General features: G+C 42.3%; 4 protein-coding genes and 2 long non-coding RNA genes across 9 annotated transcripts; all 6 read right to left on the bottom strand.

Moving 5' to 3' along the window:
- Window positions 1-3,075: 3,075 nt before the first annotated feature.
- acp5a (acid phosphatase 5a, tartrate resistant) lies at window positions 3,076-6,740 on the bottom strand. Its single transcript, XM_079498869.1, has 6 exons — window positions 6,675-6,740; window positions 6,474-6,564; window positions 5,503-5,702; window positions 5,208-5,332; window positions 4,221-4,566; window positions 3,076-3,704 (listed from the first exon to the last, which is right to left on the bottom strand). Exons 1-6 carry the CDS (start codon window positions 6,675-6,677, stop codon window positions 3,450-3,452), a joined length of 1,020 nt encoding a protein of 339 aa, XP_079354995.1. The 5' UTR covers window positions 6,678-6,740; the 3' UTR covers window positions 3,076-3,449.
- Window positions 6,741-10,611: 3,871 nt separating this feature from the next.
- LOC306922583 (interleukin enhancer-binding factor 3-like) lies at window positions 10,612-33,978 on the bottom strand. Of its 4 annotated transcripts, XR_013789945.1 has the most exons (22): window positions 33,840-33,978; window positions 29,827-29,981; window positions 28,793-28,889; window positions 27,628-27,815; window positions 26,623-26,797; window positions 26,282-26,429; window positions 24,899-24,990; window positions 21,725-21,820; window positions 20,595-20,706; window positions 20,392-20,489; window positions 20,202-20,301; window positions 19,577-19,723; window positions 19,247-19,437; window positions 18,479-18,592; window positions 17,713-17,844; window positions 16,923-17,087; window positions 15,167-15,326; window positions 14,887-14,928; window positions 13,827-14,017; window positions 13,049-13,376; window positions 11,552-12,251; window positions 10,612-11,482 (listed from the first exon to the last, which is right to left on the bottom strand). XR_013789945.1 is itself a non-coding variant. In XM_079500286.1 (21 exons), the coding sequence occupies exons 2-21, from the start codon at window positions 29,946-29,948 to the stop codon at window positions 12,055-12,057; spliced, it is 2,895 nt and encodes a 964-aa protein (XP_079356412.1). In that variant the 5' UTR covers window positions 29,949-29,981; window positions 33,840-33,978; the 3' UTR covers window positions 10,612-12,054. The 4 variants fall into 4 exon arrangements, 3 of the variants coding, with proteins under 3 accessions (XP_079356412.1, XP_079356413.1, XP_079356414.1); XM_079500286.1 differs by having other exon boundaries at window positions 10,612-12,251; XM_079500287.1 differs by having other exon boundaries at window positions 10,612-12,251; window positions 13,049-13,373.
- Window positions 33,979-35,633: 1,655 nt separating this feature from the next.
- On the bottom strand, window positions 35,634-43,296 carry best2 (bestrophin 2). Its single transcript, XM_079500292.1, has 9 exons — window positions 43,111-43,296; window positions 42,584-42,678; window positions 41,418-41,651; window positions 39,824-39,978; window positions 38,297-38,374; window positions 37,474-37,626; window positions 37,298-37,378; window positions 36,917-37,071; window positions 35,634-36,603 (listed from the first exon to the last, which is right to left on the bottom strand). Exons 1-9 carry the CDS (start codon window positions 43,260-43,262, stop codon window positions 35,829-35,831), a joined length of 1,878 nt encoding a protein of 625 aa, XP_079356418.1. The 5' UTR covers window positions 43,263-43,296; the 3' UTR covers window positions 35,634-35,828.
- A 3,865-nt stretch (window positions 43,297-47,161) lies between these two features.
- On the bottom strand, window positions 47,162-49,106 carry LOC306922590. Its single transcript, XR_013789947.1, has 3 exons — window positions 48,635-49,106; window positions 47,907-48,183; window positions 47,162-47,394 (listed from the first exon to the last, which is right to left on the bottom strand). It is a non-coding gene; the product is annotated as an uncharacterized lncRNA (long non-coding RNA).
- Window positions 49,107-49,116: 10 nt separating this feature from the next.
- On the bottom strand, window positions 49,117-51,770 carry LOC306922589. The gene is made up of 4 exons (XR_013789946.1): window positions 51,692-51,770; window positions 50,934-51,091; window positions 49,871-50,513; window positions 49,117-49,409 (listed from the first exon to the last, which is right to left on the bottom strand). It is a non-coding gene; the product is annotated as an uncharacterized lncRNA (long non-coding RNA).
- A 1,323-nt stretch (window positions 51,771-53,093) lies between these two features.
- On the bottom strand, window positions 53,094-64,136 carry cenpu (centromere protein U). The gene is made up of 14 exons (XM_079499115.1): window positions 64,080-64,136; window positions 63,742-63,793; window positions 63,381-63,435; window positions 62,498-62,576; window positions 61,288-61,507; window positions 60,151-60,211; window positions 58,501-58,611; window positions 57,918-58,023; window positions 57,246-57,372; window positions 57,047-57,125; window positions 56,540-56,587; window positions 56,053-56,114; window positions 55,341-55,497; window positions 53,094-53,443 (listed from the first exon to the last, which is right to left on the bottom strand). Exons 2-14 carry the CDS (start codon window positions 63,747-63,749, stop codon window positions 53,324-53,326), a joined length of 1,233 nt encoding a protein of 410 aa, XP_079355241.1. The 5' UTR covers window positions 63,750-63,793; window positions 64,080-64,136; the 3' UTR covers window positions 53,094-53,323.
- Window positions 64,137-71,087: the final 6,951 nt, after the last annotated feature.

The raw sequence follows: 71,087 nt of genomic DNA, 5'->3' as shown, positions 1-71,087 counted from the left end.
TGGCTTATTCTCATCTATTAAAGTTACTTCCAGGCCTTAAGTAGGATTGAGTCAGCTAATTAACTGCTGATAGGGTGGTGTTAATTAAATTAGTGGAGATGACTCGAGGACAGGTAAGGCTGACTTGAGCAAAAGTAATAGCCGTTGTTTTAAGGTCAGGAAGAAAGGAAGGGCTCAGTTTGAAGGTGCTCCAAATCTTATTAGACCGGAAGTAAACAGACACGGTCTTCTTCGGGTTAACATGTTCACCTGTTGACACGAAGAAGACCGCAAGGGCAAAGCGTATGGTTTTGTGCCGTTTTGAATAAAGTTCGGACTGGAGCATCTTTAATCTTTAATTCTTTCCTCCATGACCGTGCTGCCCTTGCAGAAATAGAGGCTATATGCACGTGGCGTCATCGTACCCTGAAGTTGTACAGGAACGCCATACTGAGTGGCAAAGTTTTTGTTTCATACAAAATCCACCATAGACTTGTTGAGGTACTTTCTGTCAAGAAATTCTGTGCAGGTGATTAATTTTTCCAAGTGTCAGAGTTTGGAAGCGCTTGTTTTCAATAATGCAACGTCCTGCATTATGTGACATTTAGAAACAGGTGGCACGCAGGACCGTTGAGTGATTTCTAACGAGCGCTTCCAAACGCCAACGCTCCATTCTTGAAGTTTTGCCACTCAGTCTCGATGAGGGAGGGGCGTGTCCAGGTGGAAAAGTGCATACTCTGGAGGATATCATGGTGTGTTATTTTTCGTCTATGAATACCTGTTTATGGTGACATGAGCTTTTACATATACCGTACAATAAACACATATTTTACACTAAGGGTGAAATTAAAGGGTTCAAACACCTTGAACCTTGCTGATCCTCCAACTCTGTTTACACAAAAAAAGTAACACATGCTAAATAAAACATTTGACCTTTGGCTGATGTGTTCTTTGGACAGCAACATTGTAATGTGAAAACATGCATTTTGGATGTACTATAAATGGCATAATACAGTTTCCAATTCCCAAACGGCAATGTTTCTAGTTAGTAATTATTAGCTCAAAATCACAGATTCCACGTTTCTTGTTTAAGCTAGATATTAGTTGATATGCAGAACTGGGATCTAAAAAGAACATGGAGGCATTTCCAAATGTGTATAAAATACTTTTGTACATTTGTACAGTACCGGTATATACATTTGTACTCACTTTGTTCTCATTTATTGCTCTCCAGCTTTGTCTTTCTCTATGGATACCTCTCTCGTGCTTCCATCTCTTACTCTGCCCCTCAAACCAAAATGTATGGTTAAGTGTTTCTTTTTAACTTTTGTTTTAAAATTTGGGGGACTTTTCTTTCAGCCAAGTTCTTAACCTTGTCGATTACCACCACTGCGTTGCAACAACTTTATTGTGTGAGGGATTGGTGGAGGGATTAGGGAGAGAAGATTAAGCATGCAGCTTAACGTCTTATACAGCGAGCATCCTTTTATTACAAGGGAATCAGATGATCACACAGCAGGACAGTCAGAGTGGAGGAATGAAAGCCAGAGCAACCGGAAATTACCATCTATGTGCAGATGAGATATTCCGCCATTGATGTAGTGTAGAGTAAAGTTACCCGCCCAGACTCATGTGAAGAGAAAAACCAGGCCTATAATAATCATCTCATGACCAAGTCTGAAGACAAGAACACTCAAATCTGCTCCGTCTGGAAATATGTCTCAAGTTCACTGATCACTCGACAGCAACCCATTGGCTGGCTAGACCGCACTCCCATTGCATACCTCAAAACGTGCGTGTGATTGGATGAGAGACTCAGAGTTCATCTTGGACCATGTGCTTACGTCAGCCAGGTTAGGAGGTCGTACCCGACCTTGACCATGGCCAATGATTAGTGAGTCTCACCACCTGACCTGTTCCTGAACTTCCTGGTCTGTTAAGCTTAGAGCCCACACACACACACACACACACACGGTGCTGCCACACTATCGAAAGAGCTGCGCACGTTCTCGGCTGCGCGCAGCTTAAATTCTGAGTTTTTAGACAGCTGGTGGATGGAAAAGAAGCTCCACCTCCGCTGACTTTTTGCGCGACGGCCAGATTCAGGAAACGCTCTCCTCCGCGCAAAAAGTCTGCGGAGGTGGAGCTTCTTTTCCATCCACCAGCTGTCTAAGAACTCGGAATTTAAGCTGCGCAGAGCTTAAGAAGTGCGCAGCTTAAGACCGTTTTGCGCTAAGGTGTGGAGACAGTGACACACACACGATGCTCAGACAGTAACCCATCCCAATTGGCTGAGTTAAAGACGAGTAGATGACACAGTAGCAGAGACAACAGCACATGGAAAAGCAGTTCAATTGATACAGCAATAAACATGCTTCACTAGTGTTGTCACTTATGCAACACTGTTGCGGCCATCTGCCGCCAAAGTCAAATTTCAATGGCTGGCTAAATTTAACATTACATGCCAATCTGCAGTCAGCCAGTTTAATCCTTTTACGACAAGCCAGGCGGTGAGAAAACAATATTTGGAACACTTGACCCCATAGTGGATGTGAGCAGTGTTGTTTTCTTCGACTAAAACTAAGACGAAAAATGTTCATCGACTACCTTTTTCCACTGAAGAAAACTAAATGGAAACTAGATGAAAACTGTGCTATGATGACTAAAACTAAATACACTGACAATTTCGTCAACAAATAAACACTAGAATAAAATGTTAAAAGGACTAGTGGACAAGAGATCCAGTATAAGTCATTTTACACTTGGTTGCATGCTGAAAATAGCTGATCTACAAGCTCACAACGCGTCGCTATTTTGTAACAGTGTAAAAACAGTCCTTACGACGGAATCAATGCCCACCAAAATACATTTTAGTCGACTAAATCAACTGTAGATTTAGTAGACTAAAATCTCATGACATTTAGTCGACTAAAACGAGACTAACACCAACACTAAAATGTGACTAAAACTAAATGAAAACTATTCAAAAACTGACTAAAACTAAAATCCAAATTTGCTGCCAAAAACACTGGATGTGAGGCATTTATCAGGCCAACTGATGTTGGGCAAAAATAGTAAAAACACATACAGGATATATAAAGTATACATACCAATTTATTGAAGACATTCTTAACAATAAATAAACAAGTCATAAGTCAATTTTTTTTTCAGTGCCAATTTTTCAGTGTCATTTTTTTTTTTCAGTGTCAATTTTTTTCAGTGTCAATTTTATGTTTTCAAGTGCCAATGCCGGTTCTTCAATACACTAGAGCCCTTTTTGAAACTAGCTCCTCGCCACTCGCCCTACACACTTCCACTTGGTTTGAGCATAGATATATAAATAATAGAGATGGCCCTGGGATTCCCAACACATCCAGTGCCGTCTCTATGATTTATATATCTATGCTCAAACCAAGTGGAAGTGTGTAGGGCAAGTGGCAAGGAGCTAGTTTCAAAAAGGGGGTAGAGTTCTAATACTGGCCAATCTCTTCCATCTTGCGACGTGGCAGCACAGTGCGGTACAGAGAGGTACCCCTGGACTGGACGAAGGTCAGTACCATCTCCTTTTTGGTGACCTCCGCATGGACAAAGCCACCGAGTGTGGAGGCCTGGCCGGTGAAGAACTTCACAGAATCTTTGGGAACGTGGTGCCAGTGACGGACATCGGTATCCAAGAAGTTTCCAGCACCGCTCACTACGTATCCCACACCAGCGTCTTTGATGTACTAAAACACAAACACAACTGGAGTCAGCTATGCAGCGCATACAAGTTACATCATCAAGAGTTACATTATTGTTAAACATCTGCATTACTTAATTTACAAGAAGTCTACACAATTAGAGAATTTAGAATTGTTATTTTGAGCAATGTTTGCCAACAGCATTGAATTGTGGACAAAAGTTAAGCCAAACGATAACAAAGTATTCTTCAGTTTTGGGTCTGCCAGGCTAAATCTCATCAAATGGTCTGTGGATCAAATGCCAAATAAAATAATGGGCCTCGATTTGAAAAATCAGACCCGTCTGAAGTGAGCGGTGCTGTACTCCCTGGCCTGTGTGTTAGGCTGTGCAACAGTGACACTTGGTGAACAAACGCTATAACAGGGACAGACCCAGGGCACAGACCCAGGGGGCACAGACCCAGGGGGCGGGGGCACACACACACACACACACGTCTATAGGAGTGGTTGCACCACTCAAAAAAAAAAGGTTGAAAACCACCGATTTAGACAATCCCCCACCTGCAGATTGTGGTCGTGACCACAGAAGTAGGCGGTAGCCTTGTACTTGACCAGCAGGGGCCGTAGCTTCTGCAGCAGGCAGTCCGTGGGGCCGTGCTTCGACACGGACCACACCGGGTAGTGGCCCGCCAACAGCAGGAAGTCGGCTTTGTTCTGGGCCATCCTCTCCTGCAGCCAGATGAGCTGGCGGTTGGCGTCCACAGAGACCAGTGGACCCCTGGGCTTCTCGTCCTCGTAGTCATCAGAGTTGCCGCAGAGCATGATCGTGTCCAGCATGATTATGCTCAGGGTCTTGTTCACGTTTGGGATGCGGAAGTTCAGCTCGTAATAGTAATAAGGGAAGCGCCTGTGAGAAGGTATTTAAGTGCAGGCCAATGTCAAAATCAACGCAGTCAATAAACACTAGACTAAAATGTTAGGAAGGGACTAGATCCAGTATAAGTCATTTTACACTTGGTTGCATGCTGAAAATAGCAGATCTACAAGCTCACAACACTGCAACGCGTTGTGAGCTTGTAGATCGGCTATTTTCAGCAAATGTAAAAACAGCCATTACGACACCATCAAGGCACACCAAAATACATTTTAGTCGACTAAATCACCTGTAGATTTAGTCGACTAAAACTACCTATTCAAGAGACAGACTAAAACTAAAATCTAAATTTGCTGCCAAAAACACTGCTGCAGTCAGACAAAACCTGAGATTTCTAATCACAATTATCCATCCCGTAGCACTGGCCGAGCTCAAGTCTTTGCTTTTGGGAGGTCCCTGGAAAAACACATTTTCAGATGGGGGGGGGGGGGGGGGGGGGGGGGGGTCCACAGCCAAATACAGACAATTCTGGGGGTCCTTGACATGAAAAAGGTTGAGCACCACTGACAGAAGTATAGGTTTCAATTTAGAAGCCATTTTTTAGAATCAGCCTCAGGTCTAAATGGTTTAAGATACAGAAAGCTGATCAAATAAATAGGGTAAATGTTACTCACCATCTGTCAGACCTGCGGCTGTACTCCATCTGCGCTCGGACATTTCCTGCATGGTCATGATTCCCAGCAAGCACGTACCAGGGGATCTGAAGAGACTTGGCTGTGTATACAGACTCAAAAGTGTCCTATGTTGAAAGATGGAGAAAAAAATAATTATTATTGAGACTATCACAATTAACACCTGCCTTTTGTCTTGGAAGATAATTTATTTTTCGGGGGGGGGGGGGGGGGGAACCCAGTGTACTCTCTGCTGCCACATCTGGCGGAGTCAGGTTAGAGTTGGGGTGATTCTAACCTTGAACCTAGGAGAATCTACGCTGTCCACGCCTGTGTAGTAGAAGTTGTCACCAAGGGCAAGAACAAAATCTGCACCCATCTGCTCGGCAACTCTACCCATTTCCAGGGCCGTGGTCTTCTCCACGGGGGTGATGTAAGGGGGATGGGGCACTCCACCCCAGTCTCCCACCGCCAGGAACTTGATAGAACTTCTGTTTCCTGTAGGCAGGGAGAACAAAGACCAAAACATTTGGCACTTTAAAACATAAAAATCAATGTTAGAAATTGACACTGAAAAATTGGCACTTGAAAAAATTGGCACTTGAAAACATAAAATGTGATTTTTATTAAGAAATTGTTTTAGATTAGGAATAATGAGAAAATATTTATTGTTAAGAATTTTGTCTTCAATAAATTGGTATGTATACTTTATATATCCTGTATGTGTTTTTACTATTTTTTGCCCAACATCAGTTGGCCTGATAAATGCCTCACATCCAGTGTTGTTTTTGGCAGCAAATTTGGATTTTAGTTTTAGTCATAGTCTTTTGAATAGTTTTAGTCACATTTTAGTCACCTGGAATGTGTTAGTCTCGTTTTAGTCGACTAAATGTCATGAGATTTTAGTCGACTAAATCTGCAGTCGATTTAGTCGACTAAAATGTATTTTGGTGGGCATTGATGCCGTCGTAAGGACTGTTTTTACACTTGCTGAAAATAGCCAATCTACAAGCTCACAACGCGTCGCAGCACGACGCGTTGTGGGCTTGTAGATCAGCTATTTTCAGCATGCAACCAAGTGTAAAATGACTTATACTGGATCTCTTGTCCACTAGTCCCTTCCTAACATTTTAGTCTAGTTTTTAATTTGTTGACGAAATTGTCAGTGTATTTAGTTTTAGTCATCATAGCACAGTTTATCTAGTTTCCATTTCAGTGCAACCGTCATGTCCACATTCTAGTTCAGTTTGCGGGGAAAGCGTTACTTACTAGAACTTTCCATCAGGTCCTGAAAGGCAGTTGGATAGCAGTAAACCACAGACAGGATGGTACATAGTGTGGTCAACAGGGTGAGTGCCATCTGTAACAAAACACACAAGCTGTAATAGAAGGCATTTTAAGGTGTGTATACACATTAATTCAGTCAAAGGAATACACTCTAATGCAGTGCTGCTCAAAATCTTAACACACCATACTGGCCTGTAGGTATTTCCCCTTCTACCTGGCAGAAGCACAAGCCCTGGCTTTAAATGCCTGGCTGCAGGAAATTGACAGATCCCAGATGGAGCTAATCAAGCCTAATCAAAGCAATTGTAAACACATGGGCACAGACATCAGTCCCTGCCTACACCTCACCTCTCAATCAGTTACATTTGAAGATAAGAGGGCAGCTAGGGTCTACAAATCAGACATGCATTCAGTGAACAACTATACAGTACAGCTTGTGAAAGCCAAAAGTAGAACCAGCATTAAACAACAGCTGAACATTGAGAGTTTAGAGTTAAGTGAGACACCGGACAACTAAATCAGAAGCATGAATAGTTTGAGAGATAATATCGTCTTTGTTTGAGGTAACATAACACTCACTGTGTAGACAATGCTGAGTGTCCTCGGGATGGCTGCAGGGGCCCTCGGTCTGCACCGCCTCTCCAACTTGTCTTGCTTTTATCGGCTGTCCCAGGAGACGAAAGCAGCCCCATGGCGGGCCAGTCCCAGGCCACACACACACACACACACACACACCACGCCACGCCAGTGGTGCATGAGCATTGCTCACACCCTGATTCACTCTAAGCACAATAGGGTCATCTACATGTGACCTACAGTGGTTATAATAGTTAGTGTCCACACTCAACTTTTTCCACCTTAGTGTTGATCATTGTGCTTATTTTCCTTCATTTCCATGGCTGGGTATGTATGCATGCATGCACGTGTGCTAATTCTATTTTATTTCAATGAGTCAGTATTTGTGATATAAAAGGTCAAGACATGGCCAACTTCATACTTTAGTAGTCCTGGTTGTACTTGGTTGTTATTGAAATGACCACTTTGCAGTTCAGTCAGTTCCTTTTAGTGTCAAAGATGGACATCGATGCAGCCTCAGCTATATGTTAAGTGTAAGTTCAAGGTGTTTTATATACAATAGGCCTATGTTTTGCTGCTCAAATGTTATTAAATTGAGAACATGAGGGCATTACCACAGTATTAATTAACACAATATACTAATATATATAGTAAATCCATTGTTAATTTCAAGTTAAATTAAAAAATAATTGGCCGAAACCCTCATCAAAACATGATTCCATGTCATGTTTTCTACTGAGTGTTAATTTAGATTTGTTTTCCCCCAAAATCTAAATTACGTTGACATTCCAACCATTTGTAAAAATGTGAAAGCTCAATCAACCATTAGTTTGGCCAGTTAATTTGCTAACGTAGTTTAATAGCATTGTATAAAACCATAGCACATTCTTTGTGAACATTCAGGATACAAACTAATATTCTCAACATAGTGATTGCCGAAATCTGCAAATGGCACCGTTCCATTCCCATTGAAAAGCATTGGCAGAATCTGCCAGCAGGCAGATATCCCACACACACACACAGGTGCAGTGAACCACACTTTTGTGCTTAGCACTTTGTAAACAAATCCCTTTTATTGTACGACAGAGTAGACTATTTCTGTCCTGTCCACGTGCAGGACATTTCCATTAAAGGACCACTTCACCACTTTTGAACTTCTCTTCCTATAATTGGTCCTAACTAATGTTCATGATAAAATACCACCATTTTTTCCTACTCAGTCTGTGTCTCATAAGAAGGCTGTGGGCAGTTCAGAAACCCGTCCACCAGTGACATCATCGATGGTGAATCCAAGCTAATAGAAACGGCAGGCTTTCTTTTCCTGAAAAGTTGCAATGCAAAAGTTGAAGCCATCGTTCTCACGATAATAAAAATCTAAATATATTTTAAAACAAATGTTTAAAAAAGCCTAATGTCACTGGTGGACGGGTGTCCGAACAGTCCAAAGCCCTCCTATGAGACACAGACTGAGTAGGAAAAAATTGTGTTTTATCATGATCATTAGTGAGGACCAATTATATGAAGAGATGTTGAAAAGTGGTGAAGTGGTCCTTTAATCTATCATTTGCCCTGCGCACCCAAACTACATTTTGCTTAGCCTTTTTGCCAAGAGTGCCATCACTTCCACCACCACGCCTTGCTTTGCTGTAGGACTACAAAGCTGTCCAGGAATTACAGTAGTGTGTTGACTGACCAATCCATCATACTGCATGCATTCTAGGAAATGTCCGAGCCATGTGACCCACAAATGGAAGGGGCAGCGAGTGCAAATGGGTACATGTCTAACTATGCGTGTGCTCCCGTAACATTGATGTGAGGAATCTGCATGGTATTTTTAAGGCAACCTCAAGGTAACACAGTAATTAAGAGACATATCTTTTGCCACCATTTCATTAATTCATTTGTCCTCAGTGTTTTCTCCTCGCTCACATAAAGCTTCTTTAGTAAAGAGATGTCGTTTTGATGCATTATTAAATGCAACCGACCACTTACTCACCAATAAGTTAACCCATAACTCAGGCCTAAATCCTAAAAGTTTTCTGAAAATCCTGTTTCTATGTCAGTGGTGCTCAACCTTTTTCATGTCAAGGACCCCCAGAATTATCTGTATTCGGCTGCGGACCTCCGGAACCCCATCTGAAAATATGTTCCAGAGACTCCCCCCAGAAGCAAATATTTTAGTTAAAAACCATTAGCTCAGAAAGAATATATATTCAAAGATTTGCACCACATTGACGATTTTTCAAAAATAGCAGATCTACAAGCTCATAGCGCGGCACTCGGTGCCGCGCTACAAGCTCATAGCGCGGCACTCGGTGCCGTGCCGCGCTATGAGCTTGTAGATCTATTTTTCAACAGCTAGTTTAAAATAATGGTTAAAGGACCACTTCACCACTTTTCAACTTCTTTTCCTATAATTGGTCCTAACTAATGTTCATGATAAAATACCAACATTTTTTCCTACTCAGTCTGTGTCTCATAAGAAGGCTGTTAGTACAGGAAATCTATGGAAAATACAGGATCAACCTCTAACTAATTGCAAAAAAAACGAACTCAGCTGATTTTGCATCTTCAATATATCCTGAATAACAGAAACAAAGTTGCCTGGAATTGTCTGAGGGGAAAGTGTTGAAAATGGCCTGTACAGTGTGGCCACCATAGACATCCAATATAAGGCAAATATTTTCTAGATTTCCTTTTGCTTTAAGTAGCATGTGACATGTCAAACTAGGGGGTTTTCATGATGCTGAATCCATTCCAAGCATTAGTTTTGCATAAAAACACTCATTGGGCTAAATTTGGCCATAGCAACTTGCCCAAATGTGCTGACCTCATTACATTTTGGCAAGTTGCTATGGCCAAATTTAGCCCAATGAGTGTTTTTATGCAAAACTAATGCTTGGAATGGCTTCAGCATCATGACAACAACCTAGTTTGATATGTCACATGCTACTTAAAGCATAAGGAAATTTAGAAAATATTGCCTTATAATAGGATGTCAATGGTGGCCATACTGTACAGGCCATTTTCAACACTTTCCCCTCAGACAATTCCAGGCAACTTTCTTTCTGTTATTCAGGATATATTGAAGATGCAAAATCAGTTGAGTTTGGTTTTTTTGCAATTAGTTAGAGGTCAAATTACATTATTACTGGACTATGTGGGTAGTTCAGAAACCCGTCCACCAGTGACATCATCGATGGTGAATCCAAGCTAATAGAAACGGCAGGCTTTCTTTTCCTGAAAAGTTGCAATGCAAAAGTTGAAGCCATCGTTTTCACGATAATAAAAATCTAAATATATTTTATAACAAATCTTGTTTTAAAAAAAATCTGCCTAATGATGATGTCACTGGTGGACGGGTGTCCGAACTGCCCAAAGCCCTCCTGAGACACAGACTGAGTAGGAAAAAATGATGGTGTTTTATCATGAACATTAGTGAGGACCAATTATATGAAGAGATGTTGAAAAGTGGTGAAGTGGTCCTTTAAAACACAAAGGGGTTTTGTACAACTAAATATTGTGTCACAAATAGACAAGGAAACAAAATTAAAGTATTTTTATTACTATAAAGACCAGATTAGAGCATTTTAGAACTACAGCAAAGGGAACTCATAACCGCAACATAAAAATGTTCACCACATATATACGATACTTGAGGACTAGTACAGTCGATTAGAAAACAAGAAAAATATATCATAAAGTACAACGATCATGACCAGAGAGGTTTAGAGAACACAACAACACACCACCAGATAGATATGATCCTTACGTTCACATCCAGCTGGAAAAGGGATGGAGATAAATAGGGGCCAGTTAAGAAAAGAGATGAGCCCAATAGGAACCAAAGCCTGGTTCCCACTGGCATGCAAAAGCCAGTCTTCAACTGGACATTTTACATTTTGGGGCGTCCTTCGAGAACAGCCACTGGTCAGGTCGTGATGTGCACATTTGGACTGGAGATAGCATGGGAGACACAGCCAGTGTGTGTGTGTGTGTGTTTGACTGGAGCAAAACTGCAAATAGTCGTAATTAAGATATATTTGACTACAATGAGAGTTGGTATTTCCTGCATCTTTGAGGAACACCTCAATGTGTCGTGTTCATCGTGGAGAGCAGAGGGCATGCAAGAGATAGAGGCTGGAGCATACGAGTTAAATCGGCTGGTGTGCAAACCTGCGGATGAATACTATTATTGTGTTCCTTCATATTTCGTCATCCCCAAAACGCCTTAAGTCTCACATGCTTCAGACACCTCTGACACAAGCATTATGTACTGTAGCTGTTACATTCATCTGACGTGGGAACAGTCGCCATACCGTACCGCACGTCTCCATGAAGGAGGGCATGGTGGGAAAGACTCTCCACCGCACGTCTCCATGAAGGAGGGCATGGTGGGAATGACTCTCCACTGTCTTGGGAACAGTCGCCATACCGTACTGCACGTCTCCATGAAGGAGGGCATGGTGGGAAAGACTCTCCACTGCACGTCTCCATGAAGGAGGGCATGGTGGGAATGACTCTCCACTGCACGTCTCCATGAAGGAGGGCATGGTGGGAATGACTCTCCACTGCCTTTGGAACAGTCGCCATACCGTACCGCACGTCTCCATGAAGGAGGGCATGGTGGGAATGACTCTCCACTGCCTTTGCCAGCTATTGTTTGCGTCCAGCAATGTTACGGCAATCCCAGTGGGAAAGAGGACCGATATCACAGCTTCTGTAACATTCACTATTTGTTTTTTGTTTTATTTATTTTTACTTAAAAAAAAAATAAAGAAATAAAAAGCTTAACTGGCAAGTTTAACATAAAAACTAAAATAACCAGTGTCATGGTGATGTGAGAGTGGCAAACAAAAAAAGGGGAACACAATTCCTCTAAGCGAATTGAAAATATAAAATTTCTTAGCGTTTGGAACACTGCAAGCCCAAGGCATCCTCATCAAGGATAGACCTAGCCTTCCTTCCAGAGTGCTGTTGATGTTGCCTAGTAACCGTGGTAGGTGGTCTGACTCTGAGTGTGATCCTGTCCAACATAGCCCTGGTTCCAGCTGCCATACGCCTGCTGCTGCTGCTGCTGTTGTTGTTGCTGCTGCTGCTGTTGCTGCTGAGGCTGCTGTTGTTGCTGTGGCTGCTGCTGCTGCTGTTGATTCCCCCACCCTGTCTGGTTATCCCAACCTGAACCTGTAGAAAGATGAATTACATTAGGTTAAGAAGGGAAGGATGGGTAGTTTATGTTGTACTATTACTACAAAACAATCTAAAATAAAGGGATCATTAAAGTAGGGCATTCACTTCTAGTCATTTGTACTAGTTGACTAGTTGCCTAGTTTACTAGTTGTTTAACTACCTATTGTGTAAAAAAATTAATTAAAAAAATATATATATATTTTTTTGGGAAATAAATATTTGTACATTGAAAAACTGTGTACATGGTGTACATCGTGAGGCCTACAAAACCGGGGAAAAATTAAAAATTATTATTATTTTTTAAATTTTTTCTTATCAACTAGTCGACTAGTAAACTAGTCGACTAGTTGCTTAATGCCCTACATTAAAGCTGGGCTGTTGCCTGAGTCCAATGCATTTCTGCCTACTTCCGGTCCAGGACTTGTCCCAGTTGGTTATCCCCATGCTCAATAGAAGTCTATGTAGGAGAGCCTCCATTGGACTGGCCCTATGAAGTGAAGGCAGTTTGCGTAACTGTCTATATCTAAGGCTCTGGTCTTTACTATAATAGCTGTGCAGGGAATCTACGTATATGTCATCTACCGCTATGAATTGCTCGCATGGCATCCGTTCTCACAGGTCCTTGTAGTTTTACTGATATAGGTTTAGGTTGTTGTTTAGGCTGTCAATCACAGCGACTGACCAATCACAGCGCAATCATCCGCTCAAACACGCTGAAGATCCCACGCTCAGCCTATGAATAGGTTAAAGAAGAAGAATTCCATGGGTTTAAGGATTCCTTATTCACTCACCATAATTGTACATCTGGCTCCCGGTCACTGAGCTGGGGTAGGCCGTGCTCGCCGGGGGGGGCACTGGGCTGGGGTATGCCGTGCTCGCCGCCGTCACCGAGCTGGGGTACGCCGTGCTGGCCCCGGTCACGGAGCTGGGGTACGCCGTGCTGTACATGGAGTAGTCTTGGTTTTGGGTATGGGTATGGGTCGCAGCCTGAGCCGCAGCCTGCTGGCTCGCCTGGTTCTGCTGGGTCAGAAGCTTCTTCTTCTCCTCGCCGTAGCCATAGCTGTATGGGCTTTGCTGGTCCATCGGTGGCGGCATCGCCTGGTAGTTAGTGGGCACCTGCTGATGGTGGGGTTTTTATTTATTTAGTCTTTAGACAAATTTAATTTAGTTTTGTCTAAATGTGGACCACAATGGAAACAAGCGAAGGCGTTTTTTAAAATGTAATTTTCTGTAATTTTCTTAACCCATTTAGACCTGACCTGGAAATTTAAAAAAAATCTTCTAAATCCTCCAGTTTTCTGAAATAAATATTTTCACGATTTTTCCAAAATAGCAGACCTACAAGCTGTAGCATGTAGATCTGCTATTTTTCAATAGCTAAATTATAACAATGTTTAAAACACCAAAAGGGGTTCCCGCCCAAAATGGGTTAAACTGCCAATAAAGTATTCTATCTATCTATATATTATATAGATATATATAATATATTTAGTCTTAGTAAAATTTAGTCATCATAGCTTCGTTTTTACTTAGTTTTCGTCAGTTTTAGTGGACGATGTCAACACTAACCTGCTGATAGCTAGTGGGCACTGGGGCGGTGGAGGTGTCCGTGGGTGGGGGGGCTGGAGCAGAGTAACTGGATTCAGGGTAGAAGGTGCCATAGCCAGAGGTGCCAGACTCGTCTGTGAAGCTTTCTGCCTGGGTTGGTGTGGAGGCGGCGGCGGCCACAGCTGAATTATTATTATTACCGTAAGGTTTATCTGAAAGTTGTTGGGGAGAAGAAAAAAAAAGGTTTTGTCACTGGTGTGTGTGGGGGATCCATTTAATTGTTTTGTTGAATTTTCTCAAAAGTCGTCTTCTTCTAAATTCTTGCGGTCCTGTGGTTCTATGGAATATTCTGTCAAAACAATCTAAAATTGATTTTTTTTTATATATAAGTCTTAAATGTTTCAATCGAAGTGCATTCTGCTCTCTTCTTATTAACCAAAAAGGTCAGACCAAGTGTTTAACTGAAATTATTTTACTTTGCGAGTAATAAAAGTGTATGAATCCTGGAATGCATGACGGTTGGAGTAAATCATTGAAGATACATAATACATAATAGTGTCCATCTCTGTTCTCTGGAGTCCTTATGGAAGGTGTTTTACAATATATAAGCCTGCTGCCTAGACTTGCGCCTCCTTTTCTTGGATGTGCCTGGAGTACTCTTTTGTTCTATAAATATACATATATTTATAAATTCTCCTCAGCCTTGAACTGTGTTGGACAATGCAATGTATAATGTACAACATATTTGCTGTTCCGTCTGTCAGTTATACAGCACTCTACCCAACGTTGGTTGTTTTTAACACTGTAACCTTACACTTAGTTGAGCTAGTATACTAAACATCGTTATAATAGGTGAGCAGTAGATGTGCTATTTTCTCAGAATGTTAGAATAGGGAAAGGTGTTCCCAAGCAAAGATCATTCCCGAGTGGAAATGGCATGGTTTAGAAAGGTTAATAATAATAATTATTATTATAATGATACCCATAGATTCAAATACATGGAAGAATTAAATGCCCACTATCTGAGAGAGTTAACACTCTGTTACATACGTAGTAATACGTATGGGGGAAGGACACTTACGATATGATCCAGTGCCAGCCATGCTCCCATAATTGTAGTCGGCTGTTTAAAACAAAGCATAACAAAAATCCAATTATAAATCTCATGTGCATCAAGCTGTCACTGAAGTTTCATTTGTACATCAAAACTCTGCCCAGAACCAGTGAGAGTTAAATTACAAAATGTGTTAAAAAAATTAACTGGGTAGATCTTTTCATTAAAAAAAAGAAAGAAAATCCACTTATAATCGTGCCGAAATAGGAACGCCAGGGTGAAATAAGTTCCAAGTCAAGTTTCTTACTCTTGTTATAATTACTTGATCCGACAAATGGCTTGCCTCGCCCTCGACCACTGCCCCGACCCCGGCCCCGACCGGGAGTCCAAGTGTTGGACCCGCCGGACCCAGTCCCAGTCCCAGGGTCTGAAGGAATGCCCCGGATGGTACCGAATCCTGGGATGTGCTGTTGAGCAGAAGAGGTTTACAGTAGACCAGGTTTACAGTAGACCAGGGGTGGGCAACTTTGACGATGGAGAGGGCCACTATATTTCCACACTCACTCCAGAGGGGCCACGTTGCATATTACTGTCATGGCAATTTTTGCTATATTTGATTGGAATCCTGAAAAATAACCTTTTTTATTTAATTTCAAATGAATTTAGTTAATAAACTAATTAACTAAATCCAAACACATTGGACATACAAAAGCATGTCCATGTTTGCATGTTTGTAACAGCTGAACGTTTCCAGTACTGTCTACAGGCAGCAGACGTGTGTGTGTGCCGTGATATAAATAGGTTTTCGATGTAATGAGTCCCTGGATGCAGGGATGGTCTTTTAGATGAGTCCCAAGGGCATTTTCAACCACTTCAACAACGTTAGGAGTCATGTTTTGCCATTTTTTACAAATTGAAGCATTTAACTCCCATTTCATTTTATATGGTTATAATGTGGTTATATTCATGTAGAAAACAGAAGAAGAAATGATTATTATAACTAAAGCTAGCAAAATAAACTAGAATAAAAAAACAGTACAGTAGTACAGTAGTGCATCTCGTGGATGCAGAGGTCGTTGTTTTATTGCGTCCCTTAAGTATAAACTACTACTAGCCTATTTAAATCTGTGTGTGTGTGTGTGTGTGTGTGTGTGTGTGTGTGTGTGTGTGTGAGCGTGCGTGCGTGCAGTACATGGAAAAACATATGTTGGGAAATATCTGCAGCAGCTTGCATTACTTAGTCCCCCCAGGATTCACAGAGAACAAGTCTCACTTCCGTGGAGAACAATCCTGATTCTGCAGAGAACAATCCTTGATTCCGCGGCTTGATTAACAAGTTATTATTCCACGGACATTAACACTTTGACTGCCTCCCGCGATTCAGTCTAATGTCCCTCACCGCTAGCCGTAGAAAAGGGGTCTTTTACTTTGAAGACCACCAAAATTCACTTCCCAGAAAACAGGAATCGCCTATAGCTAATGAGCATCATAACTTTAAAAGTCATCGGAAACGTTAATATTGTCACCGAAATCGAATATTAAAAAATATTAGAAAATAATTGTTTCTGTTGCAAAGGTTATATTGTCATTCAAACCATGCCCACAGTAACTGCATTTTAGATCATACCTAATATGGGTGTAATATTTATTCTAAGATTCATTTGAAATGAGGGACCGGTCCGTCAGTCAACTAGTGAAGAAAATGTCCTACGAGGTGTCCTCAGACTCCTCACCATGTACACATTCTTATTAGGTAGTAATAACTATGATTTGTCAGGTTTTGCTGCCATTCCGCACCCGCCGTCGCGCCGCTGGCAGATCCGCGAAAATGCCCTCGTCGCAACTGTATCCCGCCGACATCCGAGAATTTTATTACTACGAAAATTACAGCTGATTTCAAAGCAAGTCCGCTGATTTCTCAGCCGACTTGCTTTGAAATCAGCTGTAATTTCCGCGATCGCGGAATCGCGGATTCCTGGGAGGACTAAATGGATACTAGACTGAATGGATGTGGGTCCATCTTTGCTTGTGCGTGGATGACAGGTAAAAGCTGGGTCAATTACCATGTCCGTGTAGGTGGTGACCTTCTTCCTAAATGGGTCTCTGAAGCTGGAAGGTCCACTCTGGCTGTGTGGAAAAAGCTTCTCCAGAGCGGCTAACGCAGCAAATGCCTTTGCCTCTTTCTTATTAGAGCCTCTGCCTTTGAACTTGACGCCATCTACCTCAACCTGAGAAATTGAGGGGGAAAAGAATATATCTATCTATATGGCTGGCAACATTCCACGCCCACCCAAAATGGGGGAAGGTGTCGCGAATTTGTCTCATGTTGACTGGGTAGGACCGCTCACGTTGCGGATACGTTACGCACAGTCGCACGCGTCACGCATAGCCACACGTCGGCCCCGGGAAGAGAAATTAGCCAAAATAGCTAATAAGCGAATCATTTTTGCACTTATCTGTTTGCAGTCAATCGCGTTAATGTCCGTACTCCGTTGCTTTGCGCGCCGAGCCAGAACACAGCCTGTTAACATTGCCCAGGTCTAAAGACTTGGGCCTTTTATTTTTGTTCATATCAGATAAGACAAATTTCAACTTCACAAATGTTAATTTACTTTTATTAAATTAAATTTGATTGTAAAAAAAATAAAAATGTATGTGGAGAAAGAAAAAAAAAGAGTCCTTGAAGTTCAATCTACACTGTATGACAGTGTACCTGTTAACATGAATTAATAAAGAGAAGGAAAAAAGTATACGGTATGCGCCTGCAGAAAATGACATAGGGGGTTTTGCAACAAAGTGTGGTATAGCCTTAAGTTAAACTAAAGTCAAGCGTCGTGCCAGACAGTGACCCACCTCCATGATGAAGCACTTTTCGTGGGAGCCACCCGTCTCTGCAGAAAGCTCATACTTAAGGCTGCGGCGTTTCTCATTGAGTTCCATCACAGGGTTCTTCCCGTGCTTAGTCAAGATAGGACCTTGTGTACTCTGTAGGAAGCAGACAGAAGGTTTCACACTGCTGGGTTTTTCTAGTCTCTGAGTAAAACACAAAACTAAAAAAAAAGGCAGGAGGAAAATTATTTGTATGGGGAACAAATGTGGATTAACCAAATGAACGGATGTAGCTGATCTACAAGCTCACCACGCCATTGTGGTGCGCCATCAGCTTGCAGATCAAGATATGTTCCGCAAAGACATTGGTGTTGTTGAGGGTAAAAAGAGGGGCCTAGCAAAGCATAGACCCCTGGAAGAGTCAGGAAGACTGTAGTTAACAAAGGGTTGAAGTGGTTAAAGGTATATTCAGTGATTTCACTTAATTAAAATATCCCTTCTGTGTGTGCTGATCATATAAGGAGTTCCTCCCTGTCCCCAGTTAACCCCTGGGGGTCAAGAAACCTTAGGTTTCGTTTTTGGCCAGGCCTTCATCCAATCAGGATAGAGGGGGGACTTCGGGCCAATCATGATCGAGCGGGGGCGGGCCTTGGTGTGTGTGCTGTTGGTCTGTCGCGTGTCCCCCCCCCCCACTGTAGTGCGTGCATGTGCACATCTTATCGTCGCGGACCTGGGTTTCTTCAAATCACTGAATGCTCCTAGAAAAACAAATCGTGATGCGGGTAATTACATCGTCTGATGTAGTAGAGCCTGCCCCAGCTGCGTCTGCCTGGCCCTCCTCTGTCGCGTCACCGGACTCCGATTTGGAATCTGACCCAGTCGGTAAGCCTAGTTCCTGCAAGACCTGTCAAAGACGGGAAGAGAAACTCATTAAAGGAAGGTTGAAACATCAGCTAGAGTGGACAGTTACCAACAAGAGTCTGTATGGTGAAAATAGCAGCCAGGAGAAGGAGACTAGCAGGACACTGCCCAAAGACAATTAGGTGCTGTGGGAACCAACCCACACGAGGACGTGTGGGTTGGTTCACGTCCGGTCACGAGGACGTCCCACATTAACATACGTGGGATGTACTCAAGAAAGACGCAGGAGCGCAAACAAGCACCAACGAGCTGGCCAGATGTATAGAGAACCTGGATGACTGGTTAGAGGTTACCACCCATGTTCAACCTGGAGCCTCCATTTTGGGCATGTCATTTTTTTTCTTTCAAGTTCATGGGGTATCACATCACCAAGTGTTGTGAACTTGTGAGCGGATATCGTGGCACAATGTGCAGGAGTGGTAACACAACTCCATTGGAGTACAGTTTTAACCTGTAAAAAAAAAACCCAACAACAATGTAACACGAGGGGCTGTTCTTGCCGTTTCAGCAAATTTCTGCTGCACTGGCTGGCACTACATCCCAGAGGTAAACAAAATGACATGATGTACATACAATGTAGGCAATTTGGAACAGTCTCACAGTCAACTCTGCAGAATACCGCGTGAAATAAACTTGCCTTGGTGGCTACATTAAGTTTGGCAGCTCTCTTAGAAGGCCCTGTAGACTCATAGGTCTTCCCATTCAAATCCACAGCCATAGTGAAGACTGGTTCGTGGACAGGTCCCGCCTGAGACAACAGTCTGTACTCCAGACCGGGTTTGTACTGGTTCAGACGCATCACAGCATTCATACCCAAGTCGTCTGACACTAAAGGAAAGACAAGAGACACACTAACATTAATTTGAGAAAACGAGTGAGGGGAGCGTAGTAAAAAACTAGTGTGAGACAGGTCAACTGGGAACATGAAATTGATGATTTGACAAGGGGTTTGATAGCTACTACAAACCTGATTTCCTTTGAAAGCGGTGATGTTTCTGGAACTTGAGAAACTTTCTCTGCTTGCTGTTGAGTCGGCTGTCGTCTCCTCCCTCATCCACCTCAGTGTAGGTTCTCTTAGATGGCTGACTAAATGGCACGGAGGGTGCGATCTGGGCTGCATAAAAAAAGACAAGCTGTGAGAACAGATCCTATTACAACTATAAAAGTGCTTCAAGATCCTTAACATTGAAAGCAAAGCAAGCTTCTTTTTAAATCAAATGCTCAAATGGGTTTGGATTATTATTATTATAGCATTGTATCGGGCTATGCAGCCAGCCACCAACCTTCAGTATACAGAGATTAAAATAGGGTGCATTTTGCATCCCAAAACGCAGTTTATAGTTAAGGGACGCAATAAAACAACGACCTCGGCATCCACGGAATGCACTACTGTACTGTTTTTTATTCTAGTTTATTTTACTTTAGTTATAATGGTTATTCTTCTTCTGTTTTACCATAGAAAATGAAATGGGAGAAAAATATGACTCCTAACGTTGTTGAAGTGGGACTCATAAAATGTCCCTGGGACTCATCTAAAAGAACATCCCTGCATCCCGGGACTCATTACATTGAACTGCGTATATTATAATTACCTGTGCCAGCTTTGGCATTGGGCCCTCGAAACTTAGGAGGAACAAATTCCATTCCCAGCACTTTATACATCTGTCCAAATGCAGATAGCCTCAAGGCATGCTGAAATGAAACGCATTAAAGTTAGGCACAATTCTTAGGCTCCCAACGTGGTGACCTTGAGTTAGCCTCTCTTAGCAAGCCTCCCCTTACCTGAGCGCTCGCTGTGATGTCTTCACGTTGCTGCGGAGTGAGATGGCCAATGGCGTCAGTCTTTTCTCTCTCACATGGATCTTTAAATCCAGCAGCGTCTATATGCACACAGGGGGACGATGAATTATTAGACCAATGCTGCTGATGTCAGTATATCTTATGATTGACAACAGACGATTGAAAACCGAGCTACTAACGCTTACCTTCCATGAGCATTCCGGAAGCGACGCATTCTAAAACCCTGCGGAAGGTTTCGCCCGCTTCCATTGGTCGTTCGGATGTCACAACGGCCTTCTCAACCAGTAGATCGAGGGGCTACTCACAGGGAACCAGAGCAAAGAACACAGTTGACAACACATCCCAGGTCTCAGCACGGGAAAATAGTACCCTCTCACTGTCTGACAAAAGACTCAAAAAAGGCAACTAATGTTGCATACTTCGTGTCATAAATAAAAAGGACCTATAACTATCCATTCACTACAAAAATAAGTTCCTGTTTTGTGTCTGCATAGGCATGGAACTAAATAAATCTGCTGAACCCATTTTGGGCGGGAACCCCTTTTGGTGTTTTAAGCATCGTTATACTTTAGCTATTGAAAAATAGCAGATCTACAAGCTCATAGCGCAAGCTTGTAGGTCTGATTTTCTTTCTTTTTTAATCGTGAAAATGTGCCTCAAATCTTTGAATATATATTCTTTCAGAGCGAACATTTGTAACTCAAATCTTTGCTTCTGGGGGGGTTCGCGGATTAACATATTTTCAGATGGGGGGTCTGCGGCCAAATACAGGTAATTCTGGGGGTCACTGACATAGAAACATAGGTTTTTCAGAAAACTTTTAGGATTTAGAAGACATTTTTTAAAGAATCGTCCACAGGTCTAAATGGGTTAACACAGGGGTTCTCAACCCGTGGGTCGCGACCCCTCGGGGGGTCGCCAAATTATTTTGGGGGGGGGTCCCCAAATTATTTTCAAAAATCTTTTTTTCCCTTTTTTTTGCAACTGAATGGCTGGAAAATGGAAATGAAGAGTTTACATATAGTACACATAGTACATGCATACACCTTCCCTAATGATTATATCTGGTTTCAGTATTTATTTATGGTGTATTGTCTCTATTATTAAGGTTATTGTAGCAGTCAATTTATATTGGGGGTCGGGAGGGGGGCGGGGCGGGGGTCCCGAGACATTGCCAAAGCATTTCCGGGGGTCCCCGGCCAAAAACGTTGAGAACCCCTGGGTTAACAGACTAGCAGCGGTACATACACCTAGCAAACAACTAAAAGATTCACTGCACATTGTCAATACTAGTTGAGCAACAGTTTGTGCTTACCCATCCCGAGAGCGGAGCCCAGGTGGGAATACGGTTACACAAGTCCCTCATGATTCGGATCACAACGATAGCAGGCTTCAAGTCGTTGAGTTTGGCCTGGAAGACAAGCAGGAAGGAGCCCCTTCAGTTAGGAGTGGTGAATTAACAGAAGTGTCCCCTAAATGTACCGATGAATGATCTGTACATCTGAGGGGTCATAAGGCTGGACCCAAACTACAATGTTTTATTCAGCTCTGTATGATTTAACAATCACTGAAATACACAAATGTAATTGACTAATATGTTTACTTAAATGATTAAATGTAATGTATATAGCCTGCCAACTGTGTTGTGTAACGTAAAAGTACAAAAAAAGTATGGTGGACCGTGTGGTACAATATTCCTGAATGGCTTCGAGTATAATCTTACTTAATCTTCTCGAATCTTAGAGCACAATTAAACTTTGGTAGATGTTTGGTGTGTGTGTACCATGCCCATACCATAACATGACCCATGTCACCATGCCAGTGTCATTTTTGACAGTAAAATTTGATTTTAGTTTTAGTCAGTCTTTTGAATAATATTCATTTAGTTTTAGTCACATTTTAGTCACCTAAAATGTTCTAGTGTTAGTCCAGTTTTAGTCGACTAAATGTCATATGATTTTAGTCGACTAAATCTACAGTTGATTTACTCGACTAAAATGTGTCTCGACAGGCCTTGATGTCGTTGTAATGGCAGATTTTACACTTTGGTTGCATGCTGAAAATAGCAGATCTACAAGCTCGCGACGCATTGTGAGCTTGTAGATCTGCTATTTTCAGCTCTTGTTCTCTAGTCCCTCCATAACATTGTAGTCTAGTTTTTATTTGTTGACGAAATTGTCAATATATTTAGTCTTCGTTTTAGTCATCATAGATTCGTTTTTATTTCGTTTTAGTCAGTGAAAAAAGGTAGTCGACGGACATTTTTCGTCTTCGTTTTTAGTCGACGAAAACAACACTGCACCACCCATCAGGAGAGTAGTTGAGAATACTGGATTCATCTTTTCTTTTTCTTCTCTTTTTTACTACTACTAAAGATATCTTGCCAATATGTGTAGGTATATCATGGCAAGGCAGTTAGAAAATTGTTCCCGTTCAGAACAACCTAAACCACTACCAAAATGTAATTGTGGTGTTAAGTGTAAGTAGTTTACAGGTCGTTTAACAGAAGTTGAGACCAGTGTGTTAATTAAGGGCCATTAACACCAAGAACTATGACTAATATATTGTTCACCATTGTCTTGCTTATAGCCGTGGTGTTAACCAGCGGCATAAAGTACTGTACTTAAAAGTACAATTTTGGGGTATTTGCACATCTCAGAGTCAAAGCACATCTCAGTGTCAAATATTATACTTTACATACAGTTGGAGGCCATCGATATTGTCCTTTTCTTTTTGCTGAGGTTTGCGTGATCTGCGCAAAACCCCTTTTGGTGTTTTAAACATTATGTTATAATTTAGCTATTGAAAAATAGCAGATCTACAAGCTCATAGTGCGCCACCGAGTGGCGCGCTACGAGCTTGTAGGTCTGCTATTTTTGAGAAATCGTGAAAATATTTATTTCAGAAAACTGGAGGATTTAGAAGGATTTTTTTTTTCATTTTGAGGTCAGGCCTAAATGGGTCAAATGATGGGGACAATATCGGTGGCACCCAACTGTACTTTAACCACTTCAGCCCTATATACGTTTCAGCCATTTGGAAATAGCCGCTACAAGCTGCACAATGCGTCACGATGAGAGCTTGTAGATCTGCCATTTTCAAAAAGACGTTTATAAATACATTGTATTCATTTGGAAACTGGTGAAACATGAGTACTTTTTACTCAAGTCAATTTTGATATAGTTTTTATCCCACGATTTTGTAACCCATTTTTTCACCCAGTGTCAATTATCTAATGTAATCGTGGGCTCTACACTCCCTCTGCCAACCTGGGGGGAGCAACGGACTGACCTCATGCTTCCTTCAATGCATGAGGAGTCCAAGCCGCTTCTATTCACCTGACAGGGGGGAGTTTCCCCCGGTTCGATGTAGCGCGTGGAAGGAACACGTTATTCCAACCAGTTCCTTTCCCCTCCATCAGGCGCCCCGGCTGGCCCGGGGGAGGCAGTTTAGAGACCAGGATTACTGCATGTTTTTTTGTGAGGGTACCTACCCTAGGGGACACGGGGAGAACATGCAAACTCCACACAGAAAGGCCCTTTCGCCAACCTTGCCTCGGGTATGGGCACTGATGACGTGGAGGAGAGAACACGCCCACAGCATCCCCAGCTGGAATCAAACCCAGGACCTTCTAGCTGTGAGGCGACAGCACTACCGACTGTGCCACCGTAAGTATTGAAACTTTTACTTAGAGTAAAAAATGACATTTTAGTACTTTTTCCAACACTGGTGTTAACTCTGTCATCTACTTGACTTCTATAACTATACCGTTATGGTTAGAGTGCTTGGTGTGAACAGCCCTTTACTCAAATTATGAAATATAGGATATTTTAAGAGCTATTCAGACTAGGGCAGTTATCAGGAATATTGCATTCACTGACAGCCGGAGACTCTGGGATACTACTACACTATCCCATTAACTACGTGCTGCTGTCCACACCAATGATTTGTCTGAACGAAATTGATACAAAACAGTGGTATGGATGAGCAGAACAACTGGCATTTGGAAATTGTAAGGACGGAATAGATGAGCAATAGTTGAGAGGGCAGAGTTTGTGCGTAAATGCAAGGAAAATTTAGGGGTGCACGAATTATCGGAGGTCCATATATTATCCTAAGATAAATGGGGAAATTGAATTATCGTTCCGAAAGTGGAATTTCAACCAATCCACTATCCGATAATATGGCACCTTAGGGGGACCTTTTCTTTTTAAATCTCATTTCATAGCTATGAAAAAAAGTATGATGATTATCTTCAGAAGGACTTTCATTACCCTCATTACACAAACTCTGGATTACAGTGTGAATTTGTTTTAAAATGCAAAAAAAAAAAAGGTGAAATGATCCGTTATCACCGTTTGCCACAACAAAGCAGATCATTATCGGTTATCGGACCAGAAATTCCATATCGGTGCATCCCTAAAAAAAAAAAAAAACTGAGATCATTGGAGGACTCAACCTTATATGCAAGTAAGGACGGGGTGCAAACCTGGAACCACTTGGCGTGGCGGAGAGACGCCAAGGCAGTTAGGCAATTCTGCCTGTCCAGAACATCCGGCGGATCGTTGTCTGTTTGCGTTTCTATTGACGAGGTGAAGGTAAGAAGACAAGGTACAGTTTGACCAAGGGGGTTGGTTCTGTCTGGCAGCTGAGGGAGTAGCAGCGTTACCCAAGGCACCAACAACGGCAAGGAAAGGGGAGAGGGCGGGGGGAGTCCCGATAGGAATTATCCCATGGCCCCCCAAATGTGCCTGCCTGCAAGTCTTTCATAAGACTCAAGATACTGTTTTACTGTTTGAGAAGGTGAGTGTTTACATTTAAGGAGGTTCATTTATTTAAATGATATGGTTTAAGTGTGGTGTCGTTATCCCTGATGCTACTATGCTCTTTGTGTGCTACGATAACCTCCCCTTCCCTCGACCGCTAGGCTTGGGTTTTGCTGTTTGGCCCGCTTCTGAGACAGTGTGTCCAGTTGGTCAAAGGTCCAGCGTCCCTAAAAAACTTAACACACGAGAAGGCTTAGTGATGGGGAAAAAGAAATAATGATTTGGAATAACAATCATTTGTAAATTAGCATTTGAAGAATATAGAAGTCTGCTCCACACTGCAGCAAAACTGATATTTTTTTCCCTGACATACATCTGGCTACGACCCAAGCAAAGGCTTAGACTTGGCCTCTTGAAACTTTGAAATAGCTTAACTGGCTTGATCATCTTCTTCCTGATACAAGAGAGAGCTTACTCCAACTTCTGATGCTCAAACCAGTGCATACAATGTCACCAACAGTCATACAGACGGACAGACAGACAAGACAGACAGACACTGACTTAGTTAGACCCTGTGGTTCATTTTTGATTCGATTTTAACTTGGGAGAACCAAACAGAACATCCTTCTTAACGGATCAGTTTTGCTGCAGTTAAAGCAATACGTACAACTTCTGCATAAAACACATGCACTGCGCGCTTTAACTTGGAACTCTTCAACGCCTTCACTTTATACCTGAATAGTACAATATATCAGGAACAAGGAAAGTCTCGCTATGCTTCTGCCATTATCAACAAATACATTTATACAAAGCATTAACGACCACAGAAGCATTGTGCGCTAGTTACCGCCATCTTGTTAAAAAACACGACGCCAAGAACTCTGGAGTGAGTGAAGAATCAATCATTTGGTTGTTCACCGGATCACAGAATTGAAGTTTGCGCGGCTCACAGAGCACATGTGCATATCTGTGGCGTAGCACATGAGGGCCTGCTTTAGGAGGAGAACACACATGATTAAGTAGATCTGCAACACAGCCTGCTCAGCCTGGCAGGGTAGGCTGGTGGTAACCGGTGGTTGGTTGGAGACCGGGGCCGAGCTGCGTACCTTCTCCTTCTTTAGCCTCAACCAGCTTTCGGACCAGAGGGGAAGTCAGGTGGATGGTGAGCCTCAGGACTTTCTCTTTGGTGCTCGTGACGACGATGGCTGCGTCCTCCGGCTTCTCGATTATTTCATATTTGTCCTCCGTAACCACCTGTTTCAGGAAATACATCAAAGAAAACGAGTTAGGATGGTTACTGTGGATGTTGGGGTTTTTTTTTTTTCCATCTCTAAATACTTAGCCATATCTAGGCATCTATTGTTCGAGGAGTAACAAGAGACAAGACTTGGCAGATATTAATGCCAGAGAGAGAGAGAGAGAGAGAGAGAACAATACCACAACATACCGGTATCTGTGCAGTTAGCATTTCAGCCACTCGTTTGAGAAGAGCAACGGTAGGCTTGCAGGCACATAGGAGCACCAGCTCCAGGTCCGTGTCCCCCTTCAGCAGCAAGCCCTTGGCCACCAGGCCCACTCTCATCACCCCACGAAGGACTCCGACTGGCAGTGTTGACTCAGCACTACAAATGGAAGGAAAATGATTTAGCTTCATAAAGAACCACCCCACTAAAATGTACAGAATAGATGTGCTGTACAGTTGGTTTTCAGTTGATTCTGGAATTCTAGGTCTCCGCACACTCCAAATATGTGCAATTTCTTTATTTGTTTTTGGCAAGCTTTTGGTCATATATGACCGAAACCTTGCATTAACCTTTCTTTTCTATGGCTGATGAGAAACCAGACCTGAAGGAGATCTCTGGCTTTGACAAGAACCAATTGAAGAAGACGGAGACGCAAGACAAAAAGTCACTGAACAGGAGAAGAGCCAGGCATTTGTGTGTGGAGGCTGCCTTTTGTTTAATTTGATTCAACCTGTTTTTCCACTTTTCTGTCTAACATATTAACCCATTCTGGGTGGGAACCCCTTTTGGTGTTTTAAGCATGTTATACTTTAGCTATTGAGAAATAGCAGATCTACAAGCTCATAGCGCGGCACCGAGTATTTTTGAATAATCGCGAAATCATCATTGAATATATATTCTTTCAACGTTTTTAACTCAAATCTTTGCTTCTGAGGGGTCCCTGGAACAACATATTTTCAGAGGGCGTCGGGTCGGCGGCCAATTACATATAATTCTGGGGCTCCTTGACAAGAAAAAGGTTGAGAACAACTGATATAGAAACAGGATTTAGAAGACTTTTTTTTAAATCAACATCCGTCCAAAATGGGTTAAATAATAAAAACTTCTCTCCTTTGACATTTGTGAAGTGGTTTGCAAGCAGGCCGTGTGGCCAGATGCCGCCATCTCCGTCTGTCCAAATTGAGCGCCTCGGACATCGAACATCTCACCTTTCTGTTGCCTCCGGGGTTTCTTTCGCAGAGGCTTCTTCATCGAGCATGTCAGAGATGGTCTTGAGGGCACATTCCACATGGGAGATGATCGTCTGCACTGCCTCCAGCTCGTCCGGGGTAGGGTACACCAGTGAATGTTTGGACATCAAGTGGCGGTCGTATGGTCGCAGGGGCGCACGGGGGACCTTAAAAGGGAGACAGAAGGTAGGTGGTGTGTAAGTAATGATGAGGATGTAAAATTAAAAGAATTTAAAAGAAATTGAGGTGATGGTTGTTTAATAGACATGAGTTAAAAGCGTTCGCTCTGAAAGAATATATATTCAAAGATCTGCACCACATTTTCACCATTTTTCAAAAATAGCAGACCTACAAGCTCGTAGCGCGGGACTCGGTGCCGCGCTATGAGCTTGTAGATCTGCTATTTTTCAATAGCTAAAGCATAACATAATGCAAACCCCAAAGGGGTTCCCGCCCAAAAATGGGTTAAGTCAAACAATGGCAGTGGCCTATAAATGCAATTTGAAACGAGGTGGAATTTGTCAAATTTGTATTCTTTCAGACAGTATCAAGGTTTACAGTCGTTTTACAGTAGATAATAAAAGCTCTCAAAGACATTACAAACAGTACAACATACATGACAACAGACATACGTATACATTATCACAAGATACAAATGCTACATTAAATATAAAGTGCAACCAGGGCTAAAGTGCACAGAGTGTAACTACATCTACCTCCTCCTGCTTCCCTTGTTGATGGCTCGGATGGAGGTAGGTATGAATGAAAATTTGTACCCGTTTGTTTTTGTAACAGGGGTCTTTAACCATTGGCCGGATGGCAGGAATTCATATTCCCGGTATAGGGGGTGAGAGCTGTCTGCTCTAATACATGATGCTTTTCTTAGCACCTGCTCATCATACAAATAACTCAGGCAGCTGAATTTTGCCCCCACAATGCAACTTTTACTGCGTATGTCCCCAGTGGGATTAAAATAATACGTCTCAAACAAAGTATAAAAAGAACAGAGAAGTGTGTCTAACTGGAAAGCAGAACATGTGAAGGGCTTCAACTGTCTCGGGAGGTGGAAATGAGGAAAACAAAGCAACGGAACAACCCAAAACAGCAGCAATTCATTAAAGGGAGACGCAACTAAAGTACAAACCTGTTCCTCCTGTTCAACTGCAGCCATGTAGTCGTGGTAATTCCTCAGCTCCTCCTCATAGCATAGACAGTCGTACCAGTAACGTAGATCCTCATATCTAAAAGAAGAATTACGAATTGAGAACAGTTAACTCATTGACCGCCGGAGGACACCTTTAGTTTGAAAGACGATTTGGCCGGAAACCGCAAGTCCAGGAAGTAAACATCTGCGATGTAACACGCCCCGCGGTTGTCATTTTAATCCACCCAAAAGGATCATATCATTTGGAGAAATGAGGCGCAAATCAAGCTTGTTTTGACCCAAAAAGAAGAATCCGAGATATCGGCGTTCTAAAAACTGCGTTGCCATAGAGAGCATAAGCCACCGGAATTTCCATTTGTTTTTCTCAACGGGCCGCTACCAGAGTGTTATGGGTGCATACAGGACACAGTTGATCACCGTACAAAAGGCATGATACGGCGTCATCGGCGGTGAGGCACATACGGAAATAGGCGTCACTCAAAAGGCGCAATTGGTGATAAATTAAAGGGGCATTCCACTCATTTTATACCTTAGAGCCGTTGTGTGGAAATAATTTAAAAAAAGTCCCCCCATTCTGTGTTTCCTAGAACTGGAGATCTGGAGAAAAAAAAACATTAACATGGTGAAACACATCTTGATGATGTCATCAAGCTGTGTTTCACCATGTTAATGGTTTTTTTGATACTCACAGTTCTAGGAAACACAGAATGGGGGGACTTTTTTATTATTTCCACACAACAGCTCTAAGGTTAATTAATTAATGACATAGTAAAATGTTGAAAATGAGTGGAATGCCCCTTTAATGACAGTAGCTCCAACTACTGTACAATGAATTCCTTCACTAGTGCGTAACAGCCGTTGGCTGTTTTTGGTATTATGTTGTGACACAATAATCTCATGGGAACTAGTTGGGAATTTGGGTTATTTGGACATATAGAATGGATTAGTACATAGTAGTTGTCGGCAGTGTGAATGCTGATTGGTTGCATTAGTAAACATTCGTTATGGTGTACCTGTCAAAGTCGTGTGGAAGGAGGCGGTGTCCGTCTTGTATAAGGCTGTCCCAGTACAAGAGCTCCTCGTAGGCTTGTCGCTCATCCCAAATATGCATCGGTGGTCCTCTCTCTGGATCCATGACTCTTACAATCTCTGCACTGGAAACTCCACACTGGAAACAAATCATGATCACACAGTATTACAACCCATTCAGGCCTGATGTCGAAATTAAAATAAATGTCTTCTAAATCATGACAATTTTCTGAAAGATTTGAGGCACATTTTAACGATTTTTCAAAAATAGCAGACCTACAAGTTCATTGCGCGGCACCGTGCCGCGCTATGAGCTTGTAGATCTGCTATTTCAATAGCTAAATTATAACATAATATGTAACACCAAAAGGGGTTCTCGCTCAAAATGGGTTAAGCTCCCCCCCCTAAAATAGCCAATGTAAATAGATCTGCTTTTATTTTCTTTCTGGGAGGGTTAAAAATTAAAAAGGGTATCTTTGAAAAACAGAAGAAAAGGTCCACACTGTCAGACACTTGCCAAAATTTTGCTCTTTATTAGATCGACGTTTCGGTCGATTAGACCTTCATCAGGACAAAAATAAAATGTGTGGTTTTATTGAAAATCTTTGCCTATAATGACACCCATGGTCAACTACAGGGTGAAGAGCACTAAGCGCAAATACTTTGACAGTTTGCAGAAAAGGACACAGTTCAATACAAGGTCTGCTAAGCCTGAGAGGATTTAAAACCCAAGAATTCACCAGGCTGAGGCTCGTCTCCATTGGGTTCCATCATATTCAATTCATCTGAATTTAATTTACTGTCGGGCCTGGCTCTTCTTTAATCGACTGGTAACGGGGGGGGGGGGCTTTTCATCTTGCAATGGGACTGGTCCACAAGATTCGATACACCACCAAGTAAGTACCCATGTACCTGTCTAAATACTTCCTTAATGTCGAAGTCGTCTACACCCACAACACCAAAGGGAGTTCAACAAACCATGTGCAACCCAGATCCGGCACAAACAAGGGACTAAATTAATTTCGCTCCTATGCCACCAAAATGTGGAACGCCCTACCAACAGTCATGAAGACATGAGAATCCCTTGACTTCTTCAAAGCTGCTCTCTAAGGGCACCTATGGACGGCTGCAATTCGAAACTGGCCCCTGTAAAATCTGAATCCCCCACCCACCCCCTTTTTTCCCCCCTCACTGTATATGTTATTTTCCTATTTACCCCCTCTATGATGATTTCCTGTTTTTGGCTATATAGTAGTGTATATTTGTACGTCTCTAAATGTTATGATGAATTGAACATGGTGGACCGTATTGTAAACAAGTGTAATGCTTTATGGTGTCGTCCACACACAGTTAACAGTCTTGTATTGAGTTGTGCTTGAAATGTACTCTCCAAAACGAATTAATAAATTCTTCAATCAATCAATCAAAATTTTAACTGGGGCCAGTTTCGAATTGCAGCCAGCCAGCCACCCGGCGTTAAGTGCTCTTTGAGATTGAGCGGCTCTAGCCTAACATTTAGGCCCTTTCCCAATTGCCCCCTTCTCCATGGCCCTTAGCCCTTCCCCTTGCTGATGTGCGTTCACGTGAGGAGGAAGGGTTTTCTCAATTCTCTTTGGAGCGAGGGTTAGGGCCGAGGGCGAGGGTTAGGATCCCCTTCAAACGGAGGGACATCACAGAGGGCGGAAGGCGGACGAGGTAAGACGCCTTTTCAGTCCTTTATTATGGAACTTATGGAAGAATATGATATTAACCAATATTATTTGAATGTGTTAACAATCTGCATCGCCAAAAATATCGCAATCTCTAGCAAAGGTTAACGTTACCTCACTTGAACTAACGATATGCTACGGCGTTGCATTCATACAACGTTACGGTAACGTTACCCATTAATTTCGCATCGGCGCTTTATTATTTTTTATTTACCGCCGGTGCCCCGGTGGAACAACTCGGATGCAAACTACTAGCTTAACTAGCAGGCATCAGTCCGACCCCCCAGACCACGATATGTCAACATTCTGCAGTTTTGGAGCTCTTAAAAGCCGTGAAATAGCCTACTGTACCTACATAACGCTGTTGCTGCATAACGTTGGCTACTCGCTGCAGTGATAGCTGGTATGGTTTTATCATGACCAATGTTATGCTAATCCCCACAAGTTGCAAAAGTTACATAACTAATTAGCAATGGTGTTGTTTTTCCCCCCCAGGCAAACCAGCTATGGAACAGACTGCAAGCTGCTGTACAGCCTGTACATTGGATGGAGATGAATCACGATTGTCCTAAATGTTGTTGAATTTGAAACATTACATTATCATTCATATTATTATTATTAGCATACCACGACTTCCATGATAGAAAATGACTCTGTTCTTAATGATATTAAAAACAATGAACACAGTGACCACAGCCCCTTCTTTCTATACTGTAAATTGTTTTTCCTTTTTCTAACCCTGTAGGCTATATGATATATAACTACCCATTCTATACAAACTGTTAATACAATAATCAATGAATCAGGTACAACTGTTGAGCAGGTGTCAGAATGAGCTATAGGCCTATCTAGCTGAATTACATTCTGGTGGGCTACCAAGATGAGACAAAATTACAATATATTTATTTCATCATAACCACAGCCATGTTATATTTACGTTCCATCTCTTCTCCCAAAATAGCTGATATACAGCTTATAGCAGTGGTTTCCAAAATGGGTTATGGGGACCCCCAGGGGACCTTGAGAGACTTCCAGGGGGTCCCCAGCTAAATGATAGTTTGGAACCAAATGGACCCATAAGGGTCAATTTGTACACTCAGAGTTAATTAACGTTGATTTTACAATATAAATTGGGGATCCCAGAGACAGAAATGCCATCAAATGGGGGTCCATGGACTAATGCATGTCACACTGGTGGTCCGTGACACTGCTAGATTCGTAAAAATATATGGGGTCCCTGGCATATCTCTTCAAATGGGGGTCTGTGGGCTAATTCGTGTCAATTTGGGGGTCCTTGACATGAAAAGGTTTGGGGACCACTGGCCTGTAGTGAGCTTGCAGATCAGCTATTTTCTGAGAACAGGTTGTATATCATATCTACAAGGGACGTTCAATATTTAGGGACGTTCCAATTCCTAGGGTGATGATTTATCCCCCTACCCCTTGACACTCATTATGAAGGGACAAGGGGAAGGGGCAAGGGCTGAGGGGTAGGGTTAAAAAAGGAATTGGGAAAGGGCCTTAGACTCTCGTATATGTATTTACTATTTATCGATTCTGACAAAAATGTCAGAATCGATTAATACATCTACGAGTCTAAATTTTAGGCTAGAGCGTCTACGTGACCAACAGGTCCGTAACAACAACAACAACACGCGTGCCAAAACCAAAACAAACCTCCATGTTATCGTAAAAAAAAAAGTGTGGTTTGGTAGTTTCAGTGAATTTTATTGGTGCTTTATTGGGTTTTGCAAACTGTTATTAGTATTCAATCATTAAGTATTTTAGGAGCTGCTAAACACAACGTCTTTCTGGTTATTTTTCGTGTTTACGAAACGGATCGCCAGTTCAGTTCGCACTAACTAACTAACACAGGACACCGGGACACTACTTTCGATAAAGGGCCGCTGCTGGGCGTTATTATAATCCATGTAAAAAAACACAGTATATATGTAATAATGTACATATTTCTACTGACGTTGTCCTAGTCGCGGAACACATTAACACTCTCCACGGGGAAAGCCATGTGATATTCTGGCTATAGTTCTACACATTTTATTTATTTAGATGCTAGTGGGACTGGCTAGCAGCTAGCCTAGCAGGGTAGCTAGCTTAGCGGGCTAGCTAAAGTCACAGACAGTGATAGGTTAAATGTGTGCAGGAAAACACACGACCACGTATATCACACTGTATTATATGCATGGTACATTGGATGCACACTGAAAACACCTCACATATGCATATTATACACACCATACCTACATGTAAACAAATACACAAAGCCCTACCTTTCACTGATCCTGTAATTGGAAGCTCTCGCTTAAGCTAATTTAGCTAAGCTAGCCATTACTGTGCGCCCGCCGTCGCACAAAGACGACGTAATACACGGCGTTGCCATGTATCGTGAGACGGTGAGAGACAGACGCGGGTCTAGGACAGTGGTTCCCTGGGGTCCTTGAGGGAGTTCCAGGGGTTCCCCAACTAAATTGTAGTTTGGAACCAAATGGACCCTTATGGGTTTGTAACTCAACATTGATTTTACAATATAAATTGGTCCCAGACATAGGAATGCCATTCAATTATGGGGTCCGTAGCCTAATGCATGTCAAACTGGGGGTCCTTGAAATTATAATGGGTTGAGAATCACTGCTAGAGCCGTACAAATCTTCTCTTAATATGGATTGGGGGGTCCCTGGCATATCTTTTCAAATTGGGTCAGGCAGGCTAATTAGTGTCTATTTGGGCATTTTGGGGGTCCTTATGAAAACGTTTGGGAACCACTGGTCTAGGAAAAGAAGCACTATGCCACATGAGTCATGAGCACTTTATTGGCAATTTGATAGCACATCTGCTATTTTCATCAACAATTAAATATTTGGAATATATTTTGAACATTCCAATAACACATAGGGAAGGGATCACTGTGTACAGTACACACTATTTGAATGAAATTTTGACAACCACTGGTTTAAATAACAATTTAAAAAAATGGAAGCAAGCCTAAATAGGGTTAGCAACTACACTATTACTATTACTACTACAAGCACCAACAAATACCAATATTACCAATACATTTACAAGCTACATTACAGAAAAAGAAGACCAAAGTAGGTTATAATAAGCCAAGTCGACATGGTAGCCTAATACTGTCAGCATTGCGTTTTATGAAAATTACTTTTTAGTATTTTTTGTGGGATGATGCCTTTATGAAATTTTGTCGCACTATAAATATGATATTACCTATTCAAATTCCTTGGTGGGGAATGAAAGATGCAATTATGTATGAATAACGTGCCCTACTCGTCCCCATGAAGCTAATTGGTGCCATCTAGCGGGGGAAAAGGCTAAGGGAAAAGGACATGGCTGGCTCCTCTACTAAAAAACCCAAGAAAGCCTACTCGGCTTGTATCCATTGGGGTCGTCATCATATTCAATTTATAATATTCATACTTAATTAACTTTATTAATATTATGCAAATACATCATATCAAATGTTAGAAATCAACTCTGAGTCTTCAACTTGGCGTGATTTCATGGATGTTCTGTGATGTGATCTGACTGTCTTGATTAATGTCTGGACACATGTATGGTTGGTTGCCATTATTATGCATAATGCAGGATATATCCTCCTCATCTCATATATCCTGCATATATTTTTTTACTCTGTTTAAAATATTTCCCCCATTGAAATATTTCATATTCTCATAAAGGTTAATTTAAGATAATGTGTAGCAATGTAGATCAAAGAAAAATAAGATCAATGCCACTTTAATATGTTTTATTTTTTATTATAGGTTCTGAAAATAAAGTAGGTTTTAGATCAGCCCATCAAGGCGCGATGTGGACAAAACACAAATCGGTATAACTATCTGATACTAAGGCTATTAAACAACTCATTTCACAGACTTAGATCAAGGTTTACAATCCAACATAAGAATATAGTCTTTAAAAAGTCAAAAGTCAACGTTGTTTGGATGACGTTCTTCGTTGGATAATAGTAAACTTCACTATATATATGACTAATTACAGTAATACACAACGCTGAGGAAGGCCCATCTTGCCACATTTATTGTGTTCTGGCGCTTCCTTCTTTACATAGAGTAATAGCACAAAGATACAGTGTACTGTAGAGCAAAGGTTTTATAGAAGCCTGTACATTGTTTGCTAATTTCACCGCGGAGTGTTCTCACTCCTGTGTGCATTGATTCAAGCAATATAAAAGATTTCAAACGGTTAAAAGTTGTCAAAGTTCATGTTATTTAACACGTTGCTCCTCCTTACGAGCCAGTTAACTCCGAGCCCATGCTAATGCTGCGTAAACGCTGAGGGACATCATAGGACGGCACGGTGAGGAACGACATCACTCCATCGATGGGGGGGTTGGCGAGGGACGGCGCCACTCTACCGTTGTTGATACTTGGCTGGGAGCTGAAGAGCTCTTGAGCGGAGCAGGCGGTGGGACGCGGCAGAAGGGCGGAGGGGTTAAGGGTGGAGGAGGGAGTGGAGTGGTTCCTGGAGGGCTGAAGGGGTGGAGGAAGCAGTGACACCGATGATGTTTGGATGTCTCCACCTCTCCGCTCTGCTTTCCACACTTCCTCCCTTGTTTCTCCTTCTATAAAAACCCTCTCCTCCACTTCCACTTCCCCGTCTCCTGACGTTTGCTTCCCATGGTTCGAGGCCGGTTCGCCAGCATTCCTCTCCTGCGGGGCAACAAACTGAATCTCCAGGAGAGGCGTTCTGGCGCTGAAGCTGCACACAGAGCTCTCAGTGTCCTGGCCCAGACCTGAGGGTAGGGACCCCCCTTTACCTATCTTTCCGCCTTCTTCATCGTCGTCGTCGTCACTGCTGGGCGGGTCAATGCTGGGAGAGTGGCGTAGCCTCTGGAGCTGGGCGGACGTGCGTCGGAGAGCCCCTCCCATGAGGCCAGTGGGGGAGGGGGCAGCGTTGAGAAGGCGGTTGAAGAGAGCCATGTTGGGGTGACGGCTGGCCGACTCTTCCAGGTTCTCGGCAATGTCTGCCAGAGGCTGGAACTGCATCTCTTCTTTGGGAATCCTGGTACAAAATGGTTTACACCAGGTGCAGTGATAAATTAGTAAGTGGGGAAATGATTAACTCAGTATGGGGTGAGTAGGTAATGATTTTTTTTTTTAAATGAACAGGGAACATTATATTAACTTAAAAAGGTGCACAACCTTTTCCATCTATTTCAAGAAAGAAAACGTGGATGATAAACAGACCACTGTAACTTTTAAAGGCTCGATACAGGTTTACACGTTTTTGTTTTATTTACAAATGGCAAGCAGAAGCAAAACAATTTACCATCATTTTTGCTACAGTAGTTCATGGAGGAAAAGTCCAGACTTACGCCATGTCGAAGGTGGATCCCTGGAAGGACGGCTTGCGGAGGACAAACAAAGTAGCAGCAGTGTACGGCGGTCTGGGGTTGGAGTCGTTCCAGTAACGATCTCTCTCCATAATAGGCAGATCCCCATACATCTCATCCACTGCCATCATCGACACCTGAGGAGTGAAACACAGAAACACATCAGGTGTGAGGCACATATTTTACATTCATGTACAAAACACCCAAATGTATGGAAAAAAATGATTTCAGGCGACCCATTAAAATATATTTCAAAAGTAGGAATTTCCACATTAACTCAGTGACAGATTTGAAGAATTAGTGCTTAAAATGATTGATTGAAAAGGCCAGTGGCAAAGGTTTTGGCATGAACAGTGGAGGAACCTGGAAGTTCCTGTCTATCAGCCAGTTTGTCTCAAAGTCATCGTCATCTTCTCCGAAAGGGTTGATCAACTGCTCCGCAACCTTCGGGACACAATAACAAGAACCAATTAGAACGTCTCTCTTCGCATAGTGCCTCAAACATTTTTACAAACACTACGAAACGTAATCGGTCTGACCTTGAGCCACCCAGCGTAGAAGAAGAACTGCAGCAGGGTGAAGATGGGCACATAGAGGTCGAGGTCATGACCCGGATAGCCTTGGCTTGGGTCCAGGAACTGGCGACCAATCAGACACACCAGGAAGAAACTGTACACTGCCAATGACACCACCTGGGGGAGGAGGGGGGCGGGCGGAGAGAACGAGGGATGAACTGGGAGGGGAGCATACGTCGGTTGAACATACTAACAGTCCGACACAGGCATTAGTCTGACAACCCGTGGCGGGTTGAAACTCACCCGTGGCTCCCGACATGCGTGGCAGGTTAAAACTAACCTGTGGCAGGTTAAAACGATCCCGTGGCTTCCTGTGAGGTTATGTTTAGGGTTGGGTTTTTTGGGTAGGGTGTCGGACTAATGCTTGTCGGACTGTTTAGTACCTCGGACCAAACACATGCACCCGAATTGGGACGAAGTGAATATTAAAATTGATGTTCATAGGTTGAGGAAACGTGCAAAGAGACTTCAGTAAAGTCCTTCAGAATAGATAACATGTCCAATTAACGGGAACCCCTTTTGGTGTTTTAACTAAGCATTATGTTAGACTTTAGCTATTGAAAAATAGCAGATCTACAAGCTCATAGCGCGCCACCGAGTGGCGCGCTACGAGCTTGTAGGTCTGCTATTTTTGAAAAATCGTAAAAATGCGGCACAAATCTTTGAATATATATTCTTTCAGAGCGAACGTTTTTTTTTTTTTCGACGTCAGGCCTAAATGGATTAAGATTCCAGTGATGGATTAGAGGTGAATAGCAGAAGATGGAATGAGAACAGGTAGCTTTACCTGTGTGTAGACCAGGGGCACGCTGATCATGTCATAATGGAACAACATGCTGCAGTTCCCCCTGAAGGCATTCAGCTCCTGTTGACAGACACATTTAACCCATTTAACCCCTGCTCATTTTGTTAGGGTACGATTAGGCTCAGGGTAGAAGACAGAGTATAGCAACTTGCAACTTGTTTAAAATTTGTTCTCCTGCTTTGCCACCAAAATGTGGAATGTCCTACCAACGGTCATAAAGAAGTGTGAATCTCTTTCAAAACCGCTCTAAAAGAGCACTTACTGCAATAGAGCGTCGCAGTCCCGCCCCTTTCATGACGACGCCAGGCCCAGGAAATGATTCCCAATGCATTTTTCCCATAGACATTTCTATTAGTATTTATTTAAAGACGGTTATGACAAAGCCAACTCAAGTCGTGACAACTCATGACAACAAACACAATATTTTGGACCAAACAAATAATTACAAAGAAGAAAAACCACAAAAAAAGTGTTGTAACCTGCCGTTTTTTTTCTTCTTTCTAATTATTTGTTCGGCCCAAAAAATGGTGTTTGTTGTCATGAGTTGTCACGACTCGAGTTGGCTTTGTCCGCGGCGTAAACGTCTTGAAATAAATACTTTTTGAAATGTCTATGAGGAAAATGAACGGAGAATAATTTCCTGGGCCATGGTAGGGGGCGGGACTGCGACGCTCTATTCAGAACTGGCCCCCCAGTCAAAAGTGAAAGAGACTTGATCTCAGTTTAGGGGTAAGTGTGTTGCTCAGTTATAGTATAATTCAAAACGTTGACTGGGCGAGCCGGGGGGGTCAAATGCAGTATAACCTTCTGATTACCAGATGACCTCTCTACTCAATCAGCTGTGCGTGGTGGGTGCATGCGTTTGCGTTTGCGTGTGTGTGTGTCCGTGCGTGTGCGTGTGTGTGTGTGTGTGTGTGTGTGTGTGTGTGTGTGTCAGTGGCGTATCCAGGAATTACGTTTTGGGCAGGCAAGATATGTGTTAATTGTCGTCTCCCCGCGCACAATCGTAGCACTAAAGGTTTTCAAAGAGATATACCTGCCAGACGAGTGGGATACAAAGGCTGAAAGGCATGCATTTACATTCCAACGGGTGATTGAGGGTCGCACTCTACCGCAACGGCCAATCAGCTGTCCATTAATAGTTCTCAGGTCTTGTTTTTGTCCTCTTTTTGAGTGGTGTAAACCACTCCTACAACTGGCTTTGTTAGTTTACGTGTCTGTCTGTCTGTCTGTTCGTAAAAAATGAGCATGGTTGCTACGGTCACCCAGTTCACACGGGTGTGATTTCATTACGTCAGACATTACGTCAGACCACAGCTGATCAGTCTATATAAGACCTTACACCACTCAGTTCACACGGGTGTGATTTTTTCTCATTGTATGGATTTTGGCCAGGCCAGAAATGGATTTGGACAGGCGGACGCCTGCCCTCGCCTTATTGTAGATACGCCTCTGGTGTGTGTGTGTGTGTGTGTGTGTGTGTGTGTGTGTGTGTGTGTGGTGCAGGACCTCCAGCAGTAGTTTGAGTGTGCTGTCGTCCTTGATCCTTCCCTCACAGCGGGCTGCGGCCGCCAGGTTGGTGAACCACACACAGGGGATCCAGTACTTGTTGTAGGGACACTGGAGACCTTCAAACTTCTTGCGCTCCTCTCTCGTCATGAACCCTTTTTTTTCACAGTGGAAACCGCGATCAATGCCATTGTGTAGATAGAATGCTGAATATCTTTCTCAACCAACCCCTTATTATTAACAGTAAAATGGTTAAAAAGCTAACAGGCATGATTAGTGTAGTGATGATTGATAAATCATGAATGTATGATGTCAGGTGCATTTCAAAGACTTATTAAACTATTACCATCAGAGTCAAAATCATTGTTCTAAATCTACACACATTCTCTAAATCTACACACATTCCAAATATAATAAAATTAATATATTTGTTAAATTGGTGGATAATTCTAAATGAATACTAACATTACACATAAGCAGCATCAGCATACCCTATCATCCATGCATGTAAACTTATAGGTATTCACACGCCAAATCTGTCATACAACTTCCCATTCTCTCTTCTCTGCTCCAGCCAACTTGTCATTTACTGTATTTTACTTTGCTCCTTTATTGTATCGTAAGTTGATTTAATGGGTCTTAGATTTGTTTCTGTAACGGGTGTCCACCGAGGGCATGATTTGAATTATGTTACACACACACTCACACACACATGCTCGCACACGCACACACACAGTACATAACATAAACCCTCACACATTATATAATCTGCCCTTTTACTCAGTCCATATATAATGCAGTTTGATTGTTGATAGTTGCTGTTCCATTACAAGCAGTTTACAGCACAGAACCTTGCTGAAGCCTAGCCCTAGTTCATGTCCCAACCACACCTCATTGATGCAGCCAGGCCAAAATAAAAGTGTTATCATCACTTCCTTTCTCTCTGCAACTCGTGTGAACATGGTGAGACAGGAAATGGAAGGGCCAGGATGGAAAAAGCATTTGTTCATCTTCAGATTTCATGGACTCATAACTAGCATCTTTGTGCATGCTGCTGGCCAGCTTATCACAAATGGCATGCTTGTTATCCAACAGCTAAATGGCCATTGTGGTACCATTATGTTCTCTTGTCAATTTCAGCTTTTTCCTTTCCTTCTCTAGCTCACTTGTCCCCAAACTGTGGTCGAGACCCATTTGTGCAGATCATTTGAGCCACGGACCATCATTTGATGCGATTTGGACTCTCCCAAAACTAAAGAATATTTTGTTATCGTTGGATAAGATTTTGTCCACAATTCCATGCTGTATTGATGTTGGTACCACTAGGAGACATAACAGGCAAACGTTGGTCAAAATAACAATTATTTTTGCATTCTCTAATTGTGTAGACTCCTTGTAAATTAAATTAAGTAATGTACGTAGATGTTTAACAATAATTTAGAGTTAAAGATCTAGAAGGGTCTTTTTCGTTACCAACTTTCCATCATTTAGCCTGGGACCACCTGGAATCACCTCAAGGACCACTGCATGGTGGTCCCCGGACCACCGGTAAATCGAAAACCACTGCTTTGTTGTTTCTAGCCCACCAACTCACCAGCTTCCACCACGTGGTCCACGGTGGGGAAACGCTTGAAGACGGCGGTGCTCACGGAGCGCAGGATGAGCAGGGCCGACAGGCTGGCGTAGCGCATCAGGGTGCGTCGCAGCAGCCGCCCTCGCTCGTCCGCCCCCTGCAGACCGCCCGACAGGGCACACATCAGCCTGTCGGGCAGAGGGATGCAGGTGTACTGGCTCCACCAGCGGTTCACCACCAGGGTCACGTAGAAACCTGCGGAGCAACAAACACCGGCAAGTCGTTAGATCCACGTACGTCTATTTGTACGTCTCTAAATGTTTTTGATGATTTGAACATGGTGGACCCTATTGGAAACAAGTGTAATGCTTAATTGGGTCGTCCACTCACAGTTAACAGCCTTTGCATTGAGTTTGTGCTTGAAATGTACTGTAATTCTGCAAACTGTTAATAAATTCTTCAATCAATCAATCAAAAGTACTGTACTTAACCCATTTATGCCTGAAATCTTCCAGTTTTCTGAAATAAATATTTTCACGATTTTTCAAAAATAGCAGACCTACAAGCTCGTAGCGCGCCACTCGGTGGCGCGCTATGAGCTTGTAGATCTGCTATTTTTCAATAGCTAAATTATAACATAATGTTTAAAACACCAAAAGGGGTTCCCGCCCAAAATGGGTTAAGTACAATATTGAGGTATTTGTACTTTACTCGAGTATTTCAAATTTCCAATGCTTTTACTTAATTACTATACACAGTTTAGTTACTAGTTACGTTGTAGATTTTGATTGTTATTACAAAACATTACATTAACCACTTCAGCCCTATATACATTTCGGCCATTTGAAAATAGCTCTGATCTAAAATAGCTAATCTACAAGCTCATAGTTCGCCGCGATGCGACACATTGTGAGCTTGTAGATCTGCTATTTTCAAAAGATTTTTAACATAATAATGGAACATTCTGTATAATGAGTAGGCTACTTTAACATGTTGGTACTTTGATGCCAATAGCCTACATTTGTATTTTGTACTTTAGATCAAGTACATTTTCAATGTTGGACTTTTACTTGTAACAGAGTATTTCTAAAATGCAGTATTGATACTTTTACTTAAGTAAAACATTTGAGTAGTCATACTTTCTCCACCACTGATTCCAAGCTTCACAGTGAAAGCATTCAATTTACCGAGTACAAACGACATGGGGATGAGACTGGCGTAGTTGTCGCAATAGATCGCCAGTTTTTCAAAATACCTCTTCTGGTCATCATAGAGCAGAAATCTAAAAGTAACAAAACAGACGACAGATTAACCCATTTTGCCCTGAGATCGGATTCTAAAAATGTCTTCTAAATACTGACAGTTTTCTGAAAAAGCAATGTTTCTATGTCAGTCGTTCTTTGATTTTTCAAAAATAGCAGACCTACAAGCTCTTAGCGTGCCACTCGGTGGCGCGCTATGAGCTTGTAGATCTGCTATTTTTCAATAGCTAAAGCATGCTAACACCAAAAGGGGTTCCCGCCCAAAATGGGTTTTAAGTGACGTTATTTCTTTTTTTTAACATCAATTTAAAACGATGTAGATCAAATCAAATCACCTTTATTTATAAAGCACATTTAAAAACAATTTCCATTGTACCAAAGTGCTGTACAGACATTTCATCAACACCACAGATAGACAGCAGAAGAAAATTATTATTATAATACAGACTTACCTGTACGTAACACTGATTGCGGTATACATAGCAAAGAAAGCCAGGACCTCCTTGTAGAGGACCTTGTAGATGCTCCCCTTCCAGGCCAGAAGCAGCTTGGAGAATCCACAGAAGCGGGCATTCGCAACTCTGGCCGTGTAGGTGACAGTCATTTGGAGACATAGAGGTTTACGTCTTTCTTAAGTGGTGCTATGTAAAAGGAAGAATGGATTTGTGAATTACACAGACGTCTGAGTAAAATATATCCAAAGTGGGTTTCGCATCCACTTCCTCGAAGACCGGGATTTGATTCCTCTTCAAGTGCAGCCATTCATATCTTCATGTCAGTAGGCATCAGCCATCAGGCTCCGCAACCATGCTTGAGTCCTAATATGAAATATGTACGACCTGCACTGTCTGGTACACTGACTTTTGACACCTTGCGTGAACTCTTCCATGTGGATAATGTGGTTGATCATGTGGATTATGCGGTTGACTTGCACTGACATTTTGCACCTTAATCCCATGTACAACGCACTGACTTTTGTCTTTTTTTGTCTAGCATCTTAACTAACGTCTAACTGACATAAGTATACATAATGCGCAGAATCTGCTCCTATGCTCACGCATCTCTATATCTTATTCAGGTTTATGTGTTAAATACGTATGTAGATTTAGACTTTTTTTCTTGTCTTCTTGATCTCCTTTCCCCCCCTACTTCTTCTCCCCTTTCTTTTTTCTATGATAAAAAACGTTACCCGATGGAATGACGCACAAAAACTAATGTCACCCACATTTTTACTTTGTAAATCTGTGATGTGACAATAAAGCTGATTCTGCCACACTTGCACTAGCATGTACATCAGAACTTTGACAGATGCATTCTTATATTGTCATTGCTGATAATCTATACTTACATGAAGTTATATATTCATTGTTGATATACTATAGGCTATATTTATCCCTATAAATTATTGATATACTCACTATTCATTAGTGATGGATGTAGCATATATTCATTCATGTCACTGATGAGATTTAAAGATCCAGTGCCAGTATAGCCCTCAGCCTCTCACACGTGACACTAGAAATTAAATACATTTGTATTGAAAAGACGTACATACTTACCTAATTGGTTTCTTCTTCTTCTCTTGGTATAGCCTGGATCCTTTTGAGTGATTTGATGATACTAGTAGTAGTGAAAGTTAGAAATCGTCTCATTGGGAGCCACCACTGGCTACGTGAATTTAATTCATTATGCCGCAGTGTTTGGCACAGTGTTTTAACCCATTTTGGACTGAGGTCGATAAAAAATAAATTCTGAAAAACCCATGTTTCTATGTCAGTGACTCAGTGGTGCTCAACCTTTTTCATGTCAAGGACTCCCAGAATTATCTCTATTGGGCCACGGACCCCATCTCAAAATATGTAGTTCCAGGGACCCCCCAGAAGCAAATATTTTAGTTAAAAATGTTCTCTCTGGCCTGGGCCATGTGGTCCAGGCACCTTGGCTGGTAATCCAGTCTGGCAGTGTGCCGCGGGTTCGACTCCCGATCCCGACGGCCTTTACTGCATGTCTTCCCCCCATCTCTCTCCCCATTTCCTGTCAGCCTACTGTCTGTCCCTCCATAAAAATATAAAATAAAGGCGAAAGTAAAAAAAAAAACGATTTTTCAAAAATAGCAGACCTACAAGCTCGTAGCGCGCAACTCGGTGGCACGCTATGAGCTTGTAGATCTGCTATTTTTCAATAGCTAAATTATAACGTAAGTTATGTTTAAAACACCAAAAGGGGTTCCCGCCCAAAATGGGTTAAATACCGGTAACTGGTCTGGATACTGTTGTCGTCACAGACAGTACTGTAAAATGGGACTCAGTAGGTCGGCTACATAGCAGTAATAATAACAACTGAAGCTTCACCGGTGCGTTCAGTGGTCAGAGGAGCGCCCCGGGGTAAATCCCCCAAACGATGGAGGAGGAGCTCGTTAGCGCAGCCCCCGACCGAGAGAGAACAGGACTCGGCACAGCGCGCTTCAACCCGCTGATGGACTGCAAGCGACAAGCCCGCCTCGCCTCCATCCACGACAGACCCGGTCCACTGGAGCTAATGTACAAGAGGTCCAAAAGTAACATGCAAGTCAGTGAGTGCTGCATTACGAAACGGAGACTCACAAAAAGATTTTTTTAACTGGGACATTAGATTTGGTCACGCATCATGGACAAATGAGTTGAGAACTTTATTTTATTCTAATGTTTTTTTCTCCTAAGGATGCCACAGACGAATAACAGTCTAAGTCCACACTATTGATCCATAATGTATAAATGATAGATAAGGGTTCAGGACAACGAGGCCTTTTCGTGGAGGGGTCAGTCTGAAATTTGGATTTAGACTGTTTTTCGTCTGTGGTACTAATTAGAAGTACAATGTTTTCCAGGTATAAAGAACAATAAATCTGTTGCAAACCTACTGTCTCATAAAGGACAGACAGGTAGGCTACAGCTACACTGTAGAACCTTATGTGAAGTATAATTTATACAAAAGACGATCTCTCCGTGCACAAATACAGTCACTATACCATCACTGGAGACTGGCAGGCTTACAGCCACTCCAGAGTAAGAGAGATACTGTATGTTCTTTGAACTTGAAAGGTTAACTTTTTGTCTTATTGCCATAAATATGGGTGCAGGACACAAAAATAATCAATGGCCATCATGTCCATGGCAAACATTGATGTTAAGTTTGAGCAAACATTGGCTGGTAACTAGCCATGTTTGTTCTTGTTCAACAGTAAATCTATAGCCTACTACTTTTTAATGGTTTTAATTGCCTTCCGCAATCCGCCTGTTGATTGTACAATTAAGAGGCAGAGCCGAGGTACCCCACAGGAGACTGGATGGATGGTGCGTTTACTGGTCCTGAATTGTAAGGTCAAAGGTTAAGTGCTGCAAAGTCAGGCAATCAGGAGGACCCGTCAGAGCAAATCTGTGAGTTGGCTATTATTTCCAGGGGCTTGTTATGCGTGTGTACTGGGTACCCAAAATGTTTTTGAGCGCAGGCATGTGAGATTTTTTTTTTTAACACCCACTTAATGCTTACCTAAATCGGTGGTTTTCAACCAGTGGTCCTTGAGGGGGTTCCAGGTGGTCCCCAGCTAAATGATGGAGTTGGCTACCAAATGGACCCTTATTAGATCTTTAAATCTTGATTGTAAGAAACCAAATGGACCGCAAATGGTCCATTTTATGCTCTTCCAAGAAAAGGTACCACATACATGGTACCAACATTAATCGTCATTTTCAAATGATCGGAATCTGAGCGAGAGCCACCAAAAAAATGAAACTTGATCGGGACACCCCTAGTATCATTATATCCATATATTAGACTGGATATTGTACTATAGCAAAAGTGTTCTATAAAACAAAAAAAATGTATGTATCTGGAAGGGGACAAAAAAAATCATGTCGGTATACTCTGAAATTACCCAGTTGCACTGAGTGGCCATACACAAACGGGCATAATCTGATGACTTCAGTTAATTTACTTGCATGACACCCCTGGTCCCCCATCAATTATACCCCTTATTTCTGCTGCTTGCATGACACCCCTGCTCACCTATCAATTATGTTATTTCTGCTACAATGTTACAAAGTCAAAACCCAAGCACCCAAGACTCCCTCTACATTTCAGACTAGTATTTCAATCTAAAATGACTCACTCTTCATTTCAGACTAGTATTTCAATCTAAAATGACTCCCTCTACATTTCAGACTAGTATTTCAATCTAAAATGACTCCCTCTACATTTCAGACTAGTATTTCAAGGCCACTAAAACCTAAAGTTTGGTAGAAAAACTGCAAATCAATGTGGTGCCTTAGTTTATAAAAATTGAGGAGACAAAGCTAAACCACCCACACCCAGTTGACGCACAAGAAGGCATCAACGTGATTAAAGTCCATATTTCAGTGTAATTTATCATCCCACCATTTGTACTAGAACTAAGCATGTTACCAACCACAAGATGGCATCAGTGGGATTTAGTGCACTTCATTAAATGGAAACAAACAAGCACCGTGTAAACAGACTAGATTTATTTACTATAAATGCAACTGAAATGGATTTTACACTACACCACTCACACTCGACATTTCATTTTCAGACATTACACATATAACAAATAGTCATTCATTTAGACTTATTTCTCTTATGTCATAGACTTAAGTTTATAGGTTCTCAAGTGTCCAACTTGCAGTAAACAAACCTGAAGGGGGACTGGAATCTTCCACACGGATATTCAGCCTCATAACCTACAAGAGAAAGCAGTATCACAGTCAGTGTATGCAAAAATCCTTTACACCCCCATCTGCCACAACACACCAAAATGACCTCACTACTTATGGGCCTCAAAGAGCAGTAATAGCTGATCTACAAGCTCACAACTAAATGCGAAGCATTGGTCTTATGCTAGTTCTGCCCATCTGTGCCACTAGGGTTCATTATTAAACCCTGACAAGAATCGGTTGGTGCAATTACAGTATGTCAATACTACATGCTTACTTATTACAGAACATTTCCATGCATAGATCAGTGAGTGAGGTCCGTTGTCTCGAGACTTAAGTCAGGTCCTGGTAGATGAGTACTACTGAATCTGTGCCAAAGTCATGAGTTTGCTCTTCCAATACCACAATAGAACCACAGTAGAGATGACGTCTCTACCATGGCGGAATGGGTTTGGGTTTCATCAACTTATGCCACAAAGTGCTTACACTAAATGTATAAATGCAGCCAATTAATAATTCTGAGGCTAAACCATACATACCCGAAATAAAACAGCTTGTTGATGGTCAGTCTTGGCCAGACCTGCTATACTTGCAGTAGGAAACACGGCCTATAATGGGCTGCGGGGTTTTTTTGCAACTAAAACTTGACACAAGCAGGCTGCAGCATTCACAGTATTTAAAGCCCAATGCTTTAAGCCTGAGTTTTTACACGAGTATTAACGGCCAACCACTTCCTATTGCAAGTAAAGCTGATCAGCACAGAAAGGGGTAAAGTCCACATCTAGTTCCTCCACTCCAGGGCAGCAAGTCAGTTACCTGTAAAGCAAACAGAAACTTCATACACAGTAGTAAAACACTGCATCTATTCTAAACAGTAGGACAGCCCTCAAAGGCTCTAGTCTTAGTCAGACTTGTGGAGCCTAAAATAAAGAGACTGCCCTCAGTTTGGTCAAATCAAATCTTCAATCACATCCTCACACGATAGCATCATGTACATTGATCACATTCTGTGCAGAACATTTATATGCATGCAGTGAGTGAGGTCCGTTGTCTCCAGACTTAAGTCAGGTCCTGGTAGATGAGTACTACTGAATCTGTGCCAAAGTCATGAGTTTGCTCTTCCAATACCACAATAGAACCACAGTAGAGGTGAGGCCTCTACCATGGCGGAATGGGTTTGGGTTCAATCAACTTATGCCACCAAGTGCTTACACTACATTCATAAATGCAGCCAATAAAATATAACTGAGGCTAAAACCATACATACCCGAAATCAAACAGCTTGTTGATGGTCAGTCATGGCCAGACCTGCTTTACTTGCAGTAGGAAACACTACTATAATGCCATATGTCTATAATAATGCCATTGTAGAGACCAGCAAAACAGGTTAAACCTAGTCCTAGACAGGAGATTTTTGTATTCGATAAATATCCATCTAAAAAGATTACAGCGCATTGGAAAAAAGTGAAAATAGCCGATCTACAAGCCGACACACGTCGCATTGCTACACTAGCTTGTAGGTCGGCACTTCAGTTTTTGTCCCAGTGACACAATACGCATCTTTTGAGAGTTGAAAGGTTTGTAAACCACTGTTCCATCTATGCTACTGTCCAGCTTGGGCTGACTTCTTTTTTGCTAATAAAACTTTTCACAAGCAGGCTGCAGCAGCCACAGTATTTAACCCGTTTTGGGCGGGAACCCCTTTTGGTGTTAGCATTGTTATGCTTTAGCTATTGAAAAATAGCAGATCTACAAGCTCATAGCGCGCCACGCTACGAGCTTGTAGGTCTGCTATTTTTGAAAAATCGAAGAACCACTGACATAGAAACATAGCTTTTTCAGAAAACTGTCAGGATGTAGAAGACGTTTTTAGAATCTGATCTCAGGTCAAAACGGGTTAAAGCCCAATGCTTTAAGCCCCGTTTTTAAACTAGTATTAACGGATAACCACTTCCTATTGCAAGTAAAGCTGATCAGCACAGAAAGGGGGTAAGGAAGTCCACATCTAGTTCCTCCACTCCAGGGCAGCAAGTCATAGTTACCTGTAAAGCAAAAAGAGTCGTCACATACACTGTAGTAAAACACTGCATCTATTCTAAACAGTAGGACAGCCCTCAAAGGCTCTAGTCTTCTAGTCAGACTTGTGTAGCCTAAAATAAAGAGACTTCCCTCAGTTTGGTCAAATCAAATCTTAAATCACATTCTCACGCACGATAGCATCATGTACATTGATCACATTCTGTGCAGAACATTTATATGCATAATTAGTGAGTGATGTCCGTTGTCTCCAGACTTAAGTCAGGTCCTGGTAGATGAGTACTACTGAATCTGTGCCAAAGTCATGAGTTTGCTCTTCCAATACCACAATAGAACCACAGTAGAGGTGAGGCCTCTACCATGGCGGAATGGGTTTGGGTTCAATCAACTTATGCCACCAAGTGCTTACACTACATTTATAAATGCAGCCAATAAAATATAATGCTGAGGCTAAAACCATACATACCCAATATCAAACAGCTTGTTGATGTTGGTCATGGCCAGACCTGCTTTACTTGCAGTAGGAAACGTGGTCTATAATGCCATTGTCGAGACCAGCAAAAGAGGTTAAACCTAGTCCTAAAAAGATAAGTCTTAAAGAAAAAAAGAGTGGCCGCACACTCTGATAGCCGAAGTGCCGAAGTGCAGTGTGAGAAACCAACGTTTCGGCAGATGCAACTGCCTTCTTCAGGAGAAGGAGGCAGTTGCAAAGTGTGATTTTTTTTATAACACATGGGGGAAAAAGTGAAAATAGCCGATCTACAAGCCGACACACGTCGCATTGCTACACTAGCTTGTAGGTCAGCTCTTCAGTTTTTGTCCCAGTGACACAATATGCATATTTTGAGAGTTGAAAGGTTTGTGAACCACTGTTCCATCTATGCTACTGTCCAGCTTGGGCTGAGTTATTTTTTGCAACTAAAACTTGACACAAGCAGGCTGCAGCATCCACACTCCACAGTATGTAAAGCCCAATGCTTTAAGCCCCGTTTTTAAACTAGTATTAACGTTTAACCACTTCCTATTGCAAGTAAAGCTGATCAGCACAGAAAGGGGGTAAGGAAGTCCACATCTAGTTCCTCCACTCCAGGGCAGCAAGTCATCTTTACCTGTAAAGCAAAAAGAGTCGTCACATACACTGTATGAACAACACTGCATCTATTCTAAACAGTAGGACAGCCCTCAAAGGCTCTACTTCTAGTCAAACTTGTGTAGCCTAAAATAAAGAGGCAAAATCAAATCTTCAATCACATCCTCATGCACGATAGTATCATGCTCACTTATTGTGTGCAGAACATTTCTATGCATAGATTTAGTGAATCAGGACCACTTGTCTCAAGCCTTAAGTCAGGTCCTGGTAGATGAGTACTACTGAATCTGTGACAAAGTCCTGAGCTTGCTTTTCCAACACCAAGATTCCACAGTAGAGAGGAGGCCTCTACCATGGCAGTATAGGTTTGGGTTTCAGCAACATATTCCACCATACATATTTTAAGTATTCTGTAAATGTAAAAATAAATAAAACAAACCGTTGACAAGCAGGCTGCAGCTTCTAGAGCCCAATGCTTTATATTAGGCCCAAGAGTTAAGTGCTTCCTATTGCAAGTAAAGCTGATCAGCGCAGAAACTGGGGTAATGAAAGTCCACATCTAGTTCCTCCACTCCAAGCCAGATCATCATTACAGGTCTGTAAAGCAAAACAACAAAAAGTCTTCACATACACATCCAGTACTAAAACACTTCATTAATATATCATGACAATTGACAGCTCCGTTATTAAGAGCAGATCAATACAAAGTTTCGAGAGCATGCTTCAAACATATCCATCATCACAAATTATGATTGAGTCATAATGGATGGTCCATGGCTGGTTTTAATCCCAGTGTGCGGCCGCGCACTAGGCCCATCCTGCGGGGTGTTACCAGGACAGGCCACTCTCTGTTGGGCCGAGTCCTGAACAAGCCCAGCGACAGCACACTCTAAAACAGAGCACGCTGCGCCGAACCACGCGTTACAGAACGTTGCTCTACCAGCTCTGTAACACTGAACCAGACACGGGTCTTCTGGACAGCTGACTTAGAGCTGGAGTCACACTAGAGAAGTGATCAGATCCTACAGAATAAGCAAAGCAAACAATGTCGCACTGCAAAGCGACACAGGCTTCAGAAATACGGAGTTTATAAGGAAAGCAGTGGACTTACAACGGGCGTTACTTATTTACAAAATGCACCTTAAAGTTTAATTTACTTATTAAACATGGAATAAAGAGTAAAGAATGGTTACTTACGGGCTGATCAGAGATCCACGTGCAGCAGCATGTGCCATGTGGTTGTACCATTTCTTCTGTCTTGAGGAAAGGAAGTGAGAGAAAAGAAAAAAGATGGAGGACTCGTGGCAATTTATACAGGACTGTCGCGGTGCATTGTGGGCCAGCTGCATGGCAGACAGTACTGATCGACTTTAATTATATGAGAATAATATCACAAACATTACATGTTTACATTTAATGGTACATCATTTCCATTGTTGATTAAAATAAATAAAAATAGTGTGTATGTCATTTACATGTTCAGATGAATTGAATATGAAGGACCCCAATGGAAACAAGCCACGGGCTTTCTTGGGTTTTAAATCCTCTTAGCAGACCTCGTATTAAAGTGTACTTTCCTGTGGATTTAAAAACATAAAAATAAAGTATTCAATCAATCAATGCATACATTTGGCTTGACTAATAACAGACACCACTATGCCACCTGGCGGCCAAATTGAGAATAGCATTTGTATTCGAACTAAATTGAGCATGTACAACCCAGATTCGGCACAAACAAGGGACTAAATTCTTTTCGCTCCTATGCCACCAAAATGTGGAACGCCCTACCAACAGTCATTAAGACATGTGAATCCCTTGACTCCTTCAAAACCGCTCTCAAAGGGCACCTACGGACAGCTGCAATTCGAAACTGCCCCCCGTAAAATCTGAATCCCCCCCCACCGCCCCCCCCCTTTTTTCCCCTCACTGTATATGTCTCTTTTCCCTTTTTACCTCCTTTATGATGAATTCCTGTTCTGTTCTTTGACTATATAGTAGTGTCTATCTGTACGTCTCTAAATGTTTTGATGAATTGAACATGATGGACCCTCTTGTAAACAAGTGTAATGCTTAATTGGGTCGTCCACTCAGTTAAGTCTTTGTATTGAGTTTGTGCTTGAAATGTACTGTAATTCTGCAAACTGTTAATAAATATTTCAATCAATCAATCAAAATCAGCTGTCAAAGAGTGGATGAACTTTTGTGCATAGTTCATTCACCGTCACTGGTGACTTTATGCGTCATACGACGGTTCATGGTTCATACTCTGTTCATACATAGTCAGAACAGAGAAAACTGGACTACATATTCACAGCATAGCTGACATTAACATTATTGCAATTTGGTTCTGAAGCCTCTATATTTCACCAGCAACCGGTCCCAGACTCCCATGACAAATCATGTCTCCAAAAGCACTTTCAGACAGGAAGATTACAATATTTTGTGAAGGAAGCAATGTGTGAGTCTCAGATGTTTAAATAAACAACATACAAAGATGCATGCATTGATATCTAGGTTCCCCTCTAGACTCTAGTAGGCGTTATGAACAATAACTGGCAGTTTTATGGCCCTATGTGAAGGAAACAATATTCACACAATGAAAACTTTAGATGCATTTTATTTTATACAATTTATTAATAATAATGAACAAAGAATCCACTGTACTTTCTTTTGCCTTATGACATTTTGTTAAACTTCAATTCTTCAAAACTTCAATTTATGTAAATGCTTGTAATTTTGAAACCTTTTGCATTGTTTCTACCGGCTGGTAATCAAGTGTGTGTGTCAGTGTGTGTGTGTGTGTCTGTGTCTGTGCGTGCGTGCGTGCGTCTATTTTCCAGTCTCCTCGAGTCTTGCTTCTAGCTGGTCGTTGATTTGTCTCAGCTGGTTCTCAGTTCCTAGAATGTATTTGGTCTCCAGCAGCAGAGCTGGTAGACTGGATGCTCCATACTAGACAGAGGAAGGAGAAGAGAGTATGAGGTGGGGGGGTTTGTAATACTTCTCAAAAATGGATTGAGTGCAAAATGGACCAATTAACTAGGAGAGAAAAATTGTTTTTTAAAAGAAAATACTCAGTTTTTACCATTTAATAAATGAGCCAGATGCAGTGAAAGTGTGTGTCCCTGTCTGACACTATAGTTCAGTGGATTTAGACCCTTTTCATATCAAGGCCCATTATTTATTTTGCATTTGATCCACGGACCACAATTTGATGACAATTAGCCTCTCAGACCCAAAACGAAAGAATATTTTGTTGTCGTTCGATGTTACCATAGATAGGAGAGATAACAGGCAAACGATCAAAATAACAATTATTCTACATTCTCTAAATTGTGTAGACTTCTTGTAAATTAAGTAATGCCGATTATTATTACAATAATGTAACTCTTGAGAGCGTAAAATGAAACCAAATGGACCCGAAAGGGTCCATTTGGTTTCATTTTACGCTCTCAAGAGTCAAGGATCTATAAGGGTCCATTTGGTTACCAACTATCCATAATTTAGTTGGGGACCACCTGGAACCCCCTCAGGGACCACTGGTGGTCCCCGGACCACTGGTTGAAAACCACTGCTATAGTTGATTGCATGCACTTGTTCTAACTCTAATCAGTTCCTCATTATACTTCAATAACAATATTACAAGGAGAATGCAATTAACCTTCTGGAAAGAAAGCCAGCATTGCAGGCAGTGGTGGAAAAAGTACTCAAATAGTATCATCAATACTGCATTGTAGATGTACTCTGTTACAGGTAGAAGTCCCGTATCCAAAATGTACTTGAGTAAAAGTACAAAAGTTCAAAATGTGTAAAAAAATCTTTTGAAAATAGCCGATCTACAAGATCACAATGCAGGATAATTTTTATAGCGCTTTTCCAAGTGCTCAAAGCACTTTACAATGGTTCATTCATTGGGAGGTGAAGCGCCAGCAATGCCCAGCATCACCTCCCTTCCGCCAGCGTCCTCACTTCCCACATTCATTCACACCAATGGTGGCGAGCTAGCACCGACCGACTCATTGGAGGCAATGTGGGGTTCAGTGTCTTGCCCAAGGACACTTCGACATGTGGACAGGAGGAGCCGGGATTCGAACCGCCGACCCAGGGATCATTGGACGACCTGCTCTACCTCCTGAGCCACAGCCACCCAATGCAATGCATTGTGAACTTGTAGATCTGAAATATTATATAGGTCTGAAGTGGTTAGTGTGTTTTGTAATAATAATCAAAATCTACAAAGTAACTAAAGTAATATAATTGTAGTGGAGTTAAAAGTAATATTTGCCTCTGAGATGTAGTGGAGTAGAAGTAAAAGTATTGAAAACTGGAAATAATCCAGTAAAGTAAAAGTAGACCTCCCTCAAAATTGTACTCAAGTACAGTACTTGAGTAAATGCACTTAGTTACTTTACACCAGTGGTTTTCAACCCTTTTCATATAAAAGGTCCATTATTTATTGGGTATTTGAGCCACGGACCACCATTTGATGACATTTAGCCTCTCAGATGCAAAACTAAACGAATATTTTGTTGTCATTGGACAAGATTTAGTCCACAATTCCATTCTGTATTGATGTTGGCACCATAGGAGAGACAACAAACAGGCTAACGTTGAATTGTGTAGACTTCTTGAAAACTAAGCAATGCAGATGCGTAACAATAATTTAACTCTTGAGTGCGTAAAATGAAACCAAATGGAGCCGCTCTCAAGAGTTAAACATTTATAGTAGTTTATTTATACTAGTCACCATCTTGCACACATTTTCGTAAAGCTGTCAAGTTCCCATGAGGTCAACGTGCCAATATTTCTGCTTCCAGATCTTGGTGTATGTGCAACATTGTGCGTGTACCTCCTCTTTCTCTTGAGGGTGCGCACTTCGGTGATCCAGGTATCGTTTGGTGAGCTCCGACATGCCACTGAGAAAGGTGCGGCTTTTTCTGACATCGTCCAGCCGCTGCGTCAACCTGGCTTCCTCCTTTCGCATCGATCCCACCTGACGCTCCGTCCTATATAATGTCCAAACACACAAAATGTGCCCATCATCCTCTAGTCTGGCCACAAGCAACTTAGATCACGCACATAGCATTTGACCATCCAACCTCATTCTATCTACAAAGCCTTGTGCCTCGCACGTTTCCGGATTTTGTTGAAACCTTACATTCATTATAAATGCCAGGATTCTGTGGTTTTCAACCCTTTTCATTTCAAGGCCCATTATGTATTCAGCATTTGAGCCTCGGACCACCATTTGATGAGATTTAGTCTGACTCAGACGCGAGACATGTATATCGTTGGATAAGACTTTGCACACAATTCCATGCTGTGTTGATATGGTGCCATTAGGAGATATAACAGGCAAACTTTGATCAGAATAACAACTCTACTACATTCTCCAATTGTGTAGACTTCTTGTAAATTAAGTAAAGTAAAACGAAACCAAGTGAGGGTCCATTTGGTTTCATTTTTTGGTTAGTGAAATCTTCTGGTTTTCTGGCTGTAGAGGTGACCGGGACCGGTTGTAAATGGCAACTAGTGTGCTTGTCGACGGAACAGCTTCTTACGTGATCAGCTCATCCTTGGCAGCCAACAGTCTCTGTCTCTTCTTACGGATCAAAAGATCCACCTGACAAATGGAAAGATAGACGGAGGGGGAGGGAGAGGGGAGTGATTACACAGACACAACTACCCCATGCCAGGCTCCGTAGTGTCACTGGTTGCGGTTGAGTTTTCATTTAGAACTGATTTCGTATCCCTCTCACTCGTACGGAAAGCTCTGCATGCATGGTGCAACCTCTTAAATTAATCAAAGATGATAAAGAATACGTGTTGAGAGCTTGTAGATCTATTTTCACATGACACCATCGTACATCAAAGGATCAGTTAATCGTACATCACGAATGCCTATTTCATTGTTTTACACAATTTATCATCTGTGTCTTTACCACAAATGAAATACATTCATGCATGCAAGGCATTGTATAAAATATTAATATCGACACAGATATGTCAAGTTTCCACCAAGACTGTAATAGTGAGGGGAGCTGTTACCTTGGCGTTGTCCCTCATTAGGACCCTGAGCTCCTTGGCAACGGTGATCTGCAGAGATGAAGGAGGTCATTGGGACCATGCGATTAAAAATGGAGCAGAGACAATAAAACATCAAAATAACCCAACAAAGCATTCAAGATAGAGATGTCCCGAAACTGTATCGGTATCGGAAAAGTATCGGTATCGGCCCTTATTTGTCATATCGGGTCATATCGGTATCGGCGAATATACCAGTCTAACCACCGATCCGACACAGGGGTAAGGGGTTGACACTATGGCAGGTGCACATATGAGTGAGGAGTCTGCTATAAACACAACACGAGATATATAGTATCGGCAACACTGGTATCGGTATTCGGTAACACAGAAACTCTGGTATCGGGATCGGATCGGGTACGAAAAATCGGGACATCCCTAATTCAAGACAAAAATATCATCCAAACACTTCATACATGTTGTTCATCAACCAACACAGTTCAATCTAACAGTCCTCGTGAAGTTCCTTACCTTCTTGGTGAGTTCTTCCTTGACACTGGAGGAGAATGAATCAATGGCCTTCCTGACTGCTTTAGACTCCACCGACTCTCTACATGCGCGCACACACACACACACACGCACACGCACACGCACACAGTTTGGACTTGGTGGTATTTATTGACTAGGGACGGTAATGACTGTAATGTAACTAACAGAGGTAGTTAATTACCGGTACTGGTGACAGAAAGCAAGGAAGGCATCCAGCACCACCTCCAACTCAGTAGCGTTGCCACGGCTAAGCCCCCTCTCCGTCTGCTGGTCCACACCGGGAGATTCGGAGTCCGTAGATACACTGGCTGGAGGAGAGGTAAACCCTAGTTTATTTATACTGTTACTTTTCAATAAGAACAGACATGTTCTTTTAACCCATTTCGACCTGAACTCGATTCTACAAAATGTCTTCTAAATCTTGACAGTTTTCTGAAAAACCTATGTTTCTATGTCAGTCGTTCTCAAACATTTTCATGTCAAGGACCCCCAAATATATATGACATTGGCCGCCCAGCGCCCACCCCCATCTGAAAATATGTTGTTCCAGGGACCCTCCCAGAAGCAAAGATTTGAGTTAAAAACTCACTCTGAAGGAATATATACAAGCTCGTAGCGCGGCACTATGAGCTTGTAGATCTGCTATTTTTCAATAGCTAAAGCATAACATAATGCTTGAAACACCAAGAGGGGTTCCCGCCCAATATGTGTTAAGCGAGTATAAAGTACAGTAAGCATAACTTTACTTGACCCTTGACTAGGCATCACTGCTGGAGCTGTAAGTCGGGCGTTTAGACTGTTTAGACACCTTTTCCTATACAGAAATGTAATGATAAACTGTCCAAACATTTACTCGTCTTATTCATAGTTCTCCTCTGTTTCCGTGGATTTCGTCCATCACTACTTGACTTCCTGTTCCCAGACCCATCATCGGATGAAGACTTCCTGTTTCTGGACTTCTAAAAGATGAAGCAAAAGATGGACATAATTATATAAATTATGACAGAATAGTAGAAAAAAGGAATGTCATTGATTCACATCGAATTGCTCTACCATCTATCCAATATCATATCATACTATAATTCAGTCAATGTCTGAATGTGTGTCCGAGTGTCTGAGTGTCTGTCTGAATGTGTGTCAGAAACACCGCCGTAGCTCCTCACTGCCTGCACCAATCACTCCCACTTTTCACACAGGCATTGACCATAATAATATGGGAGGTCTTAACGAAGCCCTTTTTTCAATTTAAGAAATTATAGATTAATAATGAATTTATTAGTGAATTAAAAACGCACCCAGGGTGCAGTACCCCCCACGGGTAAGGGCTAGTAGATTAAAGGTTCCGTAAAATGTCACGGTTATCTTTTTGAATGCAATGAACACAAATGAGAAATCACAAGAAAGAAAGTTTGCCATTTGTTGACACTGCTCCATACCGGGCCTGCGTTCTCATCATCATTGGACAAAACAGCTGCCTGCTGCCTCTGCTTAGCAGGACGAGGACTAGATCCAGACTCCTGCTTCTCCGGGTCTGCACCCGACGTCCTCTAACAATGGGACACAACATGACAACAACACATATGGAAAGCGGAGCAAAAACACAAATTAAGGTTCATATTTAGGTGAAGCAGGGTTCTCAGAGCAGATTAAAACCCATTTAGGCCTGACGTCGAAATTAAAAAAATTTTTTTTAAAATGTATTATTTTCTGAAAAACCTCATGTTTCTATATCAGTGGTTCTCAATATTTCATGTCAAGGACCCCAGAAATTAATTGGCCACTGACCCCCATCTGAAAATATGTTGTTCCAGGGACACCCCAGAAGCAAAGATTTGAGTTAAAAACTGAAACTCTGAAAAAAAAATATTCAAAGATTTGAGGCATATTTTCACGATTTTTCAAAAATAGCAGACCTACAAGTTCATAGCGCGGCACTCTGTGCCGCGCTATGAGCTTGTAGATCTGCTATTTTTCAATAGCTAAAGTATAACATAATACTTAAAACACCAAAAGGGGTTCCCGCCCAGAATGGGTTAAAAAGTCATTTTTAAATCTGCTCTGAAGAAGGCTACTGCCGAAACGCGCCAGCGTTCAAATAAACATGAGAAACTGCATCATACTTCCAAACATATTAGTGGTGGAGGTACGTCTACTGGCAGACAGTGTGCATCATACATTTGGCTGTGATCAGTACAGCAGTTGTGAGATTATCTCCAAACACAGACACCCGCACACATGCTGACCCTTACGCCAGGGCTCCACCGGACGCGTTGCGTCTCCGTCGCGTCGCGTCAAAAAACGCACCGGTTCAATTTTAATGCACGCGTCGCGTCTCCGTCAACGCGGGCAGTGGAGCCACCCTTCATTGATTAAAAAGGGAACATTCCCTGACGGTGACGGAGACGCGACGCTGACGCGCCCGGTGGAGCCCGGCCGTAAGACCCCTTTTCCACCGGTTGGTTCCCAATTGGAACCGGTTCAGTTATTTTTGTTTTTTAGTCCATGAGCCAGAGCTCCAAAATTGGTGGGCAAACTATACCCTATATTAAATTGTTTATAGGATCAATACAAGTAAATGAATACATGATAACCCTTCCACAGTAGTAGCTTTTTCATATTTTCGATTATTTTGCATATTTTCCTACATAATGCCTCATTTGCATATTGAAAAATGTAAAGTTTGTTATACAATAAATCAATGTCTTCGTGTAAGTACTCAATTGGGGAAGTTTCATGGTGATAACAATCTAATATAGGTATGGTTTTGCCCACTCAATTCATAATTAACGTTTCAATTTTGGAGCTCTGGCTCATGGACTAAAAACCAAAAAGAACTGAACCGGTTCCCAATGGGAACCAACCGGTGGAAAAGGGGCCTTAGTTACAGCGAGCCTCGTGCAGAGAGCTACGTCCTAAAAATAGGCATAACTTTATCAGAAATTACAAAATGTTGACATCAAACAGACAGGCTTCACTATAGTGTACCAACACAGTAACAAATGTTAGAAAAGGATATCAACGTTAACCATTTTTCCCTCATCTTATCGATGCGTTACTGTATTCCTTATGGCCTTTCTGCCACCCACCACATGCTTTCTCTTCATCTTCCTCTTCCTCCCATCATTCCTCCCTTCCTCCGTCACACATCTGGCCAGTACAGACAGAAAGACAGAGATCACTGAAAATCATTTTGTTTACGGTCAAAATATATATTTTTGGGCAGATTTTGATGGATTTGAAGTCTTGTTCTTTTACAAGTAACTCCTGAGTGTGAGATTGGACACATTAAGGGTTTTAAGGTGTAAATAAAATGAAAACCAAAGTGTTTCGTCCCTGTGGTTGTCACTCGTCAGTGATGAGAAATATAGTTTGGAGGTTTTGTTTGTCAGATAATGTTATTAAAGAGGTGTGTTTATACCCGAGGCGGGGTTGGCGAAAGGGCCTTTCTGTGTGGAGTTTGCATGTTCTCCCCGTGTCCCCTAGGGTAGGTACCCTCAGAAAAACATGCAGTAATCCTGGTCTCTAAACTGCCTCCCCCTGGCCAGCCGGGGCGCCTGATGGAGGGGAAAGGAACTGGTTGGAATAACGTGTTCCTTCCACGCGCTATGTCCAACCAGGGAAACTCCCCCCTGTCAGGTGCAAAGGAGCAACTTGGACACTCAGGCATGAAGAAAGCATGAGTTCAAGTCCGTTGCTCTCCCCAGGTTGGCGGAGGGTGTGTAGAGCCCAGGATCACATTAGATAATTGACACAGGGGTGAAAAATGGGTTACAAAATCGTGGGATAAAAATTATATATAAAAAAAAAGAGGTGTGTTTGTGTGAACAGCACACAAACACCCGATGACCGTGTATTTCATGAAGGTAAAGCATTCACCAATCTGGCTTTGACTCGACATGCTCTAAAGTCCTGGAGATTAATATCTCCAAGCAACTCATCTGCAATTGCTATGTGCTGAATTAGATAGATAGATAGATAGATAGATAGATAGATAGATAGATAGATAGATAGATAGATAGATAGATAGATAGATAGATAGATAGATAGATAGATAGATAGATAGATCTAGATATAGGTATTTCCTTTTTTTGCATCCGTCCTATTTCTTTACTGCTGATTGACAACTTATTTTCCCCCACAGGATCAATATCTATCCATCTACCTATGCATCTACCAATCCATCCATCTGATTCACGCCAACTCAGACCTTAATTTGACCTCACCCATCTCCGACTTTCTTTCCAGTCCTCTTCTTCTCCTTGTCTCTGGTTCCTTTGTCCAGTCCTCCTCCTGCCTCCTTCTCCTGGGCCCCATCCGTCCCTCCCTCCTCCGCTCCATCCGTCCCTCCCTCCTCTCCTCCATCCGTCCCTCCCTCCTCCGCTCCATCCGTCCCTCCGTGCGCACTCATGTCGTCTTCGAGGGCAGTGCTGTGGAGCCTACGACCTGGGCAAATCAACGTAGGAGTTCTTTGGTCAAGATAACAGTGGCTTAAAAACCATTTTGACCTGAGATCAGATTCTATAAATGTCTTCTACATCCTGACAGTTTTCTGAAAAAGCTGTGTTTCTATGTCAGTCGTTCTTCGACTTTTCAAAAATAGCAGACCTACAAGCTCGTAGCGCGCCACTCGGTGGCACGCTATGAGCTTGTAGATCTGCTATTTTTCAATAGCTAAAGCATAACATAATGCTAACACCAAAAGGGGTTCCCGCCCCAAAATGGGTTAATGTCCTACTAAAGAGATGTGTGATAGCGCTGGGGTGTTACGATTACAAATGTACTTTAAATGTGATTAATTGTCACAACAAATAATTATGATTAATGATTTTATTGTATTTGTGGCATTGAACATTGGAACATACGAATAAAGAATACATTTCTGTTTTCCTGGCAGATATAAAATAACTGAAATATACAAAGAAATTACTGACATTCATTATTATCATATATTTTTTGATCTACCTAAGCTTGTAGATCTGCCATTTCAGCATTTGTTAATGTATTTTCTTCAACATGGAAACGATTATGACAAAATACTTGCGATTAGACGATCGTGTAATAGTTGTGACAGGCCTATGGGCAATAAACCGAATATATATTCTAACCGACATTCAGGAACAATAACCGACTTGAATTAATCTTGCTCACGTAAGGTTAATCGATTCATTGAGAAGCAGGTTAACCCCTTTTGGTGTTAGCATTATGTTATGCTTTAGCTATTGAAAAATAGCAGACCTACAAGCTTATAGCGCGCCACCGAGTGGCGCGCTACGAGCTTGTAGGTCTGCTATTTTTGAAAAATCGAAGAACGACTGACATAGAAACAGCTTTTTCAGAAAACTGTCAGGATGTAGAAGACATTTTTAGAATCTGATCTCAGGTCAAAATGGGTTAAAGAAAGTGATACAATGTGTAGTCGTGTTCATGTCTCACCATAACTCTCCTCTGCGTCCAGGAAGCTAGCTCTGTCTATGGCGGATAGGTCGGGAGACTGCATAGAGTGCAGAGCCTCCTGTAGAAGGCATGCAACACAAAGCAACAACATCAGTCAATTTTGCCCCTTCACCACTGTGAAGACTGGGGTTCCATTCAGCCTCAGTGACACCATTTGAGTGGTGTGTGTGTGTGTGTGTGTGTGTGTGTGTGTGTGTGTGTGTGTGTGTGTGTGTGTGTGTGTGTGTGTGTGCAAAGAAGAGATCATTCTTTCTGATTTAGTCTTATGGACTATTCATTCAGTTTTAGGTGATAAAGTGACCACAGAAAACTACAACATGACGTCACGCTGTGGTGGTAAGCAATTCACTGCTCACCCAAACATCTCTCTGTTTTTACTAACCACCCTTTCGGTGGTCACCTAACCTTATCACCTAAAACTGGAGTATGTATGCCCTTAGTCTTTGGAATAACACACCATTTAGTTTTAGTCATCTGGAATTTTAGTCTAGTCTTAGTCAACAAAGAAATCTGTTTCCAAGACCAGACCAGACCCTGCGCACGCCACGCGACAGCGAGACACACACTTATTAATGACAGGCAGCTTTCTCCTAATAACTATAGAATCGGTGAGTGCAGTTTTACAGGACTAGACTGAGTTGTGGACATTGCTCTCTGCCCTTATGTTTCTATGTATGTAACTGTATTTTATTTTATTATTTTGTCCTATGTTATGTCAAATATGTTTATGTGTTGCATACAAGGCCGCTGGGTCGCAATACTAATTTCAGTGTAAACTGACAATAAAGTACTATATCATATCATATCATTTTGCACCATCAGTCAAAGCTAGGTGCATCAGATAGGGGGACTACTATTTCACCTGGTCAGTGTGTTGGGGACCTTCATGCCTCTTGTTTCCTCTGGCTTTTTTGGCTCTGCAGGCATGAGAGAGAGAGAGAGAGAGAGAGAGAGAGAAAGAGAGTTAGTTTGATTGATTGAAGTATTTATTAACAGTTTGCAGAATGGGTACATTTCACATGAAAGCACAACTCAATACAAAGACTGTTACTGTGGACGACACACTGATAAAGCATTACACTGGTTTACAACAGGGTCCACCATGTTCAATTCATCAGAGAGAGAGAAGCAGATACTTTAATTTTCCCTTATTTCAATTTGGCTCAGTCATACTGTCATATCAATATTTATTTCATGCAGTAACAATAACGCTATACACATACTTCACCATGATCAATTGTAAGATGATGACGTTCACAGTCGGTAATTTGTTAACTGTGTTTTGGGGGAAAAGTTAACACAAGTCAGTGAATGTTAGGTTGTTCGAAAACCAACAACAAGTAGGATCGTCTCCCGCAAAATACTTGTTTAGAGTTAGACGATACTATATCACGAATCCGGCGGGGTGAGACGCATTTCATTAAAAGCACGTACACAGCTTCCTTCCAGCTTCCATTGCAATCAACATAATGTAGACACCGCTACAATAAACCCTTATATTAAGGATAACACGGGCTAAATAATTACAATTGAGCCCGAAGATTAATAAAACAGAACATACCGTCCCCCCCGCACACAATGACACATTCCGTGTTTCTTTCTACGGGAAGAGAGTGGGTTCACTCCCTATGGTTCACTCGCGTTCTTGTCTTGAGTATTGAAAAAGGCAATGCGATTCCCCACTTTGGGAACCACTGCCCTAAAATATATACTTTCTCCAGTCCACAGTCCTCGATGCCACACTTGACTTCATGTAATTATATGAAAGAAAAAGGCTGGTAAATTAGGCTAGTGCCACCCACCCACCCACACACACACACACACACACACACACACACACACACACACACACACACACACACACTGACACACACACACACACACACACACACACACACACACACACACACACACACACACACACACACACACACACACAATGATGATAATTATGTTTTGATGATAGAGGTTTAGTTAATACGGTAATAGATCTTTATTCAACTTAAATCACTATACGTATACTGAGCCAGGTCGACTGACAGACAGACTTATGGGAGGACTTGTGTTGTGTGACTCGGTTCAACCAGCTTCTATAGTGTAGGATCCCTTTCGAGAACCGTTCGCCCCACCGACTTCAAATTCGACACACGCGTTCCATACCCCCACATGGAGTGCAGTGCCTGGCTTTGAGTCGGACGGATCCACGGTTGTCCAGAACCGCCACAAAAGGCCTCTGCCCGGGCTCTGGACAGGGCTCCTGAGTCCTGACCCAGGCTCTGGACAGGGCCCAAATTAGCCAATTGATCACAGCTGATCAACATTATATCTCTATGGGCGCGTTCGGAAATAGCGCACTGAGCGCATGCAAACGCAATGCAAACTAATAGGCGAGTGCGCTCCCGGTGCGCATTTCCGAACGCACACGGCACACTATATATGGAGCTGGCCTGTTCTGACATCACAATGCTGTATTTGGGCATGCCTGACAAAGAACTCCATATGGGCATAAAAGGGACACAGACATAATAACTGGTCTGGGTGGGGGATGCATTTCCAACTTGCATCGTTCGTTCCAAGTAGGCCAGTGTCCAACGGGGACCGCTCTAGTGTTTATAAATTATATAGAGGAAGAACATTCAATAATTTCTTCTATATACAGATCAGGTATCATTGACTTGTTGTTAGAATGAAAGTGAGTGATGGTGGAGGAATTATTCAGTAGTACACGTCAGCAACACGTCTTTATGGCAGTGGTTTTCAACCCCTTTCATATCAAGGCCCATTATTTATTCGGCATTTGACCCACGGACCATCAATTTGATGAGATTTAGCCTCTCAGACCCAAAACTAAAGAATAATTTGTTGTCGTTGGATAATAGTTTGTCTACAATTTCATGCTTTTGGCAAACGTTCATCAAAATAACGATTCTTCTACATTCTCTAATTGTGTACACTTCTTGTAAACGAAGTAATTATGCATATGTTTAACAATAATGTAACTCTTGAGAGCGTTCCCTGAAGAAGGCAACTTGTTGCCGAAACGTTGGAAAAATAAAAAATGTGATGGCATCGTGACTACGAGCTCTCCTTTCTCAAAACTCTTGAGAGCGTAAAATGAAACCAAATGGACCCGTACGGGTCCATTTGGTTTCATTTTACGCTCTCAAGAGTTAAAAATCTATAAGGGTCCATTTGGTTACCAATTAACTCTCCATCATTTAGCTGTATGGGGATCACCTGGAACCCCCTGGTGGTCCCCGGACCCCTGGTTGAAAACCAGTGATCTATGGAGATTTGCTGGAGATTGGGGAAACTGTTCAGCCTGGTGGTGAGTGGTGACGAGCACCATGCCGCAGGTGTTGACAGGATAATATAGCAGCCAGGTATCATGGGGGGGTTTCTGTTCCTTGGGGAAACAAACAAGCTCTCAGGTTCTGTTCCTGCAGGTTTTGCTCTATTCTTAGTGAAACGGACCTGAGCTGCAACTGTAGGCTACTTGGACAGACTGCTTTTATTCCGTCTACACACTCTGCACCAAATCTCTTAGCCAAAAATAGCCAAACTACATGCTCACAATGCGTCGCAACACAATGTGTTATGCGCTTGTAGTAGACCTGCGATTTTTAGGCGAATGTTCCCCCCAGAATATAGGGACGTTCAAGTGGTTACACAGAAAACGTTGGTGGTGGTGTCACAATCCTGAATTGGTCAGGACAGGGTTCAATTCCCTGCATGTTCCTTTTTCATTTTCTTGGAAAACAACTGTCAGTAAGAATCTCAGTAGACCCAATTCATCTAGTGGTGAGAAGTTATGTGCTTATATAATTCATTTAGTTAAATGGATGTCTTAATATTGTAAGTGACCTGCTTCATGTATCCATATCCAATAGTAGGTGTATTTGAATAAATGTCTGTACCACAGCACTTGGGAGTCAGATATCCTAAATTGTTACCCTGGTACCAAGCCTCAAGTCGAAACTTAGAGTCTGATGAATTGAATATGAAGGAGCGATACACTTCCTTGGGTTTTAAATCCTCTTAGCAGACATGTAGCCTACTGTACTTCCCTGTGCTTTTTTCTGCAAACTGTTAATAAAGTATTCAGTCAATCAATCAATCAATCAATCAATCAAAGAGGTAAAGATGTATTCTCACCAGTGGAATGTATGGAAGATTGTGTTATTCCTACCGTAGAGAAAAACAATTGCAAAAAAAAAACAAAAAAATGTCTACAACATTGAAGATGGTTACAGTGCTTTACAAACAAAACTTAAACATTAAAATGTAATGCTTCTAATTGGTCAGATCAACAGAATTGTGCCCATTGTTAACATGCTTTTGTAAATGCATATGAAAACAGATTTAACAGAATACAATTTGTGCTGAATATGTATACCGGTAATCATAAAGTCAGACAAATGGGCAAATAATCCCCATTTTACTTCACTTAGTTAAAAGGTTAGGATGGGCCAGGTAGTTGAGAAGAATATTACGGACAACACTCATGGCTTCAAGGACATCTTTGAACATGAAGATGTATAGAGTTCATGAAAGTTAACTACACAAACAATGTCATCACTGCTGGAAGAAGTACAATCAGCAAATGCACAAGCAGCTACACACACTACACACGTTTTATTATTAAAACAGAACATAATAGCACGACGAAGCCTCTAAATTTGCAGCCCGTTCATTGTCCATGTGCAGGATATATAAAGAACCTCCTGCCTGTGTATGTTTTGGGATTGTCTCTCTCTGACAGGCTGGATGTGTGCCTTGTCAGCTAGGGGCCCTGGAGGGAGCGGAGCCGATGATGAGCCACTAGTGTTGCTGCTGAGAGGCACCTTGGTGCGCTATACCTACGCCAGTCTGTCAGCATGCCTCGTTCCACCGCTCTGCGTGTCAGCACTCCTGTGTCCAAGCTTTCCCCGCCACCATGGACCATGTGGTGAAGGCTGGTGAGTGGACTAGAGAAGGAATCTAAATGCATCTGACATAATGTATGTGTATACAGTATCAGAATCAGAAATGGGTTTATTTTACCTGTGTAAAACTATGTGAAAAGAAAAGGGTTTGTTTGTCACATCACAGGTTTACAGGTGTAAAGACGTCGGTGGGTGAAACGAGTTCTTTTTTCGTATGTGCGCCATCATTTAGTATTCTGTGAGAAGAGACAGCTAGAGGTAGAGAAGTGCAAAGAGATATGTTAAATAAAACAAATAAGATATGTACATTTATACATTACAAATAACATATGTGATAATTTGTATACAATACATGGTGTTTTAAAACACTGCATCATATTATGCAGGTGTATGTTCTTTTAGAGACATTAGCCTTATACTGTATACTGGTGTGTGCAAAACGTGCTGAAAAAGATGGCAAATTGTTACCATGCTTGCCACTTTAACTTAAGCAAAAACGTCTAAACCTGTATTGACCTTTACAAGTTCCTAAGCTTTCAGAATCAGAAGCCTTTATTGCCATGACATGTAAACATGTTAGGAATTTAGTTTGGTGGGTGGGACAGCAGAGTGCAGTTACAACATTAGGACAGGTTCAAAACTGGACAAGACAAAAACAACAACAGTCAGTGCAATGAATAATGAATAAATATAAAGTGCAGAGAGAGTTCAAGTGTTCAGGTCAGTTCATTCAAGTCAAGTCCATATCCCCCTGAGTGGGGGTGGAGGGAGGATAGGAGGGGGTCAGGGGGGGGACACCAGCAGCATTGCAGGAGCCGGATAGCCGTGGGGAGAAAGCTGTGTGAGTGTCGGGCCTTCGCAGTCTTTAGGGAACGCAACCTCCTGCCTGAGGGGAGCGGGGCAAAAAAGACTGTGGCCTGGGTGTATGTGCAGGGTCAGCCATGATCTTCCTGGCCCTCCTCAAAGCGGGGGGGGGAGGGCAGCCAATCACCCTCTCTGCTGATCAGATCACCCGCTGCAGCTTGGCCTTGTCCTTGGCCGCTGCAGTGGGGAACCAGACGTTGATGGCGAGGGTGATGATGGACTCTATGATGGCAGTATAGAAGTTAACCAGCATGGTCCTTGGGAGGTGGAATTTCCTCAGCTGTCTTCTGGGCCTTTTTTGTGAGGTTAAATTAAAATGTATGATACTAGAATTTCGCGGGCCTTCGGCCCGCTCATCCCAGAGTTGCGTTGCCCCGCGTTGCGATACAGAAGTCCACAGATACAGAAGTCCACAGTGACACGCGTTTTATGCAGCTGTTTTGTGTTGCAGCGCGTGCGCGCGCGCGCGTGTAGTGTTGTTGTTCTTATCCATATATGCGCCTCGGTTGGTCCCGTTTGTTCCACGCCAGGTGTCGATGCAGTCGTTTGCGCAATTTGCGTGTTTGCATTATTTTAAGTGTGTAGGCATACCATATTCTGAATGAGCAAAAAGAGGACACATGCGCGCGTGCATGTGGATGTGGACATGCGCGTGCACGTCGTGCATGTGCATGTGTCGTGCGTGGGCGGTTCTGTTAAATTCAGATGTCAAAATAATCTGTAGCCTAACATTAAATTGATCAAATATGCTCTATATTAGTTATGTATTTTTTGAAAGCAGTGGCTCTCAAAGGTGTGATCCAGGGACCCTCATGGTTCCTTGAGGGGGTTCCAAATGGACCCATTATAGGTCTGTAACTCTGAGAGTGTACAAATGGAACCAAGTGGACCCTACAGGTGTGTAACTCTGAGAGTGTACAAATGGAACCAAATGGACTGTTTTATAACTTTTAACTCTGATACTGTACAAATGGAATCAAATGGGACTCTTATGGGTCCATTTGGTTTTACTGTCAGAGTTATGGGGGTCCTTGAAATTAAAAAGGTTGAGAACCTGTATGCAATGGCGTATGTGTTGTAAAAAGAGAGACCAGCCTATTCTCCAAACCATCATATGTTATGCTTTGCTAGGTTGTACAAAATAATATTGGGTCAGTGTAATTTGCAGGAGTCACCGCGCGCACAGCTGCCTTGTCTGTGTTGACATGACATGGGCTTGCAGGACAGAACTTTTATTTGTGACAGACACATAGTTGCTTTGCAGACAATACAATCTGCTTCTCATTGGTCAGTCACAAAGCTAAGAAAACAATGTGAGAGAAAAGGTAAGGACTGGAAAGCGCTGTCTTTGTCTATCTGTGTTCCTACGTGAAGACGTGTGTGCTCTGTCTCTCTCTCGCTCTCTTCTCTCTCCTCCCTCTCTGGTGTGTGTGTGTGTGTGTGTGTGTGGGGGGGGGGGAGTAGTTGCGCTGCCTTCGACCGTGCTATACTTCTCCAGCAGCGGTGCAGAACCGAGAGAGTGACACATTGTTGTGGATGTAAACGGCGCAACGTGTAGCTCTAAAGTAGTTTGGATTGTGTAGTCGCAGCGGTGCTACAAAGTGAATGTTACAATTCGCACGGTGATATTGTAAGTCGCAAATGCGAGTACGTAGTGGCACTGGCGAGCCCTGTGTAGTGTAGTGCCATTGTCGCGGCATCGCGAGGCGATCCAAATTCCCCCCCCCCCGCGCACGCACGCACGCACACACACACTGTACGTAGCTGTTTGTTGTTGCAGCGCGCGCGTGTGCGTGTAGTGTTGTTGTTGGTATCCATATATGCGCCTGGGTTTGTCCCGCTTGTACCACGCCAGGTGTCGACGCGGTCGTGTTAGCATTATGGTAAGTGTCCAAGTTAGAATCAGAGTGTGCGCTGTGTAGTTCTTCTTCTTCTAGTAAACAGAAGCCGTGTGTGTGTCACACCAAAAGTGGTGACCTATAGAATCCTGTACATAGAAGCATCACGCAATCGTCTCCCTCCCTGTGTGGGTCACGTGGTGGGCTGTGAGCCAATGGGAGAGGGAATGTAGTGTTGCCAGGTCCGCGTATTGTAAGCGAGTGGTAGTGTGTGTAAGTAGCGTGTTGAATGGCATTTTTTTTGTGCTTGTTTTCATAGACGTGGCAACAAATTAGGCGGGGGTGTCGGTGCTTGTGGCGTGTTTGTGTTTATTATTGATATTGATATTGTTTGCGAGTGTGGACGGGAGCCGGCTTTAGTGGCAGTGCGATGACAATTTTTACGCGGCTGGTGTCGAGTGTGGCCGTGCGGCGCGACATGAGGAGATAGGGAACCAACGACGCGGAGGGTAAGTGTGTGACGTGTTAGTGTGTTGTTGCAGTGTGTGTTGCAGCGTGTTGCAGCGTGTCAGTGACGTAGTAGCTGGTGCCTTTTGTTCCTGTGCGTGCGCTTGGGCACATGTTTTCAAATGTATAATAGATAACATGAAAATATTTGATACAGTACATTTCAACTATATTGGCCAGTACCAACATTGGCCAGTAGAGAGCGTAAAAAGCAAACCAGAGGGACAATGAAAGCTAACAAAAGGTGATGTGCTGCTTACTGCTATGCAGAGCAGACAGCTGACATTAAACTGTGAATTGTGACTCAACAGTCAACATCAAACAGATGAGTGAAGTGCTTGAGAGATACAAACTGCACTATGGCAACAGTAAACCCATCCGTGTAATCCATGTATCCAGTTACCTTTGTATGTATCCAGTTATTTGGTTCCAAAT

The sequence above is a fragment of the Electrona antarctica genome (genome assembly GCF_951216825.1).
Source record: "Electrona antarctica genome assembly, chromosome: 4".
Taxonomy (NCBI): domain Eukaryota; kingdom Metazoa; phylum Chordata; class Actinopteri; order Myctophiformes; family Myctophidae; genus Electrona; species Electrona antarctica.
This window is presented reverse-complemented; position numbering and strand designations above follow the sequence as displayed.

Coding starts and splice junctions, on each gene's coding strand:
- acp5a (XM_079498869.1), bottom strand. Junction 5,703..6,473: donor GGACCTGATGGAAAGTTCTA/GTAAGTAACGCT, acceptor CCCTGCCTACAG/GAAACAGAAGTTCTATCAAG. Junction 4,567..5,207: donor AGCCGCAGGTCTGACAGATG/GTGAGTAACATT, acceptor ACCTTCTCACAG/GCGCTTCCCTTATTACTATT.
- LOC306922583 (XM_079500286.1), bottom strand. CDS start 29,948: ATGGATCCAGAGAGAGGACCACCGATGCATATTTGGGATGAGCGACAA. Junction 14,018..14,886: donor GGCTGGCACTGGATCATATC/GTAAGTGTCCTT, acceptor AACAACTTTCAG/ATAAACCTTACGGTAATAAT. Junction 13,377..13,826: donor TGCCCACTAGCTATCAGCAG/GTTAGTGTTGAC, acceptor CCCCACCATCAG/CAGGTGCCCACTAACTACCA.
- best2 (XM_079500292.1), bottom strand. CDS start 43,262: ATGACTGTCACCTACACGGCCAGAGTTGCGAATGCCCGCTTCTGTGGA. Junction 42,679..43,110: donor GCAATCAGTGTTACGTACAG/GTAAGTCTGTAT, acceptor TGTTACTTTTAG/ATTTCTGCTCTATGATGACC. Junction 36,604..36,916: donor GGATCCACCTTCGACATGGC/GTAAGTCTGGAC, acceptor ATTTTGTACCAG/GATTCCCAAAGAAGAGATGC.
- cenpu (XM_079499115.1), bottom strand. Junction 62,577..63,380: donor GTCCCCAACACACTGACCAG/GTGAAATAGTAG, acceptor TGCCTTCTACAG/GAGGCTCTGCACTCTATGCA. Junction 58,024..58,500: donor ATGATGAGAACGCAGGCCCG/GTATGGAGCAGT, acceptor TTCATCTTTTAG/AAGTCCAGAAACAGGAAGTC.